Genomic DNA, 72,089 nt, shown 5'->3' with positions numbered 1-72,089 from the left:
TTTAATAACACACTGTGAAAGCAATAGTTGCTAATAACAGAACATAATCTTGTATCAAACCCCATATCACAATATAACTCAAATATCTGGCAGTTTAGGTAGACACCAGCATGTCCTTCACTCTTAATCATAAGGGTGCCAGAGTGATTCTTCAGAGCGATGCCATACGGGAACCATTTTTGGTTCCCACAAGACCCCTCAGTGTAAAGGTCCTATAAAAAACCTTTATTAATTTAGATAAGTAACAGGCTTCATAAATAATCATTAGTAGATGATAACAGGTTTGTGAAGCACAATTGACTTCTAATTTTAAAAGCACTCTTGCTGCATACATTAACACAGCCACAGGCTAAATCCAGGTTTTCTTAATCTGTTAGTGTTCTGCTAAGAAGCCTACAATACATGAAATCGTTCTGTTTTTTTATATATATAGTTTTCAAAGCACAAAAAAACAACATATGCAAAGAACTCTTCCCAGAATGAAATGGTGTTTTGTCAAGCAAGTGCTCAATGATTAACCAGTATAGAACCATAAAGTGCCATTTAAAGAACCATTACTTTTCAGAGTGTTGTATGTACTTTTGGAATGAAAACTGTATTACTTATCAATATAATTAATGTAATGATGGATATAATTAACACTTATTAACACTCTGCTCTTCAAATAGATTCAATTGGATATATTCACCTCTCCTGAACCAATAAAAGTACAGCTCTCTCTCTCACTCTCACTGACTCTCTCTCTCTCAATTTCTCTCTCACTCACTTGCTACCTTAATTGCCCGCTCACAGCTTCTTCCTCTTTCCATCAACTCATCAATCAGGTAGAAACCACATAACACTCTCGGTAATATTCTTAAAGGGAGCAGGCTCACTTATTATAGACTTCACAAATAAGTCCACATGTAATGAAATTACCTTTAAGACATTAATACATTTACATAAAATCACTTTTCCAGTTTCATTTTGCCAGCACATTTTGGATTTATGTTTAAATGTGTTTGAAAGTTTTCCACAAATTTTTAGCATACCGTTTAAACGATTTTCTCCAGATCCATGCCAGAAGAAGAATTTCTTCAAATATACTGGATCAACTAGTACGTCAATCACCACTACAATAACTACAAAATGTTTATGCTTTAACATTTCTTAAACTTAGCATTTTTTTACCTTGATTTTTCAATTCACTTTGAACTGAATGGATTAACCTACAAGTAAGAGGAAGCTCATCCAAACATGAAGCCAGAATTTCAGGATAAGGTTCAGGGGTTTTTTAGAATTTTTACATTCTCTCCTTGTCTGCATGGGTTTTTCCCAGGGTACTCTGGTTCTAGTTCACAAAGAGTATGCCATACAATGCACTGCCTCACTTTTCAGGGTTGAGTCCTGCCTTGCACCCAATGTTGCCAGAGCCATGCATTACATTACTCAGGTGAGATGAATAGAAGAAAGGCTGGTTTTTGGTATTTGTAAGTGAATGCTTTATATTTCTGAGTTTCCTTATTGACCTATGCAATTGTTATTTTAGAGGAGGAAAAGGAGATACTAATGCCTGCTCTTAAGAACTGGTACATCTCGTGTCTCCAGCTATTGAAAATTAGACCGTGAAACGGAGCAAACGTTTAGAGGAATCCCCTGGATGTGTGCACCATTTAGTGCTTCTAATAATTTTTGTGTTCTGTAATAGTTCTTTACTTCAACTATCATTCTTTAGACATAGCTTATCACTATTAAACTTGAGATCCACCAGCTGTAGGGTCCGGAAAATAGAAAGAAGATTGAAATGTTCGGAACTCAGACAGAACCAATGGGTTATTCCTGAGAGAACACTTCCGCTGTTCCTATCAGAAGACAAATCTTGACTGGAGAAAACGTAGCCGAAGTAACTATGTGGAATTTTGGTTGTAATTGAATAATGGTATTCATAAACTTGCACACTCACACTTTGTTAAAAAGTGTCAAACTCTCATCCTCTATGGCTAGTGCACTCCAGTAACCTTTTTATTGGCACTATTTTCTCCACCACCAATGCTAAGAAGTAAAAATCCAGCCAACTAAAGTAAGGAAAAACTCCACTAATCTGAACGACTATTCAGATTTTGGACTACAAGCAAATGATGTTATTCTCACACTTTGCAACAGGGTCACTTATTGGCATCCTGTTGCACATGCAGGGGTTATTACTGACAATATAGTTGGGTAGGTGGTTAGGTAAGTGTATCTGGCCCTTTGAGAACAGGCTTCAGAATCTCTCAAACAGTTGTTATAACAGGAGGTTGTCTATTCGCTTGACAGAAGGTTTTGAACTTGCATCCATCATAATCATCATCATCCATCATTGGAGTTTTTCTTTATAATATTAGATATGCAGTAGCTTCAACCAAAAGATGAGGAGATTTTCTGTTGAACCTTGTTAGGCAACCTTACTCATCAGGTAATCAGAAAAGGGTAATTCTACTCATCCTAAAGACCAAGATAGTGAGATTTGTAAGCGATCAAGCAGCATAGATCCTAGTCTCCTACTTTTTCAACGTTAAAAATGTATTTATTGATTATTTACTTTTTTGCCTGCCTATAAAAATCTGACATGACTGTAAAAACATAAGGATGCCATATTGGAGCACTGGTTAGTGTTGCTTCCTATTAGCTCCAGAGGACAGCATTTCAATTACAGCTCAATTACTGTCTCCTTGGAGTTTGCACATTCTCCATATGCCTGTGTGGGGTTTCCCGTTACATCTCCAAATTATGAATGTTATATTATTTGTTAGCTATGAATTGTCTGGTATAATAGAGTATTGGTGTGTGGTTGAGTATGTTCCACAGCCTACCTTTCACCCTGAGGTTCCTGAACGGGCTTCGGGTTTCCACTACAATCAATTTTTCTGAGCAAGTCCGGGATATGGCTGATTATAATCACTTAAGAATCTTACATATTGTTGATGATTCAAGGTGAAATAAATATTAAAATCACTTCAAGAGCTTCTTCAAAGGTCAAATTGGTTTGGATAATTTGCTGGCATATAGTATGTTCTTTGTCTTGAAAATATTTCCTACAAGACTTGTAGCTTTATTAAACAATAAAAACTAAAAAAAAAAAAAAAAAATAGCCACCATGTTCTACTATCTAAAACATAATTTTGGTATTGTGTGCAATGCATGTTTCCTTGGTAACTTGGCATACTTATACCATACCATACAATCCAGCTTTCTCTTTTCATGATGAATTTTGTATTCAGATAAAAAATCATGACAGGTAACAATAAAGTAAATAAAACAAATCAGGAGATTTTTTTTATGGAACTGCATCATGTCAAAACTTATTATTTATACCTATGTTTCCACACATAAAGTGTAAATACTAAGCATTTAAACTTCTGAACCACTTTTTCCGATGTATCATTCAAGGGCATATTTTATAATACACAAAGCAAACTTAAAATAACTGATTTTCTTTTTCTTAAGCCCTTCTATTTGGCTGTCCTCCGAGAAGGTGACAGAACCAAAGATGGAAGGGATCTTCCATCTGGTGTCTAGGCCATGTGGGAGCCATTTATGCTGTCCTGAGTCATGCTGTGAACAGGTCATAGTGTAGTGGTTCTCAAACTGTGGGGCGCAAAGTAACAAAAAGGGGGGTGCGAAGATGTGAAAAAAAGAAAGCAAGAATCAAAAATATGAAAAATACATCTATTGAAACCAAAACAAATTAACTTAAACTACATTCTGATACTAGAAAAATAAATATAGAGTTAGATAAATGTCGATAAAAGTTAAGTAGGTATAATAAAATATGCATCTATGATATATCATTAATTAAAAAAGAACAAATTGGTATTAGTGGACTCCTTTCAAAAAAACGTGGGGAGATTAAAACTGTTATGAAAACTCGGGTCGCAAATACTTAAAGGTTGAGAAACACTGGATAGTGAATTTTCCAAGCTTACTTGGAATCAGATAAACTTGCATAATCCCTTGGACACTACTGATTTCAAGTTATTATCACTGGCTTTGTTAATTGTATTATTTTTCATTCATTTCAATTGTTAGGCATATTAAGTTGCTCCATGGACCTTTCACCAACTCTCACCTCTTCATTTCGGACTTCAGTAGACTCGGCAAGCTAAATCCCTCCTATGTGCAAGTTAACATTTTTTGACTTTTCCAAGCCTTCCATGGTTCCTCATGAGGAGTATGCCAAAAATAAGACTGAATCTGTAATTATTACATGGAGGGCTTACTCTGTCTATGTACCTTTCCAGAATATGAAACAGCTGGCAAGTCTCTGGTAAGTGTTAAACAGAAAGGCACAGAGTGATACTGGAATTTTCCTCTAAAAATATAATGCACCCTTTACTGCATTAGGAGGTATTGCCCAGACACAGCCTATCACGCACCATAGTCTACACAGTGTGTGCAACTCCCATTGCTCCTGTCCATACCCTGTGGGAGTGATTTGCTTGCTCTACCTTCTGTTGATGCCAGCTCTGTCAAAGAATTTGTGGTATTTTCTGACAGACATCATTTTATCTCAGTGCTTAGTAAGGTGCTTTTCTACTTTGTTCTGTAGCTTGAGACTTTAGTGTTATATTTTTTGTTACCTTCTGTAGTGAGTTGGAACATTAGTGTGTGAATTACAAGCTGCAATTTTAATATCAATTAATAGACAAGAACAGAATTCTTATTATGTTGTAGAAATTAATGCACATCTTCACATCTGTACCTTTCCTCTTTATGTAACATGTGTTTGAATGTAGAGAATTTAACAATTACTAACTAACCAGGTATTCAAACCAACATAACACACAGTTTGTAATTTCCATCAAGTTAATGTAACTGAAGTATTGCAATTAGCACATGCTAAATGTCTTAAACCATACCATACAACCAACAAAACATTTGCTTTTTGTCACCCCCACACTTTTTTTGTTTAACGCTTTCAGGGTCGTCTTTATGGCTTTTATTGGTGCAAAGAGGTACCTCAGCTGGAGTATTAGTCAGCTCCTCAAAGTTCACAGCTACTGACTCTTTACTTCAGCCTCTTAACAGCTCTGTTTGGCAGCAGTGGTTGTCATATTTCGGCTCATCCTGTCACATTTCCATAACTTGGCTAGAGGTTTTTAATGACAAGTTTTCATAGCTCTCTCATTACCAATAGTGAATGTCAATAGTGATGGACAGTCATTAACAGTAGGATAAGGGAGGCCCCCATATCTCTGATAGAGAGTGCCAGTAGTGGGGGTGTGGGGGGTTTTGACACCAATCATTAAATTGCAACAGTGTGGTTGGTTAGATAAAGGGAGGAGTTGGATGCATGTAGCACCGAGATGAATGAAAGTGTTATTGTACAGAGGTAGCAGTAAGGGAAGAGATGGACTGGGAGAAGAGACAAACTCAGAAACAAATAACAGGGTTAGAATTATAAAATAAAAATATTCTTTTGTAAGAGCGATAGTGGGAACAAAAATCAAAGTCAAGAGATCCAAGCCTGAGTAAAAGAAACTTAGACAAAATAGGGAGGTAACTGGCAAAGGTTCTTTGGAAAAAGCAGTTACTTGCAATCCCTGATTGACACAGCAAATGGCTGACCTTTAAACCCTTCACAACATGACCTTTAACAGCATAACCCTAACAACCAGGCAGCAAATAATAAGACATGACAGTGATCATAACATACAAGATGTTGTAGATGAAAATGGCCCAAAATAATTTATAAAAGCTTACCCATACATCATTGAAAGATAATGTTAAATATTGAATTCCTTGATCCGCAAAATCCTTGGAAAGAAGCTCAAAATAAGTAAATCTATAATTTTAAATATGCAAAAATTCAACAAAAAATGCAAATATAACAGGAAATGTGTTGTGAAGAACTCAACCGAAGGTATAAAGAACACCCAAAGCTTGGTGTAGTGTTTATAATGTTTTGTTTATTAGCATTTTGCCAGGTGTTGACTTTGTGTATTTTCTTTCTTCTCCTATTTCCATCCATCCATCTATTATCCAACCCGCTATATCCTAACCACAGGGGTCTGCTGGAGCCAATCCCAGCCAAAACAGGGTGCAAGGCAGGAAACAAACCCCAGGCAGGGCGCCAGCCTACCGCAGGACACACACACACACACACCAAGCACAATTTAGGATCACCAATCCACCTAACCTGCATGTCTTTGGACTGTGGGAGGAAACCCGAGCACCTGGAGGAAACCCACGCAGACACGGGGAGAACATTCAAACTCCATGCAGGGAGGACCTGGGAAGCGAACCTGGGTCTACTAACCGCAAGGCAGCAGCGCTACCTCTTCTCCTATTTGTTTGCCTCAATTTTTTCGAAAAATAAGGAGCATGTTTTTTCAGGCAGGCACTTCAGTTTTTGAACATTCAGGTAAGCAAAGCGTACTAATATAGGGTTACCATATTTCCCAAGCCACAGAAGAGGGCACAAAAATTCCCTCTTGCAGTTGGAGAATGTGTGTGAGCTTTAAGTTCTTCCATAATGTGCTCAGCACATTGTTTTTTTGGAACCATTCATCTACATCATCCCTGTTGTGGGTTCATCTGATGTTTATTAAGAATAATATGGTAAGTAATACTTTAAAAAAAAAAGGAGTGAATAAAAAAAAAACTAAACTGGATTAGGTCTCATGGGAGTGGTGTAAAAAACCTAGACAAACTGACAGTTTTGTAAAATTTGCTCAGATGCCCAGATAGACACATAAAAAGAGGACATTTCCAAGGAAAACAAGATGTAAGATAACCCTACACAATTACAAGCTCTTTAAAAATGCCACTAACCACACTACAGTACTTTTTTCAGACCAGTGTCAGGATCTGATAGGGGTACACCATGTGCTAGCATCTTAAGATCCCCTTTTCGTTATCTTTTTACTAAGAATTCTCTGTGGCACATAAATTATTTCACTTATTTTTTGTTTGTTTGTTTTTATCTCAGTCAAGTCTTGTCATCCTCAGCCTCCATAACAAGATTTGTACATGATTAGTGTTGCCCAGCAACACAATCAGATAGATTAGAGCAGCACTGACCACTCTCCGCACACAATTCTTTCTCTTCATTTGGTATTTGAAGTGAAGCTGATATTGGATATAGCACATGATCAAAAAGCGTCTTTTTTTTTGGATTCAGAAACTTGCTTAAAAAAAAGTACAATTACAATATAAATGCTAGATGATAGTTTTTGTGAAGCACTGAATGAATCAGGATCCACTTGAGAATATAGAGCAGCATTTACATTCAGCTCTCTATGGTGAGAAGTTGATAAATCAGTGGAAAGTGTCAATTGTCTTGAAAACGAAAAATATCATCTACATTAACTATAGTTGAACCTTTCTATATATAATTTGCTTCCCACTTATGAAACTCAAGAAGAAGATGTTTTCAGGTGACAGCACCTTCTTATAATAACACTCTTTACAGTCTGAGGCACCATGCTTGTATCGACAGGCAGTGTAAATGTGTGCTCACTTGATGAATAATGTATGATTACTGCTACACAACTTTAAGATAAAAAACAACTGGGGTGAAATTTGCAGTGGCATTGAAAGGAGACTCTTGTTGAATGGTTAAATAATCAGTTTCGGAGACAAATAGCATTATGTACTGTATATATGATAAAGACTAACCTGCCAACTCCATTCTGCCACTACTGACATTTAATGCATGTCTCACATTTTGGAGAAAAAGGCTTGCCTTTACTAATGCTATATCTGTAAAACGGTTATTGTTATGGTTACAAAGTATTATGGTTTATTCCAATATGTGATGAAATAAGCAAGATAATTGTCCCCTGTTCAAAGAATTAAATATCATGGATGAAACAATCCCACATAATTTGAGAAAAATATTAGATGACGTAAATTGGAATGGTGAAACTCAACTCTTGGCAGTCATTCAAAGCCTAACAATTATAATTTCTTTTCCTTTTGGCTGATTAAACCGAAAACAACATCACAAACATAAATGTTTACTGTTTTACTTAAAACATCCCAATATGTTTTCAATCAGATGTACATTCTAATAAATGCAAATAGACAGATCTATAGCAATACATATGGACTTGTGTTCACATTAAATATAAAATTAAGTAAACAATAATTTATGTACAGGCCCCTGTTTTGATGATTCATTAATTCATTCCATCAGTATTTTGTATTCAGCCTTTTGTAATAATAATCATAGTAATAATCAGTGTCACAGCACAATTTCCAAAGTAGTTAAAATTACTATTTTGTTTCTGCTTTTCTTGGTATGGGTAATGGTGGCAATATGTTAAGCTGAAATTCTGAGACCAGAATATTCCTGGCAATAGTTTCCAGGACCAAATGAAAGGAATAATCCCTCCACTGCATCCTGAGTAAGCCCATAGTCACTTCTATTTGTGATTTCATTCTTTCAGTCACTGTCCACCGAATGAAAACATATGTGAGGATGAAGATGAAGAAAGGCCTTGCAAATTGAAAATTTCTTCATATAATTAACTCATATTTCACCATCACTCTGTGGTAAAATATCCAAAATCTACCTTCTAGATTCTGAATCATTCAATGACCTCACAATAAACTCCTACTTGCACCTCAACCACCTTTTCCAAAAGTGGACAATGACGTCGCATTTGGAGATGCAAAATCTTATCCTCACCACGTTACACTCATCTGCAAACCACTCCAGTGGATTCCTGATAAGACCAAGATGCCAACATTATCATTGAACAACACATAATAAAAAAATCTTGGGAAGAGAGACGAGACGTGACTTTCTCAGAGAAACACTTTCACGTCCCGCAAGACAAGACTTTGTGCCAAGAGATTTAACCATGCCCAGGGCCGGAAATAAAAGACAAAGAGTAGATGACAAAGTAGAATGTCGTAAAGAATTCAAAAACGTTGGCACGATACATATGCAGAGCAGGTTAGAGATAATGGATGTACAAAAATGTCGAAAGTCTCAAAAAATGATAGTAAAGATTGCATTAGCGCAAACAAACAGAAATTATTACTCAGCGAAATAACGGAACAGCAAAAAGAGATTGAATATATCGTTCGGAATTAAACTTTAAGTTGGAGATTTGTAGATCATCTAAATCATGTTGCCATCAGGGAAAAGCAGTGTTTCTTCCCAATGAAGAGGCCTATCTGTAAGAATTAAAAGTTTTGTTGTTTGCGAGCGGCAGAGAGGCGAAGTTGCTGATGTGTAGCGCAAGCGAAGCCCCCTAGTAAGTAACAAAATTCTAAGTCCCAAAGATCATCTATAGTTTAAATATTGATTAAAAAGTGACTAAGCACAAACATAACAAAATGAGTTTACTGCACAAACTCAACAATCTGAGATCATAAGAGTCAAAATGAGTCATTTAAGATGGTGAGGCTGTCTAGGGATGATACAACCAAAGCAACTTGTGCAGAACATGTACTAAGTAGGCAAATTAAGAAAAGGCCTGCAGTAGACCCCAGGGAGATGATTGTATCTCTTAGATGTTCTGGAAGCTCATGACAATTGTTTGGGAGTTAGAGAATGCTTCAAGGGATAAGTAAATCAGGCCTTACCTGATGAGTTTGTTGCCAGTGGAAACTTTACCAAATAAAGCAGTTCTAAATTGATTAAGTCATTGAATGATCAATTGAGTCAATGATTATTGCACCCGATTGCTAACATTACACTAATGCAGCCCATTTGGACATGTACAATTATTACAGGTTCCTCTAAGTAGGGGCCTGGAGGGGATTTCTAAGCTAAAGTAGATCTTGCTTTCCCACTGAAATGGCAAGCACAGCTGAAAAAGAAATTGTAGCCTGAGTCGAGGGAGGGTCCACAATGGGCAATTTCCAAGTGAATGTAGGCAGGCAGCATGCACACTCAAAATAGGGGCAGCAGGTGCAGTTATTCTTGACATTTTTAAAATGATAGTAATCATGTCCCTGCTTCAACAAGCATGCATTGAAATCAGCTTTCCAGTGGAAATGATAGTCCAAATCTCTAAAATGACTCCTCCATTTAAGTCCCACTGCTCCAATATAATTATCAGCAAAGTTATTACAATATGAATAAACATACTGTGGCTTACTGAATGTAAGTTATATTACAGCAGTGCCTCAGAAAATATTCTCATGTAGGAGTTGATGTAATAGGCAGCCAATTCTCAAGCTTCCCTTTCACTTAAATACAGAATTCAAAATAAAACTTGCAATAAAGTGTAAGTGGAGAGTGAGCTCCATTTACACACTATCTTAGAAATAATGGAACAAAAGACCAAATTTATCAAGCCTGATTTTATTAATTGACAATGCACATACAATGGAAGAATAAATAAAGATTAACAAAAAGTACTGTATATAATAAACTGTTTTTTTCTGCTTTCCCTGTTAACCTCCCAATTTGAAATCTTGCTTTGTCTTTCTGATTGGATAGCTTTTCTACTTTCACACCCCTAAGTACCCAAAATTACACTCTCTATTCTACCTCTTACCATTCTCTTTCTTCCTCTATTTATAGACTCAATCCCTCCTTCCAGTGTGCATTTACCTAGGTCACATCAAGGCTAAAAATTGATGTCTTTAACTATAAAGGAGCTGATCGTTGTTATAATAAGCTATTTTCTTGAATATTTTTGCCTTGCCTAGGTGATCTGAGCACATGTGGTGCATGGAATGTGGGATTTTGAATCTTAAAGAATATGATTTTTGCATCTATTGCTTGCCTTATGCAATATTCAAAAAGAAATAACCTTTATCATGACACCATTTTGGTTATGAATTGGGCGTCACCATTTATTTTTTTCAATTGCCACAGGGATCATTCCCAGAATCACTCAGAAGTATGTGACAAATGATGTCATCTGGAGCACCAGCATGAAAGTTGGCACATTCTGTTCTGGTGCATCAAATACAGTATTAGGATTTCTTTGTGGCGTGCCTTGCTTTATTCTGTTCTCTCTACTTCTGGTCATGAGTAAATATTTTCTGTTTTTAAAGACTGTGGTTTTTGGTTTACATTTAACACATGATGTTTGATTGTTCTGCATTTTTCGTTTACAGTCCTTGCCTGTTTTTTTGACCACATCTCATCTCCCATTACTGTTCATTTAAAATCTCTATTGTTTCATTCTTACTCAGTACAAGCAGGAATTTCACCCTTCATTTTCTTTTAAGCCTTAGAGAATCTACATTCTTGATTACTCAAACAGCCTTGGAACTGGGTAGATTCACAAATAACTATGAAAAGTTGACTGCTCTTCCTTGAGCAGAAGGATGATCAAGCACCATTAAATCAGACCTGCCATCTTACATGTGAAATGAATGCATGGCAAGTTGACTAGGCTTCGCTTCACACATTTTATCAGGTTGAAAATGTTAAATTTGAGTAGTCTTTAAAACACAGCATGCTTGTGGCTCACGTTTGTAAACTGCTGTGAAAATGTTAAAGTAAACTGATTATTAATTTTATTTTTGACTGTAATGTTTAGTTGAATTTTTCTAATATATACCTGATGAATGTGGGTCCATAATGTAAAGCACAATGTCATCTGCATTAAGAAATATGTTTGACTCAAGACCTGCCCTTACAATTCCCCAAATCTCAGATTTAAGTAGTAAGAAGTAAATGGCAGAAGGTTCAAGTATATTAACAAATGAAAACTGTTTGTGGACCCACGTGTCAGCTTCTCATTGATTCATCTCCCCCGGATCCATTCCTGAGCTATTTTTGCCTTTTTTTCTTTTTTCCTTCTCTCTTCCCTCTGCAGTTATTAAATATTTTTAATGTAATGTAGAGACAAAAGAGATGGGGCCCATAATTAAACAGGACATTAGGGTGCTGCAGCAATTAGAGCAGCAGTCATCTGAGGGGTTTATAAAAGGCCCCTGAGGGAGAGAATTGCTTTTGTCAAAGTGGGAGAAAAGCCCAGACATCAGCCAAGGGCAGTACTATGGCCCATTTATAACAGCACCAGACTGGCAGATGAAGGTACATCTGGGGAAGCAGCTCCGATTTCCAGATAACATCATAGAGACCACTTTGAGGCTAGACATTGTCTTGTTTTCGGAAACATCCAAGCAAGTGCTAATCCCCCAATAGAAGGAGAGGATGGAGGAAGCCCACGAGCGTAAGAAAGAAAAGTATACTGAGTTGGAGGAAGAATGCCGCAGACAGGGGTGGCATACATGAGATTTGCCCATAGAGGTGGGCTGCAGAGTTTTTGCAGCCCAGTCACTGTTTAAGGCTTACAGTCATCACAAGTACGCGCAAGATAAAAACCATCAGTTACAACCAAGGCAGCAGAAGAAAGCCTTTAGATGGTTGTGAATGAAGAGGAGTGAACCGGGGACACTTGCTAATTATGCAGAAGCCGGGAACTGAACACTTCTGGTTGGGTCACCTGGGCAAGAGTGTCTGATGTTGAAAGACCTGAAGAACCCAATGACTCGAGGTTACATCACTGATGAAGTGTTCAAGTGCATCAATAGATGTATGTTTTAACCAGCTCTGTACATGCCGAGCAGGTCCTTAATTATTTATGTCTGGTTTCCTGACTTGATTGATAGTTTTCTGTATTAGGGGCTCTTTTTTTGGAACTGATAAATAGTTTAGATGAATGCTTCTTGTTTTTCTCCTTTGTGTCAATTAGAGGTTTTGTTAAGTATAATAAGATTTCTGTGTTTTTTCACTCTTCTCAGTTCTTTTTGTTACTTTGTTCCCTAGCTCAATTTTACTTGGTTTTAGTAGAAGTTTCAATCTAAATTACTTTGTAGTGGCAAATGTTGTTTTTTCCCTTATATTTTTATTTAAATGTCCTCCTCCTGTTATTTTTGGTTCAGTTTGCTTTTTAATACTTCCCATCTTTGTTTTTGTTGTACTTAATTGTGCTTGTTAGTAAATTATTATCTGAATATACAGTAAATTTAATGATTATAGTAGTGCAAGTTTTGGGAAGGGATTTAACTATTTTGGCATTCTCTATAATTAATGAAGCTATTTTCTAAAACAAAGAAATCATCATTAACATGATTTACACAAACTGAAGCTACTGAGCTGTTGTAATAGTTTAATCCACGTAAGTATATTGGTTTTATGTTCTAAGATGGAAAAATCAGAATCCATATTATTTACACAAACTTAAGTTTCTCTGCTGGAATGTAAAAGGATAGATAGATAGATAGATAGATAGATAGATAGATAGATAGATAGATAGATAGATAGATAGATAGATAGATAGATAGATAGATAGATAGATAGTTTATTAATCCATCCATTTTCCAATCCGCTGAATCCGAACACAGGGTCACGGGGGTCTGCTGGAGCCAATCCCAGCCAACACAGGGCACAGAGCAGGAATCCAATCCCAGGCAGGGTGCCAACCCACCGCAGGACACACACAAACACACCCGGGCCAATTTTAGAATCGCCAATCCACCTAACCGGCATGTCTTTGGACTGTGGGAGGAAACCGGAGCGCCTGGAGGAAACCCACGCAGACACGGGGAGAACATGCAAACTCCACGCAGGGAGGATCCGGGAAGCAAACCCGGGTCTCCTAACTGCGAAGTAGCAGCGCTACCACTGCGCCACGTGCTGCCCCTACTTTATTAATCCCAAGGGAAAATTCACATAATCCAACAGCAGTATACTGATACAAAAAACAATATTAAATTAAAGAGTAATAAAAATGCATGTAAAAGCAGACAATAACTTTGAATAATGTTAGCATTTACTCGCCCAGGTGGAATTGAAGAGTCGCATAGTGTGGGGAAGGAACGATCTCTCCAGTCTGTCAGTGAAGCAAGACAGTGACAAAAGTCTGTCACTGAAGCTACTCTTCTGCCTGGAGATGACACTGTTCAGTGGATGCAATGAATTCTCCATGATTGTCAGGAGTTTGCTTAGCACCTGTCACTCTGCTACAGATGCTAAACTGTCCAGCTTTATTCCTACAATAGAGCCTGCCTTCCTAACAAGTTTGTCCAGGTGTGAGACGTCCTTCTTCTTTATGCTGCCTCCCCAGCACACCACCGCATAGAAGAGAGCACACGCCACAACCGTCTGGTAGAACATCTGCAGCATCTTATTGCAGATGTTGAAGGACGCCAACCTTTTAAGGAAGTATAGTCGACTCTGACCTTTCTTACACAGAGCATCAGTTTTGGCAGACCAGTCCAATTTGTCATCCAGCTGCACTCCCAGGTATTTATAGGTCTGTACCCTCTGCACACAGTCTCCTCTGATGATCACGGGGTCCATGAGGGGCCTGGGCCTCCTAAAATCCATCACCAATTCCTTGGTCTTGCTGGTGTTCAGGTATAAGTGGTTTGAGTCGCACCATTTAACAAAGTCTTTTATTAGCTTCCTGTACTCCTCCTCCTGCCCACTCCTGATGCAGCCCACAATAGAAGTGTCATCAGCGAACTTTTGCACGTGGCAGGACTCCGAATCGTATTGGAAGTCTGATGTATATAGGCTGAACAGGACCGGAGAAATTACAGTCCCCTGTGGCGCTCCTGTGTTGCTGACCACAATGTCAAGACCTGCAGTTCCCGAGATGCACATACTGAGGTCTTTCTGTAAGACAGTCCACGATCCATGCCACCAGGTGTGAATCTACTGCCATCTCTGTCAGCTTGTCCCTAAGGAGCTGAGGTTGGATGGTGTTGAAGGTGCTAGAGAAGTCCAAAAACATAATTCTTACAGCACCACTGCCTCTGTCCAAGTGGGGATCGGTGTAGCATATAGATGATGGCATCTTCCGCTCCCACCTTCTTCTGGTATGTGAACTGCAGAGGGTCGAGGGCGTGGTGGACCTGTGGCCTCAGGTGGTGAAGCAGCTGCCGCTCCATGGTCTTCAACACATGTGACGTCAGAGCAACAGGCCGGAAGTCATTCAGCTCACTAGGACGTGACACCGTTGGGACTGGGGTGATACAAGATGTTTTCCATCTTGGAAGCCTCGGGACTCTCCCCTGTTCCAGGCTCAGGTTGAAGATGCACTGTAGAGGACTCCCCAGTACCTGCGCACAGGCCTTCAGCAGTCGTGGTGATACTCCATCTGGACCCCCTGCTTTGCTGGCACGAAGTCTCCTCAGCTCTCTGCTCACCTGCGCTGCTGTAATTCTGGGTGGGGATGTCTCTACTATGCTGGTATCAGCAGAAGAATGGTTGGAGGATGCAGTACCCCGAGGTGAGAGTGGGTTAGGGTGGTCAAACCTGTTAAAGAAGTTGTTCATTTGGTTTGCTCTCTCCACGTCTCTCTCTTGATGGTGGCACCTCGCTTCGAGCTGCAGCCAGTGATGATCTTCATCCCATCCCACACTTCCTTCATGCTGTTATTCTGCAACTTCTGCTCCAGCTTTCTCCTGTACTGCTCCTTTGCCGCCCTGAGCTGGACTCAGAGTTCCTTCTGCACACGCTTGAGCTCATGCTTGTCATCGCTTTTAAAAGCCCTTTTCTTCTGGTTCAAAAGGCCCTTGATGTCACTCGTAATCCATGGCTTGTTGTTAGCATAGCAGCGTACTGTTCTTACTGGAACTACAATGTCCATACAGAAGTTGATGTAATCAGTTGTGCAGTCAACAGCCTCTTCAATGTTCTCACTATGTGACCCCTGCAGTATATCCCAGTCTGTAGTTCCCAAGCAGTCTGTCAGAGCCTGCTCTGCCTCAGGGGACCACTTCCTGAATGATCGTGTGGTTGTAGGTAGCGCCTTCACTCTTGGTTTGTAGTGAGGCTGAAGCAGAACCAGGTTATGATCTGTTTTCCCAAGCGCAGGCAGCAGGGTGCCGCTCTATGCGTTTTTAACATTTGCATACAGTAAGTCAATAGTCCTATTTCCCCAGGTGTTACAGTCCACATACTGGGAGAAGGAAGGTAATGTTTTGTCCAGCGTTACATGGTTAAAATCTCCAGCGATTAGCACAAGTGCCTCAGGGTGCTGAATTTGTAACTTAGCAACTGTGCAATGGATGACGTCACTTGCTATCTCCGCGTTTGCTCGAGGGGGGATGTAAACAATAACAACAATCACATGTGCAAACTCTCTGGGCAAGTAATAGGGGCGCAAACTTATGGCCAACAGTTCGATGTCCCTGCAGCAAGTGGAGATTTTAACGTTTACATGTGCTGAGTTGCACCACTTTGTATTGACATAGAGAGCGACAGCACTTCCTTTCTTCTTACCACAGGTATTTGCATCTCTGTCCGCTCTAACTGTGCTAAACCCGCACCAGCACAGCCAGTTCGTCGATCTTATTTGGTAGTGAGTTCACATTTCCCAGGATCACAGAAAGCATCAATGGTTTATAGCACCACTTTCTCGCAAGCCGCTTGGCTTTTATCTTATCTTTTATCTTAGCGCCGGCTCAACTGCCCCGATATTATCTTCTTACCTCATCAGGTAAATAGGGAACCACACCAGCATGGGCATTTCTTCTCAGTGCTTTAAGTTGACTACTTGAATAGGCGAGTCTAGGCGTGTAAAAATCCATGTCAAGTAGTAAAAGTAGTAAAAAGTGTCCAGGGAGAGATTCCACATAATAGAAAGTGGTAGAAGTGATCAATGAAATAGAGAAAAATAGAGAAAAAAGATAAAAAGATAAAGTCATACATGGAGCTGCTGGAATGGCTGCCACTTGCGGCGGCGCGGGATATAGACTATAGATTTAGTCCCTGCTTATATATTTAGACCAAACCTACATGTGGACATTGGGTAACCCCAATTGATTCCACCAAAGGATCTTTCTGCATCCAAAGATAAATGAAGCTGTCTAGACTGTAGAAGGGTAGTTTAATCCATGCTGGTACAGTATAATTATTTAACATCCTAAGAAAAACTATGAATTTATATAATTTACTCAAAGTAAAATTTCTATGCTGGAATGTTAAAGTTTAGTCCCTTATTATGTACAGCATTAGGTTTAAACCCACATATGGACATTGGACAACCCCAACCAACTCAATCAAAGGATCTTTTTTCATCATAAGATAGCATGGAACTGAACACTTTACTCTTCCACCCTATTGCATCATTTTTCCTTGGTGAGTATCTTTTCAGCCAGGCTACCTCCTACAATATATTTAGGTTCAGCACCTGTGATAAATCATTTTTGTTAATTTGATACTGCATCACTTCTGACTGTCTTGACCTCCCTTTACTGTACAATTATAGTATGATTCACATATAAATTAAGTGTTTTTAACTGTTATCTATACTTCATTAAGACAGCACATTCATTTTTGTATGAAAATTTATTGAAACCAAGAATTAAACATAATTCAAAGACATATAAAAGTGTCATGGACAAATATAGATAGACTTGCCATTGCAACAATTAAATAAACAGGTGATCACTTAAATGTGGGAAAAAAAAAGGTGAATCGTATTGTTAGGAGCTTCCAGGATTCTTGATGCCCAGCTCTTCATGTCAACTTAATAATGCATTGCATCTGTCAGCACTTTGTTCTATGATCACCAGTGTCAGGAATTCATTATTAATTTATTTGTAGTGACTTTGGTTTTGAAGCCTTATCATTTTTTGTTAACATGTATTTATATTTTTATTGAAATCTTGATCATTTTGTCTTTCATGGGTGCCATGTTGTGCAGCCATTTTGCTGCTTTGGACACTGTGCATTTCTAAGTAGGTGATGCTTGTATCTAATTTTGATAAAATTAGGCTAGCTTTGGCTTTACCTTCTTTTCTTTTTTTCCCTTGCTGCTTCACTCAGTTTTAATAGGCTTCTAAGTCTCTGTTGTGTCATTCAGCTTCTATTGTCTGTTGCAATCAGCTGTCCCATCTTAGACAGCAAATGTGTTTTCTTTATTCTTTGTTATTTAAATTCTATTATAAACTTCTTTCTTTAACTAATCAGTAGCCTCAAAATATTATGCTAGGAAATGATCGTCCAAACTATTATGAATTACCCAAGGAAACCCTAATCAACAGTTTACGTGATTTAAATATGTAGATTAATTTTTTTCTTATACCCTGTAAACTACTGTATATAGTACTTTATACTGTATATATATATACATATATATATATATATATATACTAATAAAAGGCAAAGCCCTCACTGACTGACTGACTGAGTCACTCACTGACTCACTCATCACTAATTCTCCAACTTCCCGTGTAGGTAGAAGGCTAAAATTTGGCAGGCTTATTCCTTACAGCTTACTTACAAAAGTTAAGCAGGTTTCATTTCGAAATTCTACATGTAACGGTCGCAACGGTCAACAACGTCCGCCATGTTGAACTTTCTTATTTATGGCCCCATCTTCACGAAATTTGGTCGGCGGCTTCCCTGCACTAACCGAAACTGATGTACGTGCTTATTTCGGTGGTATGACGCCACTGTCAGCCGCCATATTGAACTTTCCAACGTCACTAATTCTCCAACTTCCCGTGTAGGTAGAAGGCTGAAATTTGGCAGGCTCATTCCTTACAGCTTACTTACAAAAGTTAAGCAGGTTTCATTTTGAAATTCTACATGTAAAGGTCATAACGGTTGACAACGTCCGCCATGTTGAACTTTCTTATTTATGGCCCCATCTTCACGAAATTTGGTAGGCGGCTTCCCTGCGCTAACCGAAACCAATGTACGTACTTATTTCGGTGGTATGATGCCACTGTCGGCCACCATATTGAACTTTTCAACGGTCTTTGTTACCTATGGGCCCATCTTCAAGAAATTTGGTACGCTGGTTCCCAACGCTAACTGAATCCTACTTACATACATATATACGTCCATAGCCTGCAGCTTGGTCACTGTGTGAGGTGGCGTTGGGTCCCCCATCCCAACACCTCCCACGTTGTTGGCTGCCTGCCTTTATATAGTCGTCCGTCGCTTCGGTCTCTACATTCCCTTCCTTGCTTTGCCACGGGATTCACGTCTCCCTGCTGATAACTACAGCCTTTTTTTTTTAATCCACGGCTTCTCCGCTGTTTTATTGTTCGTTTATTACGATTATAGTTATTGTGTTAATGTGAATTTCCCCTTGGGATTAATAAAATATCTATCTGTCTATCTATCTATCTATTTTAGACTTACTTAACATTGTTCAGGTACCCATTTCCTTTATCATTCCAACCGTACCCCCATTAACATGTCTATTGAGGTGATCACCATTGATCAAAGGACTGTCACTTACCAAGTGGTTTCCATGCCTGGAGATGGCACCTACCTTTTCCATTCTCTTTGTTACATATTGCACGGCCATATCAGGCTCACTGTTGATATCTGGAGGAACATTGTGTCTTATGTATTGAATGACTGGGACAGGTTCAAGGTGTGGACTGATGACGGTACAGAAGATAATTATACTACACAGGAGCACTAGAAGACTGAAATGCTTAAGCCCTTCACCTATGGTTCTGCATGTGAGTTGATGGCTGCCGCTGAATTGTTCGGTTGTCGCTTTTAAGTGTACCGAAATGGCCAAATATTTTACACCTTTGGACAACCGCCAATGCTTCTTAAACATCTTAGATTCACAGGTGACGATTTCAGTAGTGGACACTTTGATGTTTATGAATGTTTAAACTCTCAAAAGTTGGATGTGAAGTTATCAATAAAACCGGTTGTATGCTTACAACGCTTGACAGATGCCGAATGTCACTTCAACACAAGTCCTGCAAATACTGTCGTAATTGAAACAAACCATGAAACTCAAACCGATTATGACAGCAGCAATCCAAGCTGTGAGATTTGAAACAAGATTACTGTTCACATGGCCAACTGTACGTTGCATGCTCAAGAGTAAGCTCAGCGCACAGCTTGGTCATATTACAACTGGAGGGCCGAACTCAAAATGTGGTATACAAAGAGATCCTTAATAAATAATTATTGGTATATTTTCCCTCAGTTTAAAAAGGTTTAATTTTCTTCTTAATAAAAATTTTAAGGCAGTACTTTGCCGCTGTGAAGCGCGGGTATTTTGCTAGTATATATATATAGTGGGATATGGCCGGCCTTTCATCTCGGCCAATACCCCCAGGCCGCCAGTTGGAGCCCTGCATGCAACATAAAGGTGCCCCGAGTTGCAGCAGGGCATCATGGACAGTGGATTTTTTCATCATAGCCCTGCTAGATTCCATAGGGACCTCCAGGGGACGCTGCAGGAAGGCACAGAGGCTTTGGTTTCACCTATAAACCGTAAATACGTCTTAGTCAAGGCGACAGAGGGAATGACGTACTTCGGGGATGAAGAAGAGGACTTTTGATCTGACCCGGAAGTGATAGGAAGTCACGTGGACTGAAGGAATGGAAACACTTCCAGGTCAGGGACTATAAAAGACTGGGAAAGATACCAGACGAGGAGCTGAGCTGGGTGGAAGGGTGGAAACGCATCTGGGAGTGGAGGATTGTTATTGAGAATTGTGTATTGTTTATTTATGAGTATTGTGGAGAGGAGGGTGCTTTGTGCACTGTTTAGTTCAAATACATTAATAATTTGGACTTTTACCTGGTGTCTGACATATTGTCTGAGGGTTCAAGAGGACGATAGCGCCCTCTATCTGTCACAGTGGCGTAGGAAGCGTAGGAGGGCTGGGAAATGGCTGGTCGATCTGCCGACAAACTAATACAGGCAGATCGCAGTCAGTCAAAGATGGCGACCCGGTCCTCAGCCAAAAAGAACTCCAATTCCCAGAAGCATCCGTGAGACCCATCAGAGCATGTGCCAGCAGCGGGTGTGCTCATTGGCTCCTGGCCCGAAGGTAAGGTGAATGAGGAAGTAAGCCTACCTCCGGCCGAATTACAGTGCATCCGGAAAATAGTCACAGCGCATCACTTTTTCCACATTTTGTTATGTTACAGCCTTATTCCAAAATGGATTAAATTCATTTTTTTACTCAGAATTCTACACACAACACCTCGTAATGACAACGTAAAAAAAGTTTACTTGAGGTATCTGTCACAATATATATATATATATACTGTATATACAGTATATATAGTGCTTTCTACCATCTCTGCCCTCTTAGTTTTTCTGGCATGTCCCAGCAGTTACATGTGATGTATTTATTATTTTCTTTTTCCATATTTCATGAAACAGTCAGTTTTGCATTTTCAATGGTGTCACAATAACAGTTCACAGATTTTAAAAAACGTTTTATGTCTTGGCTGCAAAATGGTTATTTTTGATGAGTTATTTACAGGTTGGAGTCCAAAACAGAAGTAATTTGAGTTAGATAAAATGGCGGCTTTAAAGGCTGTGGCTGGAAGTGACGTCATCTGGACCGGAATGTTGTCAAGAGCGGAAGTGATGTCAGCTGGTGCGCCAGTACTGGAAGTGGTTTCTTCTAGATTGGAAGTGATGTCACCCATGGGCCCACCAAAAAAAATACATGGTGCCGGAAGGGACATCATCCATGGCACTGGTACCGGAAGTAACATCATCAGTGGGACCGGTACCTAATGGGATTTCCCGAAGATATTCTGCAGAGGACAGACAGTGAAAGTTAGTGCAGCTCGCACTAGAAGTTGAGTTGGACTGGCATCCCATCTGGTGATGGATGTCATCCCCCTGCCCAGCTGGGTGGCCAATGTAATGGATGGACGTTGTGAAATTACCTCATGTGTTTGCCAGTATGGTGGGTGGTAGGATCCTTCTGATGGGGCTCCAATTTGGAAAACAGCAGAGTTGCATGCGAGTTGCAGTTCAAACAGGAAGGAGCACCTGGGAGAAGAATTCCTTGATATATGGACATTATGCTTGAACCAGATGTGCTCACCGGATGCAGTACTGTTATACTTGAAGTACTCCCAAGTCCAGTTTGAAAAGGCCAGGGATCTTAATCAGGGGAGTCAGAGTCTGAAACAGAGGAGAACAACACTCCTGGTATGGAGAAAAGACAAAACGATTAGTACGTACATAGCTTCTTTCAAAGGTGTTTTGACCTTTGAAAAAGCTACTTTAGCAAAATAAAATGTGTCTTCTGATCAAGAACTTGTGTCCTTCATCAATTGAGTTTGAGGTTACAAATGTGGGATTCCTTCTACAGTTCACAGCTTAGAACATGTTTTAAGCATTTTTTTCAAAGATGTTTGTTGGTGTACTTGTGTATAGTGGATCTAATTATTATAGGAGTATAGGAAGCTAATCAAGGACTTTGTTAAATGGTGCGACTCAAACCACCTACAACTGAACACCAGCAAAACCAAGGAACTAGTGGTGGATTTTAGGAGGACCAGGCCCCTCATGGACCCTGTGATCATCAGAGAAAACTGTGTGCAGAGAGTACAGACCTATAAATACTTGGGAGTGCAGCTGGATGATAAATTGGACTGGACTGCCAATACTGATGCTCTGTGTAAGAAAGGCCAGAGCCGACTATACTTCCTTAGAAGGCTGCCGTCCTTCAACATCTGCAATAAGATGCTGCAGATGTTCTAACAGACGGTTGTGGCGAGTGCCCTCTTCTATGTTGTGGTGTGCTGAAGAAGAAGAAGGACGCCTCACACCTGGACAAACTTGTGAGGAAGGCAGGCTGTATTGTAGGAATGAAGCTGGACAGTTTAACATCCGTGGCAGAGCGACGGGCGCTGAGCAGGCTCCTATAAAATCATGGAGAATCCACTGCATCCACTGAACATGATCATCTCCAGGCAGAGGAGCAACTTCAGCAACAGACTGCTGTCACTGTCCTGCTCATTCCTCCCCCTCACTATGCGACTATTCAATTCCACCCCTTGGGTAAACTTTAACATTATTCAAAGTTATTGTCTGTTTTTACTTGCATTTTTATTACTCTTTAATTTAATGTTGTTTTTTGTTTTTTTGTATCAGTATGCTGCTGTTGGATTATGTGAATTTCCCCTTGGGATTAATTAATTGGAATACTAAATTAAAAAATTGGAAGACATGCTTTTGTGTATTTTCAGTTCAATTCAAAGTTTGAGTTTTGAGCTTTTAAAGTTCAGAATTTTCAATTACATTAGCCACAACAGGTAAACTCTAATTACAACAAAGCACAAATTACATTTCATGTTTTATTAAAAAACCCAATTGTCTGTTGCAGGTCCTCCTTTGAGATTTAAACTCAGCATCTGAGCTTGGATACTATTCTCTAGAACACCCGAGCTGCAAGACAGACATGAAGGAGTAGAAACACAGAAACACACACCTTCTAATTCTTAATATCATTCATGAAACAGAGTAAAGAAATTAATGCAAAATTGAATTGATTAATTAAAATTAATACATTTATTGTAGACGTTTATGACAAACATGTAGGTCTATTTATAGTTTTAATTATGTAGAAAAAATATGTTTTTAAATACTGTTGCCTTTAAAACTGTTTAAAATATGAAACATAAATCTCAGCTGTATTGCGGTGTGTAAATATTTTGGTAAATTCACTATTTGTCTTTGTGCATCATCTGTAGTATCTCTCTTTTGCCTTCCATTAGAATTCCCCTGAACCAATCAGTTTAAGGAACTATACATTCTTGTTTCTAATTCAGGTATGACTATCAGTACTGCATATTAAAAAAAGCATTCAGTGATTCTATCCAAAACTGCAATTCTGGCTAAATCATTCATGGTCTGCTATTTATGATGTAGTGTGGATATTCATGATGTTGTTATACAGTATTGGTACCTCATTCAATTTCAACATTGAGTACCGGCACCTTTTCTTAGCATACCAGTAAGTACAGGGACTTCTTTGTTAATTTTCACAAGGAATTCTTCCAATCCCCAATCTTAGATTGTCTGTCATTGTGTCTCAGTGCTGACAATCAATATTTCATTGTACCAGCACCTTTTCTTAGTATACCAGGGAATATTGGCATCTTTTCAGCACACCACATTTCACCATAATGGCATCTTTACAGAGCATACCAGTGAGTACCAGCATCTGTTTGCGAAACTTCACTGGAGATCACTCAAAACCCAACTATTTCATTTGAATGTCACTGTATCACCATAAACAGATTACCGCCTGTAATTTGGTTCCATTTCCAGCAATGCTGCTGTGGGATTTTCAGCCTCTTCACGTTATTCTGCTTTCTGAATCTTTCTTTCTTTATTATCATTTTCTTTAATTTATAGTATAGCTTTGAGTGCAGATATTATTGTTGCTTCTATTGGTGTTACTCCGAGCCCTGGATTGGTGTAGGAGTATTGGTCAGTGATCATTATTTTGTAGTGGTTCCAAAATGTTCTATGCCCCACACCCTTAGAAAATGTTTGATTTATGTCCGCACCCCCTACAAAAGTAAACTCAAACCTGGAGATAAAAATCAGAATCAAATTTAAAATAAATTGTATCCCCCATGGAGCTTAGACACTCAATTGACAATCCTGGAGTTCCTTGTGCCATGGGGAAATGACACATGATCAATGATCAAGGGATTTGGGGATTTGGAGATGCCGGCACAAGACTAAGCAATGAAACACAGTTGACAAGCTTTGTCCACCCGATAAATTTGCACTGCAGAAGCACCACACAAATTTGAAATTGCTCCACTACTGCATGGAACGACAGAAGGTGCCTAGTGTAAACAGCAGGTGTTCATCCATTTCAGTTCCTCTTGTACCCCCTCTCCCCCAGCAAAACTGTCAATCAAACCTTAAAATCAGTTTCAGGATTACGGCTTACAAAAAAATCAATATTAGACCTTGCCCTTCTCTATGGATCATTGCAAGGTCCAAATTCCGTTCTATTATTCAAGGTTTTTGCATTTACAAATACAGTACTCTTCCTGCAGCAAGGAACCTGTGAGAACATGCATTCTGTGGCTCATTCATGACCTATAAGTGACAACATAGTGTAAGATACCGATAAAATCGAACGACTCACTTCACTCAATTTTAGCGAATCACAACACAGTTTTCTTCTTTCTCCCCGGAAATGTCATCTTGCACTCCGGAGACTCCAGGCTAGGAACACCTTCTGTATGGGCTATGTTATTTCTTAAGTAATAATGTTAGTAAATACTGTTAGGTGTTGTCTAATGTCAATAAGGCAGGTGGATAATGGTGTGCTTAAAAGATATGCAGTAGTCGTGAGATGATATGATCCCTGAGAAAATGTTATAGAAATAGAAAGATAGGTGTTCTCTAAGAACTGGTCTTGTATAATTTCAGAAACACCCCCTGAATAGGATTATTCACTTTTGAGAATATTATATTTAAAAATCTCTCTCTGATGTTTTAGCCAGAATAATGTATTGTTTCTATTTCAGAAATCTTTAGAAGAATAAGAGTATTCCTTTTTATTTTCAACCTATTGCAGTAATCAAGATTAGTTTTAAAACTAAATGGTTTAGATTGCATCTGAGTCACCATGGTTTAGTGTACCTTTGTAGGCGTTAAGAGCTTCAGTGATCATTTGCAGTACATTTGAAACATATCATCATTTTTCAAAGAGGGTTAAGTACAATCTGTCAACGGCAAAAACTTGACAGTTTACAAACCTCTATTCAAAAGTTCTGTGGATATTAAATGTCAGTTTTGAATTCATAAATCATCCAATAGAAAATACAGCTTAATTAAATAATTCAATGCATATTAAAATGAATGTTACAATATCCATTTCAAAACACTGACAACTAAATTACTTAACCTTTGTTTATATGAGTCCCAGTTTTCATCCACAGAACACAATGCGAGAAATCCTCTTAGACATTTAAATCTAAAAACATACATTTCTTTAACTATGTGGTACCAAGTTGAGTTTAATAAACTAAATTGAAAAGAGCAACTTGTCTGTATTAGAACAAGTGAAAAAATATATTTGTCCAGTAAAAGAACTGCAGGAATGAATGCACTTGAACTCTTGAAATTTCGGGATTGTCGCAGACAGCCAGGGATCTTACCTGGCCAGGAAACCTTAGTAATGGAAGGACCGGAGGAGAAAACAGGCACAGAGTATTACCCCGCCCAGAATGCTAGGTGGCAGCCCCCCTGGGGTGCAGCAATGCCTAGGATTCCCACGGGGATTCGTGGAAGATGGAGTTTGGCACAGCTCTGTTGGGTTCCGTGGGTGCTGTGAGGGGGCGCTGCAGTGACTGTGGAGTTCTACTTGGTCGGGCTTCCGGACCATGCTAAAGGGCCACCAGAACTATGTGTTGGCTCCAGGAGCCAGAGTCAGGAGAGAGGGGATGATGCTTGCCGGGAGGAGTGGAGGTGGAAGACAAAAGACAGAAAGAACAGAAGAAGAGAAGGCAAGTGCTGTTTATTTTATTATTTGATTATTATTTGGGACCTGTTGTGTTTACGTTTTGGTGTGTGGGAAACATTTGAAAATAGTTTCCTCCTGTAAATAAAAATATGTGTTGTGGTTAAGAACTTGTGTCTGCATCTGTTTGTGTTCGTTTTGGGGAGCTGGAGCACCCCCTACAGGCAGCAGGATGTATGTAAAAATTGCAAGGTGAATTACTTCATTCATACTATTCATACCTCCATAACCATTACACATAAATAGATGTATTTGTACAATTTGTATACATTTATTAAAACTTTCTATATGATTTTTGGTATCTGCAATTTGTTTTCATAAAATGGAAGTAACAAAAATCTACTTTAAAAGTAGAAGGGTGCCTTTTCATCATTTTTTGAAATCAGAAGGAATCAGTAATGAAAATTCTCATGTGTTCTTTAGAGCTGCTAAATGTCCAATTATTGGGGAAAGGTGGTTGAGGAGAAAGGGACACATGCTCTTGTTTATCCCCAGTGCAAAACTGCTGAAGTTGAAGGAGGTTCTATAGAAAGTTTTGAGTATATAAAAAAAATTCTAAATAAAAATTAACAGAGAGATACCAACTTTTTAAATTATTTTGCCCTCTCTTATATTGCAGGACATGTTTAAAGAATATTATATAAGAAATAAAATATCACATTGAGCAAGTTTGCAGAGATCCTTCGTATGGTAGTCAACCAAAATCAGATTTTGATTCAAACATATCTGCCTCTCATAAGGCTTGCAACTCAGTCCTGCAAGTCTCCTCCCATTGCCTCTTCCATAGTTTTTAGGACAGGTTCTGTGTAAGTCATAATGTATTTGGCTGACCTGCAGAGTCATCCTCTTGTAGCTTCTGGAATTGAACTGAGGACAGCTGGATTAGTCCCTCTTTCATGTTAGGCCAAGTTCTAATAAATAGAAATGATGTTATTGCTGGGATTAACTTTACTGGGCTGAGCCAGGTCCTCCTCACATTCTCTGACTACCTCCATATCCATGTACTCCTTTGGAAGCTTCTGATCCACTTCTGAAAAAAGAGAACAACATGCAATGAGCTCTTCCCATGCTAAGAAGTTGTGCCACATGGGAATAATGAGCTGCGTGAAACAACATATATATATATTATATATATATATAGTCACAGGTGGCTGGGTGTGGTCGACGAGCCGTCGCCCTGCAATCAAGGCTGGAGTCGGGTGAGGAGGAAGACGAGGTCGGTGCAGAGGAGGCGAGGAGTGGCCCAAGTGATTTGTGTGTGGAGAAAGGACTATTGAGAGCCTGGACTTTGGGGACCTGGGGGGGTTTGGTGGCAGTGCACATAGACTTTGTATATATTAGAAGTATATATTAGAACCACCTCTTTCAACCTTCACAAACATATGCAGTTTTTAATATCTGGAAAAAATTTGGAATTAACTTGCTTAGAGATCTTTATATAGACAACGTCTTTGCATCCTATGAACAATTACATTCCAAATTTAACATTCCAGCTACAAATTTCTTTCACTATCTTCAAATCAGGAACTTTGTTAAACAGAACCTTCCAGATTTTCCTCATCTTGCACCCTCATCCACGCTGGAAAGATTATTGCTCAATTTCAAGGAGTTAGACTCCATCTCTGCAATATATAAAATCCTTTTACAATCCCTCCCTTTCAAAGATCCAAGAGTACACTGGGAAAAAGATCTCTCAATTAATATATCAGAAAAGGAGTGGAAAGTAGCAATGCAGAGAATTCACTCGAGCTCCATATGTGCAAAGCATACAATTATACAACTTAAAATTATATATCGAGCACATCTGTCTCGACTAAAACTCTCCAAAATGTTTCCAGGACATGATCCAACCTGCGAACGTTGCAACCAAGTCCCAGCCTCAACAGGTCACATGTTCTTGGCCTGCTCCAAATTAACATTATTCTGGACAAAAATTTTTAATTACCTCTCAGACAGTCTTGGACTCACAATCCCTCCTAACCCATTAACAGCTGTGTTTGGGGTTCTTCCAGAGGGGCTTAAAGTGGAGAAAGACAAACAAATTGTGATTGCATTCACTACACTGTTGTCACGCAGACTTATTTTGATAAACTGGAAGAACCCAAACTCTCCTCTTTAAGTCAGTGGGAAACTGATGTGTTATATTATTTAAAATTGGAAAAAATCAAATACTCAGTTAGAGGATCTGTGCAGACTTTTTTCAAAACATGGCAGGATCTAATCAGTAATATTTGTTGATTTAGGTATTTTTAAAAGCCTTAAATTTTACACCGTTTGGCTTGCTCTCTCTCTCAAGGGTGGGGATCGATCTGTTCTTAGCATAATTCTTTTTTTTTATATATTAGAAGTGTAAATAAACGTGTGGTGATGGCTGAAACGGTGTCCGCCTGTGTGTACCCGGGCCAGTCTATTTCACAATATATATATATATATATATATATATATATATATATATATATATATATATATATATATATATATATATATACAGTCATATAAAGAACAAGAACCCCTCTTAATTCTTTGGAATTTTGTTTATCATTGGCTGAGCTTTCAAAGTAGCAACTTCCTTTTAATATATGACATGCCTTACGGAAACAGTAGTATTTCAGCAGTGACATTAAGTTTATTGGAGTAACAGAAAATATGCAATATGCATCATAACAAAATTAGACAGATGCATAAATTTGGGCACCCCAACAGACATATTACATCAGTACTTAGTTGAGCCTCCTTTTCCAAATATAACAGCCTCTAGATGCCTCCTATAGCCTTTGATGAGTGTCTGGATTCTGGATGGAGGTATTTTTGACCATTCTTCCATTCAAAATCTGTCCAGTTCAGTTAAATTTGATGGCTGCTGAGCATGGAGAGTCTGCTTCAAATAATTCCATAGATGTTCGATGATATTCAAGCTAGGGTACTGTGACGGCCATTCCAGAACATTTTACTTCTCCCTTTGCACGAATGCCTTTGTAGATTTCTAACTGTGTTTTGGGTCATTTTCTTTTTGGAATATCTAACTCCAGCGTAACTTCATCTTTGTGACTGATGCTTGAACATTATCCTGAAGAATTTGTTGGTATTGGGTTGAATTCATCCAACCCTCTACTTTAACAAGGGCCCCAGTCCCTAAACTAGCCACACCAATAACCAAATAACTCAATTTTTGTCTCATCAGTCCAAAGCACTTTGCTCCAAAATGAATCTGGCTTGTCTAAATGAGCATTTGCATACAATAAGCGACTCTGTTTGTGGTGTGAGTGCAGAAAGGGCTTCTTTCTCATCATCCTGCCATACAGATGTTCTTTGTGCAAATTGTGCTAAATTGTAGAACGTATGTAACCATTCTCACAATCCTGTGCATATGCCTCCCCTGTATTTTTCTTGGCCTGCCAGATCTGGCACACAGCCCCGCGAGGTAAAGGAACCCCACGGACCACCAGGGGTCCGCAGGAAGGCCATATTTCCCTGATGCGGGCGGGCGGTGTGCCTACTAGGATTGCAGCGGTCTCCAACGAGTACGCCGTTGCTGGAGGCACCCGGGACGGCATGGCATCAAGAGAGGCCATGCCGAGGATGGTTCCTCGGTTGGACGAGTCTGGGGAGGTGAGTTCCCTCCCTGCCTTGTGGCAGCCGGCCCGCAGGGCCCGGGCGTGTTTTCTTTCTTACATGCAGGGAATCCCCGGATCCACGTCAGTGGCGGGCGCATGCCAGTCTGCGGGGCTCCAGCAGCACGGCGGCAGCCACGAGGGCTGCGGAGGAGGAGACGCTGCAGCTCGAGAGGTGCTGGCAACAACAAGGCTACCAGCAAGCTCGTCGCCGCCATAGAAGGGGAGGCAAGATGGCCGCGGACCAGAAGTCCCTCCCTCTGATAGGCACGCGATTGGACGGTGTGTCTAGTGTGCCCGCCGATGACTGCAGAGAGGCGGGACCAAGGAATGTCCATCACGGGCAGGGGGGAGACCCGATTGGGCCGGAGGAAAAGGCCCACAGGAAGTGGCGGCGTTGGAGGCTGATAGACAGGTAGGCTCCGCGTCGGTTAACTTCCTGTCTTTGCCGGCTGCTCTGGCGGAGCTGGAGGAGTCCCTTCAGCCCGCGGAGCAGTGTTTATTACAGATGCTACGTGCCCTCCGGGCTGAGGTGCTGGAACTGGAGAGGAAGGCGCTCGAGGCGCTGAGGACGTTTCGATCGACAACGGGGCGGCGCGATGCTGGAATCTCCAGCCGGAGAGGTACGGCGGAGACGGTGAGTACAGCCGACTCCGTACAGCATGTAGGAGGGTCTGTTGAAAATGGCTGTGATGTTAGCGATCAGTTCCGAGTAAGCAGCCCTCCGACAGGGGGGAGTCCGAGAGGACGCTGAATGGTCACGGGCTGCTAAGTGCCCCGGGTCCTAGCGCCCTCCGCCCCGAGTCGGCTGCGGTCTCGCGCTGCACTATAGGGACGCAGACGGGAAAGAGGCGCCTTCTTTTCCATAAGGAGTCTCAAACCATCATGGCGTCCCAGAGTGAACGGAGGAATAAGAGGCTGGGTGCCGTTTCCTCCGATATGTTGGGACGCGGTACTGGGTGCACGTGTCCGGGTGCTGGCCGCCCTCTGCGGGGGCAGAGGGAATCCCTGAGGCCGGTGGAGAGAGCGCAGGCGGTGCCGGAGATTCCATCGTTGAGAGGGACACGGAAGCCACGGAGAGGGTGCAGAACAGGAAAGTGCCAGGGTGCCGATTGGAGGGGGGAACGCTGCCCGTGTGTGGCACGGGAAGGGTGCTTTGGTAGTGGTTCTGCCCCTGTCTTCTCTTTTGTAGGGACGGACCCCGGGTGAGCCGTAGGACCCCCTTCGTTGGGGACCTGCCCTCTGATGTCGGACCGTCTGCGGAAGGAATGCCGTCACGGCTGGAGGATGCTGCAAGGGAGCGAGTGGCTCCGACCAAAGGGGCGTGGAGGCCTCGGAGGGGGTGCCGAACGAGGAGGCCCCGGGGTGCCGGTAAGAGGGGGGAGCACAACCTGTGCGAGGCGCAGGGGAGCACCAAGTGGTGGTGCTCAGGCCATGTCTCCGCCCCTGTCCCTGCTTGGAGTGCGGGGCCGGACCCCGGCTATCCTGGAGTTGGACCCGCTTCGGGGCTGTGCTGCCCTCGCAGGACAGGCCGCTCTTTTCCCCGAGTGGTCTTCGCTGGCTGTGGGGCAGTGTCAGGGATGCCAGGGGCCATGACCCGGCCGGGACGTCATGAGGGACCGGATGTGGGTCTGTGCCCACCCTGGATCACGTGGGGGTTGCCTTCCGGGTTGCTCTGGGGTACAGGGCATGGAAGCTCCACCCTGTAGGGGCCCGTGGTCACTGCCAGGAGGCGCCCCAATGCTTTCGGGACCTGTTACCCCAGCACTTCCGCCACACCAGGAAGTGCTGGGGGGAAGGCTTTGGACGTTACCCGGAGAGCTGCCGGGAGGACAAACGGCACTTCCGCCATGCTGGGGCGTGGCCAAGGGAGGAATGCCGGGAACACCTGGTGCTCATCCGTTTACTGAATAAAAGGGGCCGTCTCCATTCATTCGAGGCTGGAGTCGGGAGGAGGAAGGACGAAGCTCAGGAAAGCTGTGGAGGCGGCCCGAAGAAAGGCATTGTGGCCAGGACTGTGACTTTGGGGTTTGTGCACTGACTTTATTGAACTGGGTCTGAGTGACCAATATTGTTGTAAATAGTTTTGTATAATAAACATGTGGTGGTATGAAAACTAAATGTCCGCCTGTCTGTGTCCGGGTCAACTTCCACAACAGTTACATGCATTCAAATCAGGAAAATTACAAGGGTACCCAAATTGTTGCACAGCCAGTTTTTCACATTTGATTTAATTTCATACAACTAAATACTGCTTCACTAAAAATCTTTGTTCGGAAAATATCCCAGTACTTAGATGTTTCTAGGAAATGAAACACATACCACTGTTATCTTTTTTGTTGAAAGTAGACTAAATTATTATGCAGGCTGAGAGGGGTTCCCAAACTTTTTCATATGGCTGTATATATATATATATATATATATATATATATAAAATTATCCTGAAGAATTTGTTGGTTGTTACTTTAACAAGGGCCCCAGTCCCTGAACTAGCCACACCAATAACCAAATAACTAAATTTTTGTCTCATCAGTCCAAAGCACTTTGCTCCAAAATGAATCTGGCTTGTTTAAATGTATATATATATATATATAGTGTGTGTGGTGGACAGCCTAGGCCTTTACTCAGCCTGGACACCCTAATAATTTAAGGACTGCTGGAGAGAGCATTTTTCAGGCCATTCTCTTCCCTGGACCGATAGAGTGCAGCCCCTTGGAGTATGGAAGCTCAACATGGCTGGGGCCTGTGGCCACCACCAGTGGATACCTGGATGTTTGCTGGACCCTGTTTGCCAGCACTTCCAACACACCAGGGAGCGCTACCGGAAGAAGGTCGTTGGACACCTGGAGTCCTTCCACAGAGCCCAGTCGCTGGTATTCAATGGCCAGAGGAAGAAGGACACAGCCTGTGTGGAGGACTGGAGGCGGAAGGACTGTGCTGTTATTGTTGACATTATTTGTATACTGTTAAGAAGTGGGGAGCAATTAGAATAAAGCTGTTGGGTGGTGAACCTGTGTCCTGCTGTCTGTGTCGGGTTGGGGCAGCAGTATGCGCCTAGGCCTCACAATAAAAAAAAAATATATATATATATATATATATATATATATATATATATATATATAATAGGATTTAAAATCCTTGAAAGCAGTATTGGGTGTAGGGAGGTTGTGATTAAAGAAATAATTTTAGTTGTACTTGATAAAATTTCATTGTTTAACTTAACGCTACTTAAAGTATATTTTAATTACTGAGATAGAGAAATAGAGATATTTGGTCGCATATCAGTCAACACTCCGCTGTAGTTTATTTGCTTTGATTAACATGCCTATTATTACACAAAATCATTTCATATGACTACAGTAAGCAGCATCCAAAACTATGCTCCATTTTACAGCATTGGTTTTACACTAATGGGAGGCCCTGACCAGGGGCCTCATGCATAACAGCATGCGTAGAATTCACACTATAACATGGCGTACGGACAAAAGTGGAAATGTGCTTATGCACAAAAAAATCCAGATGCATAAATCTGTGCAAATGCAAACTTCCACATTCTTCTGCTACATAAATCCTGGTCAGTGTGAAAAGTAACGCACGTGCACGCGCCTGCTGTCGCGCCCCGTCTCCTCACAGAATTATGCCTCCTTGAATATGCAAATCAATATAAATAGCCCTTAAGCTCAGTGTTCTGTGAAAAGGCAATGGCAAAAGCACGGGGGGAAATAGAAGAATTTCAGCAAATACCAAGTGGAGGCAAGGAAAAACTTATTATTTGTGTATTGATAATGAGTAATCACACAGGAACAGTACCATTGCTTTGTCGCTGGGTGCCGCCAGTCTGCAAAACCGAGCAGAGAACTTGCGTATGACAAGGTATGAGGTACCTTGGAAAAGTGCGTGGCTTTACGCCAAGTAAACGATTGAACGTGGAAAAGTTCTTACGCAACATTTCTGTGCATACGCACAGTTTATACATGAGGCCCCTGGTGTTTCTGCTATCTCTCGGATGGATTTGTTTTGTTTTCTATGCCTAATAATGGTCTGTTTTCACTTGCATGGGCAGCTCATTCTGAGAGTTCACAGTGACAGTTTCCAAATGCAGATTTCACACTTGGAATCAACTACAGACCTTCTATCTTGATAGTTAATGAAATAATGAGGGACCTGGTCACACCTGGCTATGGAACAGCTTGCCAGTCAAATGTCCAAATACATGTAAAAAAATGGCTGTCATTCTTAAATGGCACATACAATATTCTGTGAAACCCTTTGAATGAATACTGAAAGCCTACACTTCAGTTATATAATTATTTTTTTATTTCATATCCATTGTGGAGGCCTATACAGTCATATACAGTCAAAATTATGAAAATTGTGTCACTGTACCAATATTTATGGACCTAACTTGTGTGTGTGAATAAATGGTATGTACTAAAGAAGACAGCTCCTTCAGATGACCCTGAGCACTCCCTCTTTTGCTTTGAACACACAGCTATGTTGATACACTGAGACAGGCAAGATTGGGCTGCCATCTTGGCCCCCTTTTATGACTGAGGCCGCTCTGCAAGTTATGCAAAACCACCTTCTTGAGACTTGACAATTATGAATTCCGAAAGCAGCAAGTTCTTCTTCATACTGGTATGAGCTCCAGGACCAAGAAGCATAAGTTCCGGTTGTGGCAAATTGATCCTGATCCTTGGGGACAGGTGCAGGATTTAGTAGACCTTATTCAAAGCTGGTTCTATGGATACATATTCAAGTGCATTATAGAAAAGCTTGTTATTGACACCGTGTTCTTTGGGATAAATGGGAACTCTGTGATAAGATGTCAAAAATTCTGTTGGATCTGACCTGTAGATTGGAAGGGACCCAAGCCACTTGGAGGCAGATAGGCTACCCTAGCCTGGCTTCTACTGCTGTACAACCATCAAATACTCACACCACTGTGGAAGACTCTCCAACCAGCGCCCCATGCTTAAGACACCGTCAAGTTAATCCTACAGCCGGGACCGACCACAGGTGCTTTCGCTGTGACCTGTCTGGACATCTGGCTAGGGAGTGTTGCCTCCCACCTGCTCATTCACTGGAGATTGCCTTAGCCTAGGTTTCTTGCTCTCACACCAAGTTCTTGGGAAAGGATAACTTTAAGGTCTCAGTTGATTTAGCTCAGCAAGAGATCCCAGCCCTTTTGGACTCTGGTAGTGACCTTTGTGTCATCTGACATGACTTGTTCTAGCAGATACCCTGCACAGACGCATATCGTGTAAACATTCTCTGTGTTTATAGCAATGTTAAGGAGTATGAAACCGTATTACTCTCTCTGAAATATAAAGGAAGGAACTGAAAGGAAGAAAGTTTGGACTGATGTGTTGGACTCTTCACTCTGACCTTCCTTAGTAGGGAAGATAAATGCTCTATTCCCACGGGTCTTGGCCACCAGCAAAGCACCTCTTTGTTTATTAGAAAAGGAGGGGCTTGCCACTGACAGGGAGGCGGCTTGGAGATTGAACCTGATTTGTTGAGTGGGGAGGGGGGATGATCCCCCACTTGAGTTTCTGAGACAGTTGTAGGGCTCTTCACAACATGCACTTGCACCTTCAGCCTCCTCAGATGAGGCTGCTGCTTTGGGCTCTGGGAAACCATTGGCTAGGGAACAGGTGGCTGCTGCGTCACGCTCTAGGGAAGCATTGACTGACACATAGATGGAGTTTGTGCACTTGCAACGAGCTGACTGCAGCTTAGATTTTGCATTTTAGCAAGCACATGTTGCAGCACGTTCGGTGACTTCCAGTTGCACTGGGGAAGGGCCGATTGTACAGTTAGTGGTCCTGAGTGTAACGTATGTATTGTATTAAAGTAATGTATTAATCCATTAGCCTTTTTATTTGCTTATATGCAATGCCTAATTGTGGCCTTTGATGAGCCCAATAGGTCTCCCAAGTCGTCGTCGTACTTTTTACTTCGAAATCCCCATTGTATTACAGGGGATTGTATGATTATATTCAGTATTTTCTGTCTAATATGAGAAACTTTATATTGCTTACACTTTCTTACAGTTTTGTTGAGCCCTCTCTATAAACCTTTACCTGAGTACTACTTTATATGAGCATCATTTTATAAAAATTTTAAAAAGCAGCAGTAATAGTATGCTCTGCTTGTCTTTGGTGTTTGAACCAGAAACTAAAAAGCAGCCAAATTCTACTTCACAAAAAGATTCATTGTGTCAGAAGACTGTGCCTTGGTCCAATTTTATTTCAATTATTGAAGTGAGAGTGAAATTGAAAAGAAGCAAATTACAAATAATTACCGATTTACGATAAGCAATATAACTTTGCTATATATTTATGCCATTAACTTAAAATAATACTTAACAGGCTTTTCTTCAATGGGACTAACAAACACAGACTATTCATGAAGCTTGCTAACCACTGACTTCCTGTAACTCTATTTCCGCTTCCTTGCAGCTATTTACATGAATATTCATACGGCTGTGTTAACATTCCTCTGAATAACAAACAGCTATTCTGCAAAGCAGAACAAATAGAATTGATACTTTTGGGAGCCTACTTCTCAAAGCTTCTAATTATGAATATAGGAATTTTGATTAATGAGAAGAGACCATCAAGTTTATTTGGTTAATTAATAGCTAATTTCTCTCAATATATCTTTCAGATACTTTAATCAAATAGCCAGGGTGTCATCCCTCACTGAAGTGTTATTTTGAATGTTACTTAGTTCTTTATTGTTTACTAGATCTTGTTTTGTGAAATTTGTTATTGACTATGGCTGTGTTTTCCTTTTGTATATATTTACTTAATGAATATTATGCTTACACTATTGATTAATGTTAGTGTTATTTGTTCTTTGTTATAATCCGTGTTCTCTATATGGTGAGCCTAAGGGTGGTACCTCACACCTTAAGTGGGCTACTGTGACTTTAGTTAATACTTTTGCTCATTGATTGTCTTCTGGATTTTGGAATTTGTCTTTTGATTTTGTGTAGTTTTGAGCTTTTGGGATTGTGGACTTGCTTTGTTTGCTTTCAGGCATAACCCATTTTGCTCCTTTTTTACCTATTGATTGAAACATGCATTTGTGAACAGATACATGTTTTTTATAAAGAGGAATATTTTTTTTTGTTATCAAGGACCAGGGGTTTTCCTAACAGTTCTCCTATTTCCCTCTTTTAACTTTTCCCTGGACTGGTCTGGTCCATTTTTGTCTGTGCAGGCTGTAAAACTGTGCCTTTTGAGTTTGGAGCAAGGTTGATTTTATTACTAAGCCTGATCTGGGGTCTTGTGGCCTAGGTTTTGAAATAATCCAGCTTTTGAGTTTTTGTGAGCTGGTAGATAATAACTTAACGTTTTCCATAAACATAACCTTTTTCTGTATTTAAACCACTTTTGCACTTAGTTGTAAGCTGTACCTTGCTCATTAATTTCTCATGAGGTATATTGATGTTTGAAGTTGTGGTAAACAAATTCTTTATAGACTACACGCCATATATCAAGACTTAAAGACTACATAGTTTTGTTGAGCTTTTTGACAGATATGATATATAAAGTCCTGCACATTTTCTGATTTTTTTTTAATTTTTTATCGCAGTCTGTCTCAAGCACACCACCTTAAAGTAGATTCTTGATGGGTTTTGAAAGAGTTCTTGTGTGTATTTTTAACTGATAATAGTCAGTCTTTTGCATCATTTATTTGTACTTTTTAAAAGTGTGCCAACAAGTATTTTAATGCAAACAGAAGAATCTTTCTGGTTTTGACATGCATTTCAAAATATGTAAAATGTCCTGCAAAGACAAAGGCAGGTTGCAGTTGGAATAAGGATAAGTAGTTGCTAGATGGATATTAAACAGCAATAAAATGTAGGAACAGACAAAATACAGCATGAGAGAAAACCAAATGTCAAATATCTGTGATATTAAAATTGCAAGATTATTTACCTATATAGTTTGTGTAGCCAACAATTAATTTATTTCAGCCTACACTAGTTTGGTGACTGAATGATCCTTCTGCATGTCCCAGCAGCACTACATTATTGTTGGCACTGCTATTTGTGTTGGAGGAGATGTGATACACTCACAATGCCGTGCCTCTATCTGTACGGCTTTCCACACTAATATGTGAGTCATCCCCCTTAAGAAGCAACATAGTATTTAATATATCTGGATATGGCCATTCTTCCTCCTCCTTCTTGATCTTGCTATTTTTTTAATGTTCTATTTATATTATGCTCATCCCCCTCTTTTGTAGTCACACAGGTTTCTCTCATTGCCATAATGTTTATGTTCAAATGCTAAAACATCTAGCATGCCATGTGTGGACTATTATTATTTCTTTGCTTGTTTATCCATACAATTTAGTCCTAATATGGTTATTTTGGCAATAATGTTTAACATATACATTAATATTAATATCTAATGCTTACTGGATTATACAATCTTCTTTGTTCTGTACACTTACTAGTGTACATCACTCCATTGTCTCAGTACCACCTTGCCTCAAATGTAACCCATTTTTTGCAGCATATGTTTTGTAGATTTAAGATTGCTATACTGCACCATAAACCTTTTTTTCTCTGCTCTGCACTGCACATCACGTGATTAATTTTGAGAAGTTCTCTGCCAGACTTGGAGTATTGCACAGCATTGCAAGATACAGTATTTTGCTACTCCTGACATTCCACCTAAATCTTTAAAGGGGCTGTATGAACTGGCAGTCTACCTTACCTGTGTAGTTTTTTCTTTTTTTTAACAATAGAGAGAACTGGGTGACATCAACTCTGGTCAGAAACACATCTACCCTTCTAAGGACATCTGCAATCTGTCTTTCAACCACTCCATTTCAGCCTGTCTGATAAGTAAGCCTCCTATTATAGCAAACACCTTCTTTCTTTGACTAGGTCTTCTCTGTTTTGTCTGTCCTGCACATCTGTCTTGAGGATGGGCACCACTGGACAATATGTACACATTTCTCTGCTCTCACTATAATGCACCTTTAACTTCATGTTGTGTATAAGTCTTTTCTTGTAGTGATTTTGTATAATATCTTCACAAAAAATTGCAGGGAAATCCTTTCAGTTCTCTATTGCAATGTCAGTAAGTATATTTTTATTCAGTTTCCATGTCTCTCATCTTGAAGAGCTAGAGAAGCTGATTGCAATTTTTAGTCTGCCTGAAAGCTTCCATAAATTCACATTGACCTCTTTATTAATTATTTTGTAATTATAATTGTGTCTTTTACACTTAAACTTTAAACATGGCATTATTTCAGTGCAACACCACAGTGTTTTCACATGTCTCAACAATGCATGATGCACGAGTTATTAGCACTTTATGCTTTATAAATGTTCCAATAGGAAAGAAATTAAAAAAAATAATAATAATGTACTATAAAAAAATATTGTGTGTTGTATGTAGCCCCCAGAATTTTTAATCTATGAATATATTTGAATGTATACTTATTTTTAATATAAATATTCAAATCTTAATTTTTGACTAAGCTCTAGTTTAGTCAAAAGCAAAACAGACCAACAGTTGCCCAGAGAACAATATCTTTATCAATAAGTCAAAGTCAAAAGTCAAAGTGAACTTTATTGTCATCACAACCATTTATAAGTATACAGATAGACAAAACTGCGAAGCTCAGGGTCCACAGTGTAACAACATGACATGCAAATAATAAATTAAAAATAGAATTAAAATTTTAATTTAAAACACAAACAAGAAAAAGACATTGTGCAAAATCAAGACACAGAAGTAGTAGCAATATTGACATGTAGTTAGCAATATGAATATTGATGCAATGAATGGTGTTTACGATCTAGATACATAAATATAGTCAATAGATATGTAATATAATAAATAAATAATACTGTAGATATAGATATAGATAATACAGAAATTATCAGTGTATGATAATAGTTGTTTAAGACATGTGTAAACAATGGCAGGTTAGAATGTTTCACAGCAGAAGGATATCAAGAGTGTAAAAACACTTAAAGGTCAGTATGAGATTTTCAGTTCTTTTCTACATGCCCAACCATCCATATGTCCTATAGTGTAAGGAGAAGCACCCCAATAATGTTCTCTGCTGTCTTCATTATCCTTTGCAGGTGCTTGCAGTCGGATATGTTGCAGTTGCCATACCAGACAGTGATGCAGCTGGTCAGAACACTCTTAATGGTGCTTCTGTAGAACATGGTGACGATGGAAGGGGGAAGACTTGCTCGCTTCAACCGTCTCAGGAAGTGTAGTCTCTGCTGGGCTTTCTTGATTAGTGATGAGGTGTTATTTGTCCACGTAAGTTTTTCAGTTATGTGCACACTGAGGAACTTGGTACTCCTAACAGTCTCCACATGTCAACTGTTGATGTTGAGTGGGATGTGGGCAGGATGTGATTTTCTGAAGTCCACGATTATCTTTTTTGTCTTGTCAACATTGAGAGATAGTTGAGAGATTGTTGTCTTCACACCATGCAAACAGCCGTTCCACCTCATCTCTGTATGCTGTTTCATCATCCCTGCTTATCAGTCCCAGCACTGTTGTATCATCTGCAAACTTGATGATGTGGTTGGTGTTGTGCGTGACTGTGCAGCCGTGAGTCAGAAGGGTTAACAGCAGTGGACTAAGCATGCAGCCCTGTGGCGTTCCAATGCTCAGTGTGATTTTGCTGGAGGTGTTGCAGCCTATCTAAACTGACTGGGGCCTCTCTGTCAAGAAGTCCAGGATCCAAATGCAGAGGGTGGAGTTCAGACCCAACCTGCTCAGTTTTACAACCAGCTTTTGAGGGATGATTGTGTTGAAGGCAGAGCTAAAGTCTGTGAATAGCATCCTGACATATGTGTCTTTTTTATCCAGATGTGTCCGGGAGAGGTGAAGGGCAGAGCATATGGCATCCTCAGTTGACCTGTTTGAGCGGTATGCAAACTGAAGAAGGTCAAGGTAGGCAGGGTGATTAGTCTTTATGTGTGACATGACTAACCTTTCGAAGCAGTTCATTATGATTGGCGTGAGTGCAACTGGTCGGTAGTCATTCAAGCATGTCACTGTTGACTTCTTCAGCACTGGTATGACTTGAAGCATGCTGGGACTGACGACTGGCTCAGAGATGTGTCTGTGAAGACACCAGCCAGTTTACTGGCACATTCTTTGAACACACGACCAGATATGTTGTTAGGACCTGCAACCTTGTGTGGATTGACTCTGGATAGAGTCTTCTTCACATCAGTTATGGAGAGACAGAGTCCTTGGTCAATGGAGGGAGGTGTTGTTTTTCTTGCAGGCTCTTTGTTCTGCACCTCAAACTGTGTGAAGAAGTTGTTCTGCTCATCCTGAAAGGAGGCATCACCATCACTGCTTTGTGGGTTGGGCTTGTAGTTTGTAATTATCTGAATGTCCTGCCACATACGACATGTGTCTCTGGTGCTGCTGAATTGTTTGTTGATCCTCTGCCCGTATGCCCACTTGGCTCTCCTTATAGTGAGAGACAGGTTGGCTCTGGTCACCCTGAGAGCAGCCTTGTCTCCAGATTTGAAGGCTGTATTTCTGATCTTGATCAGCTTGCGCACTTCTCTCGTCATCCAGGGCTTTTGGTTGGCTCTTGTGGTAACATCCTTGGTAACAGTAACATCCTCTATGCATTTGGAGATATAGTCAGTCACAAAGTCAGTGTGCTCCTCCAGATTGATGCAGTCATCATCCATAGCAGCCTCCCTGAAAATGTCCCAGTCTGTCAATTTGAAGCAGTCTTGGAGAGCTGAAACAGCACCAACCTGCCATACTCTGATGTTCTTGCGGGCTGGTTTAGTGCGCTTCAGCAGGGACTTGTATGTAGGAACCATAAAAATGCTGATATGGTCTGAGTAGCCAAGGTGGGGGCGGGGTAGGGCCTTGTAGGTGTCAGGAGCGCTCATGTAAACATTGTTCAGACAGCTTCCCTCTCTAGTAGCAAAGTTCACATTCTGGAAGAATTTTGGGAGAATTTACTTCAAGTTGGCATGATTGAAGTCTCCAGCAATAATGAAAAATGCCTCGGGGTGCATCATTTGCAGTTTGCTGATGATCTTGCAGAGTTCTGCTAACTCCTGGTTAGCATTTGTTCTAGGCAGGAGGTAGATAGCAACCACCAGCACGCAACTGTATTCCGTTGGCAGGTAGAAAGGCCGACACCTTACCGATAAAACCTCTATCAGCGGGGAGCAGTGTTGTGCAACTGAGGCATTCATTTTTTTTTAAGTTTTATTAATTTTATTGCAATCCATACAAATCAATCAAGTTTTTACAAAAAGAAAAATTGAGTTAAGGACAAATCGATCCCCACCCCTGAGAGAGAGAGAGCAAGGCAAACGGTGTGAAATTTAAAGCTTGTAAACATACCTAAATTAATACATTTGATAAGCCAATAGAGATGAACGCAGAAGACAAAGAAAAACGGAAATAATTCCTTCCTCTGTGCTTTAAGAGCTTATTATAAAATATTACTGATTAGATCCTGCCATGTTTTGAAAAAAGTCTGTACGGATCCTCTCACTGAGTATTTGATTTTTTCCAATTTCAAATAATATAACACATCGTTTCCCACTGACTTAAAGAGGAGAGTTTGGGTTCTTCCAGTTTATCAGAATAAGTCTGCGTGCCAAAGTGTAGTGAATGCAATCACAATTTGTTTGTCTTCTCCACTTTAAACGCATCTGGAAGAACCCCAAACACAGCTGTTAATGGGTTAGGAGGGATTGTGAGTCCAAGGCTGTCTGAGAGGTAATTAAAAATTTTGGTCCAGAATAATGTTAATTTGGTGCAGGCCCAGAACATGTGACCCAGTGAGGCTGGGACTTGGTTGCAGCGTTCGCAGGTTGGATCATGCCCTGGAAACATTTTGGAGAGTTTTAGATGAGACAGATGTGCTCGATATATAATTTTGAGTTGTATAATTGTATGCTTTGCGCATATGGAGCTCGAGTGAATTCTCTGCATTGCTACTTCCCACTCCTTTTCTGATATATTAATTGAGAGATCTTTTCCCAGTGTCCTCTTGGATCTTTGAAAGGAGGGATTGTAAAATGATTTTATATATTGTAGAGATGGAGTCTAAGTCCTTGAGATTGAGCAATATTTTTCCAGCATGGATGAGGGTGCAAGATGAGGAAAATCAGGAAGTTTCTGTTTAACAAAGTTCCTGATTTGAAGATAGTGAAAGAAATGTGTAGCTGGAATGTTAAATTTGGAATGTAATTGTTCATAGGATGCAAAGACGTTGTCTATATAAAGATCTCTAAGCAAGTTAATTCCAAATTTTTCCAGATATTAAAACTGCATATGTTTGTGAAGGTTTAAAGAGGTGGTTCTCTTGCAGAGGTGCCACAGATAGAAGCTTCTCCGTCTTAAAATGCTTTCTACATTGGTTCCAGATTCTAAGTGAGTGGAGCACAATTGGGTTATTAGTATATTGCCGATAACGTGTGTTTATTGGAGCACAGAGCAGGAATACAAAGAAGTACTGCAGGATTTTACTTCTATTGCGAACCTGTGTATGTTCTTCTATTTGTGTCCAGGTTCTTATCGCTGTATATTTGCTGCCCAGTAATAAAACTGGAAGTTAGGTAGAGCCATGCCGCCTTCTGCCTTTTGTCTTTGTAGGGTCGCTTTTTGGATGCGTGGATGTTTTGAATTCCAAATAAATGAGGTTATTGTTGAATCTAATTGCTTAAAGAATGATTTATTAATGTATATTGGATGTTTTGAAATAAAAAGGAGCTTAGGAAGAATATTCATCTTAACAGTGTTAATTCTTCCAGCTAGTGTGAGATGAAGGGTTGACCATCTATGCAAGTCTTGTTTAAATTTTTTCCATGCAGACGCGAAATTTTGTTGATAAAGAGCTTTATGTTTACTTGTGATGTTTACCCTAGGTATTTAAACTGTTCTGCAATGATAAAAGGTAGGGTGTCTAATCTAATATTATATGCTTGAGAATTCACTGGAAAGAGTACACTTTTATTCAGATTAATTCTGAGACCAGAGATCTTTTGAAATTCTGTGAGTGCTGCTAAGACTGCAGGCACAGAATTTTCTGGGTCCGATATATACAGTACCATATCATCTGCATATAATGAGATTTTCTGTTCCAGTCCTTCTCTGCTAATCCCCTTTATCTGATCAGTATTTCGACAATGTATTGCCAGTGGTTCAATGGCAATTGCAAACAGTAGCGTGACAAGGGCATCCTTGTCTTGTGCCACGTTCTAGTTTAAAGTAGTCTGAGCAAATGTTATTGATGCAAACTGAAGCTTCTGGGTTAGTATACAGTAATTTAATCCATGCACAAATGTTGGGCCAAACCCAAACTTCTCCAATGTAGTAAAAGGTATTTCCATTCAATCATGTCAATGCTTTTTCTGCATCCAATGATAATAATATTTCTGGGGTGTTTGATTTAGTTGGTGAGTATATTACATTAAACAGGCTCGAAGATTTGAAGATAAGTGTCGGCCCCTAATAAATCCAGTTTGGTCTTGTGGTATTACCAAGGGGAGCCCTTTCTCCATCCTTCTAGCTATGATTTTAGAGAGTATTTTAACGTCATTATTCAGAAGTGAAATTGGTCTGTATGATGCACATTGTAATAAGTCCTTATTTTGTTTTGGAAAACAGTGATTAGTGCTTGGCGAAAGGTTTGAGGAAGAGATTGGTTATCTCTGGCTTCTGTAAATGTTGCTAATAGGAGGGGAGCTAGCTGAGCGGAGAATTTCTTGTAAAATTCTGCAGGGTAGCCATCAGGGCCTGCTGCTTTCCACCTTGGAGTGACTTTATAGCATCTAGTAATTCTGATAATGCCAGAGGTTTATCAAGTTCCTCCACACTAAAAGTGTCTATTTGTGGTATCTGTAATGTATCCAGAAATGCATTAGATTGTGTATTGTCTTCTTTAAACTCAGTAGTATATAGGGATTTATAGTAGTCTCTGAAAGTGTGCATTATATTTTTGTGTTCGATGATTTTATCTCCGTTAGGTTGGTATTACGAGATTGCGTTGCACTTCTTGCTTGTGAATTTGTTGAGCTAAAAGCTTATTAGCTTTCTCTCCATGTTCATAGTAATGATGTCTGGATTTGTAAATTAGTTGTTCAGTTTCTTTAGTTGTCAAGAGGTTTAATTCTGAATGTAGAGCCTGCCTTTTCCTATGTAGAGTCTCGCTTGGTAGTCTGGCATGTTCTTCATCTATTCTAGTAAGTTCGCATTTTATCTCTGCTACTTTCTTGGTTTCTAATTTATTTCTGTGGGAAAGATATGAGATAATCTGTCCTCTTAAGAAGGCCTTAAGAGTTTCCCAGAGTATTCCTGCAGAGATCTCTGAGGATGTATTTGTCTCTAGAAAGAATTTGATTTGTTTGGATATAAATTCTGTACAATTCTCGTCAGCTAATAGAAGCGGGTTGAGGCGCCATCTGCGTGGTGAGTGTGTGGGGCTTAGTAATTTAACTCCAAGATCATAGGTGCATGGTCAGAAATAACAATAGCATCATATTTGCAAGATTTAATCATAGGCAAGAAGTTATTATCTATAAAGAAGTAATCAATCCTTGAGTAGCAATGATGTACTGGTGAGTAGAAAGAATATGTTCTTGAGTTTGGGTTTATAAACTTTGTAATTATCTTTGCAGTGTTAGATGCCGTTCCCCCTGTAGAAGAAGTCCTATCTAAGAGGGGATTTAAAACACAATTAAAGTCCCCAGCCATTATAATTTTATGAGTGTTCAGATTGGGAATGGATGCAAATAAATTTTGTATAAATTCCTTATCATCAACATTAGGTGCATAAACATTTATCAAAATCATTTTACAGTTAGATAAGTCTCCCATGACCATTACATATCTCCCTTCAGGATCCAATACTACATCTGATGCTACAAATGGGACTGTTCTATGTATGAGAATTCCCACACCTCTAGTTTTCTTTGTAAAACTAGAATGGAACATTTGGCCAGTCCAGTCTTTTGCAGCCGGAATTGATCCTTGCTTAGTAAGTGGGTCTCCTGTAAAAATACTATTTTAGCATTTAGACCTGTTAGGTGAGAGAGTACTTTCTTTCTCTTTAATTCGTGATTCAGGCCTTTAACATTCCAGCTCACGAAGTTAACTGTCCCATCATGGAGACATTGATTCTGAGTTTTTGATGTCATTTTATAGTCTTAACTGGAAGTGAGACAGCTTCTGCCTTAATTTCCTAATTCCCCTAGAGTTATTGCCATGCAGCCTATTATTACGTTGGTAGTTATAATTAAAAGGATAGATTAGGTATAGATCAAGCCTGCTCTTTTCTCTCCCCCCCTTAATTTTGCCTCCCCACATGAGGCTAGAACCCACTTCACCCAGTCCCGGTCCTCTGACATACCCAGAGACAGAGCACGTCCAAAGCAAAACAAGCCCCATGCAGCGGCGTTTTAGGATTAAAAATAGAGATATCTATTACCAATATAGTCTAAAAAACTGTGCACTTAGAATATATATAATCTTCAGCAATCTTAGTGTATTAAGATAATACACCCGGATAATAAACCCAGAGAATGGTGTTAGAAAGTGGTCCAGAATAAGCATAATAAGTCTTAATGCAATAATAGCAATAACAATAAACCAAGGGTATGATGTTGAACAGTCTCGTTTAGGGTAGAGAGAAAATAATTAGAGAAAAAAAAAAAAGAAATAAATAAAAGAAAGAGTAATAAAGCACAATAAAACATAAACAGATAGCGCCTGAATAATAATGAGTGATAATGAGAATATATGATGATAAAAACCCGTATTTTAAACAAATAGATCAGACAGTAGATTATTAATCTTTGCCATATTATTAACGACCATGACTCACTATTATGTATCAGAATAGTCCCGGGATCAGCTGTCTTAATTCCTTTTCTGCTTCTTCCTTGCTAGCGAAGACATAGAATTGACCCTGCAATTACACTTTCAGTTTGGCAGGATACAAGAGGCTGTATTTGACGTTGGCTTGCCGTAACCGCTGTTTAATAATGTAGAAGGCTGCGTGTTTAGTAGCTGTTGCTGGAGAGAAGTCAAGGAAGATACCAATGTGGTTATTTTCATATATAATCTCTTGCTTGTGTCTTAGGAGTGCCATCACCTCTAGCTTAAATGATAATCTTTCAAAGCGAATAATAAAAGATCTAGGTCTAACGGTATTTGATCCTGTATACAGTGTATATGTATACAGTGGTGTGAAAAACTATTTGCCCCCTTCCTGATTTCTTATTCTTTTGCATATTTGTCACACAAAATGTTTCTGATCATCAAAACATTTAACCATTAGTCAAATATAACACAAGTAAACACAAAATGCAGTTTTTAAATGATGGTTTTATTATTTAGGGAGAAAAAAAATCCAAACCTACATGGCCCTGTGTGAAAAAGTAATTGCCCCCTTGTTAAAAAATAACCTAACTGTGGTGTATCACACCTGAGTTCAATTTCCGTAGCCACCCCCAGGCCTGATTACTGCCACACCTGTTTCAATCAAGAAATCACTTAAATAGGAGCTGCCTGACACAGAGAAGTAGACCAAAAGCACCTCAAAAGCTAGACATCATGCCAAGATCCAAAGAAATTCAGGAACAAATGAGAACAGAAGTAATTGAGATCTATCAGTCTGGTAAAGGTTATAAAGCCATTTCTAAAGCTTTGGGACTCCAGCGAACCACAGTGAGAGCCATTATCCACAAATAGCAAAACATGGAACAGTGGTGAACCTTCCCAGGAGTGGCCAGCCGACCAAAATTACCCCAAGAGCACAGAGACGACTCATCCGAGAGGTCACAAAAGACCCCAGGACAACGTCTAAAGAACTGCAGGCCTCACTTGCCTCAATTAAAGTCAGTGTTCACGACTCCACCATAAGAAAGAGACTGGGCAAAAACGGCCTGCATGGCAGATTTCAAGACGCAAACCACTGTTAAGCAAAAAGAACATTAGGGCTTATCTCAGTTTTGCTAAGAAACATCTCAATGATTGCCAAGACATTTGGGAAAATACCTTGTGGACTGATGAGACAAAAGTTGAACTTTTTGGAAGGCAAATGTCCCGTTACATCTGGCGTAAAAGGAACACAGCATTTCAGAAAAAGAACATCATACCAACAGTAAAATATGGTGGTGGTAGTGTGATGGTCTGGGGTTGTTTTGCTGCTTCAGGACCTGGAAGGCTTGCTGTGATAGATGGAACCATGAATTCTACTGTCTACCAAAAATCCTGAAGGAGAATGTCCGGCCATCTGTTTGTCAACTCAAGCTGAAGCGATCTTGGGTGCTGCAACAGGACAATGACCCAAAACACACCAGCAAATCCACCTCTGAATGGCTGAAGAAAAACAAAATGAAGACTTTGGAGTGGCCTAATCAAAGTCCTGACCTGAATCCAATTGAGATGCTATGGCATGACCTTAAAAAGGCGGTTCGTGCTAGAAAACTTTTTTCATTAATAGCCAACGAGCAAAAAAAAATTTTTAGCACTACAAATGATTATATTATATGGCATCTTAATGCAAATGTTGATAGATGATTGTTAATTGAAAGAAGTATGAATCTATGAAGTTTCCTTTTTTTTTGGTATCTTTCCAGAAGCAGTTAGTGGAAACCACACTAACAGGACATGTTTGCATGGCATTTGCTGCTCAAGGCCAGCAAACAATTGGATTATATAACTACCCAGTCAGAGCATCAAATAATATTAAAATTGTCATTTCTAGACTTTACGGGCTTGGGACATGATGCTACATGTGCTTAAAAGGGACTCTCTTGAACCATTAGACACCAGTGTGCATGCAACCAATGTGAATATTGACTGATGGGATACGTTTTAGTATGCACTCCATGTGAACTTGTTGATACAGCCTTAAAATGACAGTGAGCAGAGAGTAAGGCTAGAGATGTTTAGCTCCTGTCCCAACAAACGTCATGTGAAATGAGGAAGAAGAAGGAATGAAGACCAAAGGACCCAAGTTTTTAGTCACACACAGGAAGAGAGAGTCATGTGAACACTGTGTGTGTCCGCCAGCTATATCAGTGATAACTGCTAACCATCCAGGTAAATCCAGGTAACGATTAAATAAAAAAGTTTGTGTCTGCTCCCCTCCTCGCCTAGTTGTTCTGTCTTTTCTCATTGAGTTTTAAGAATTGGTGGTTCCTACTAAAATGTGTAAATAAAAATATGAGGTTTGAATACATGATGGGAGGTCTTAAAATTAAAAGTACACCTTATGAGGAGGATTTAGGGGTTGTGGTGGACTCATCACATATCAACTGCTAGACAGTGTTCAGAAGCCATTAAGAGGTCTAACAGAATATTAGGTTATATAGCATGATGTACAGAGTGCAAGTTCAAGGAGGTTTCACCAATGCCTTCTAATGCACTACTTTGACCTTATCCAGGGTACTGTGTGCAGTTTTGATCTGTACGCCATAAAAAAAGACATTGCAGGACTAGAAAAAGTCCAGAGAAGAGCTACTAGGTTGATTACAGGGCTACAGGGGACGAAAGATTAATAGAGCTGAGCCTTTACAGTTTAAGCAAAAGAAGATTAAGAGGAGAAATGATTGAAGTGTTAAAATTATGAAGGGAATTAGTACAGTGGATCAAAACTGTTAGTTTAAAATGAGTTAATCAAGGACATGGGGAAACAGTTGGAAAATTGGTAATAGTAAATTTTGCACAAACAGGTTTTTCTTCACACATAGACACATGGAATACCGTAATTTACCAAGCAGTGTGGTAGACAGTAGGACTTTAGGGACTTTCAAAACTCAACTTATTTTTAGAAGAATTAAGTGCATAGTACTAACACGCTTTTTTAGGATGAATGACCTGTTCCCATCTAGATTATTTTAATGTTTGATATATTCTAAATTTCTAAATGTGGAGGCAGAGTCACAATAGCAGTCAGCCATTGGTAAAATCAGATGTAGTCCCACAAGCAAGCACATTGTGGTTGCAGGCTGTGTCTCTTTCCCAGACAGGTGAGTGTAATAACACGAGAAAAAGAGTTAAGGTGGTGGATGTATGTGTGTGTATACATAGAAAAGAACATAAGAATAAATAAACATATATTTTATGACAGGGTCCCCCTAAGCCCTTCCAAAATAAAACAGGATATGAGATTGGCAGGGGCTAAAATGATGATTCTCCAGGGTTGTTCAAGACACCAGAGTTAGCTGGAACTGCTGTTGGTTCACTTTGCGTTGTATTATTGTTTGGCAGACAGTTAAGGCAAAAAAAGGAGAAACAGGACAGTGGGATGTTAAAAATAATGTCCAAAAAGTTGACTTTGCTACTTTATACCAATCCATCCAGTAGATGTGTGTATAGCAACAGTATGATCCCTAATAATCACTAGGACAGAACAGAAGATGTTGCAGCCTTTTTAGCTGAAACAACTTTGGAGTCATGCTGACACACAAATCAGCTTTTAAAATGGTAAATGCTTGTCTTGGAGATAAGAGTTAGAAAATCAGACTAAAACTACACAGGACGATTTGATTGTACAGGTGAACTAAACTATCTAATGAGGCTCTTAATGGCTGTGGTACCATGAGGTCTCTGTGACCTCACTCCTCTTTGACCCATGTTTTTTTTTTTAAACTATCACGATTAGTGACCTCACCTTTCACACATTTTTTCGTAAGGCCTTCCTAACAATGTAACACACTATCGCTAGTTTTCAGGTCTTTCTGTTTATTTTTTATTTATGTTTATTTGCGTTTGGGGCCAAATGGACCCCATAGTACCTTCCATGATTTTGTAATACATTTACTGTATCTGCTTATATATAGTCTACTTGAATGTTCTTAAGACATATACACCTCTGTTTATCAATATTTGAATACAAATATTTGTTGTATAACATTATTTGGAGAAAAACAAAATATTGTAATAAACAGTGTTTTTATTCTGGTAATATAGTAAGTTTTTTACTATGGGGTCAAATTGACCCCATGCTACTGTCAATGTAACTTTTTTCATGGTACCAGAGCTGGGTTAATGTGAAACTCATCTGTGCTTGCTATACTGATGTCCCTGAATTAGACAGGAAGAGTAATTATAGATGTGTGTTGTGAACGGAACCCGGGCACAGACAAGCAGACATGTTGTTTTAAACCACCACACGTTTATTTACAATATATACAAGTTATTAAAGTGCACACAGACCCCCAAAGTCCTGGCCACACAACGCCTTATTCTCTTCAGTCCGACTCCTTGCCTCCTCCAGCAAGCTCAGTCCTTCCTTCTCTCCCGACTCCAGCCCCGAATGAAGGGAGGCGGCCCCTTTTATCCACACCCGGATGTGCTCCAGGTGCTTCCTGGCAATCTTCCACCAACACGCCCCCGTGTGGCGGAAGTGCCGGCCGTACTCCCAGAAGCTCTCAGGGTGTCCCTGTTTCTCTTCCCCCCAGCACTTCCTGTTGTGGCAGAAGTGCTGAGGTCCAGGGTCTCCAAGGCCTCGGGGCGCCCCCTGGCGGTGACCATGGGCCCCTACAGGGTTGGGTTTCCATTGGGCCACCAAAACCACCAGGGTAGCTTCCCCCACGTGGTCCAAGGTGGGCACACACCCTCTTCCGGTCCTTCATGGCATCCCGGCCGGGTCATCACCCCTGGCATCCCTGACAGTGTGTGTAAGTGTGCCCTACAAACCATGGGTTTGTTCCTGGTTTACACTCAGTCTTGCTGACACATCTATAGTGTCTATACAATGTGACCACCAGCTTAAATAGCACTTATACATGACACTGACTGAGCACTCATTATAGGAAAAACAATTAGCCTCTTTCTGTATTTTTTCTTCCATGATGCATCATCAATTTGTAAACTCTCTTCCAGTCATCTTAAACAATGTCACAATTGTGAACGGCTATTTGTGTTAAAATTCTAAACAAAGTTTCAGCCCATTTCCCACTGATAAAATGAAGTGAATAAAATTGATCCAAACCTTTCAAAGAGATAAAGGGCCAATTTTTTCTACACCATGGCAGCACTTATGTTTGTAGTCAGCAGTGGATAAACTTTACTCACAAGATTGATGTTAAGATTGATGCTGTGTCATTTTAGCTGGAACAACTTTGGAGTCATACTGGCACACGAATCAGCTTTTAAAATGGCAAAAGCTTATCTTGGAGTTAATGTGTGAGAGTCTGCGCTTGCAGAAAACAAGATAGCAAGTCTCTTCTTAATGGAACACGACTATGTTATTGGACCTGCTCCTGCTCTGTATTTACAGTGGATTCAGAAAGTTTTCAGACCCTTACACCTTCTGCACACTTTATTGTGTTGTAAATTGAATTTTAAATGGAGAAATTTTCAGTTTCTGTCTATCATTCTACATTCAATAAGAATGGGATACACTGCACAAATCCAGGTATGCAAAGTTTGTAGAGACATACACAAGAAGACTCAAAGCTGCAATTGCTACCAGATGGGACTTCTTCAAAGTACTTAATTAATAGCCTGAAGGCTTATATGATAGAGATTTCAGTTTTTGATTTTTAATAATTTTAACTTTGTCATTACAGTTGATTTAGTGTAGATTAATTAACAAAAATTGTAAATGTATCGATTTATAATAAAATCTACAATGCAATAAAGTGTGTAGAAAGTGAAGGTGTCTGAATACTTTTTATATCCAGTATACAAAGTGAACTGCAATATGATCTTTTCTGTTTTTGACTAACAATATGAACCATGACGAACCCCAGTTCTGCGCTCTTTCCAGTTGATTCCAATACTATCCACTTGCAGAGCTACAGCACTATACGTCACCGCAGTTTTAGACCCGGAAGTGATGTCTCCGTCGTTTCAGGACTGACTTCATAAAATTACTTTTAGAAGGTCTCGGCAAAGCCTGGAAAGTAACGTCAGGTTAAAGACCCGTTTAGAAACCAGATAATACAAATCATTGTGAAGTTCAGAGGGTTTCTGCCATCACATCGTGTCATACCTCAAACTAAACAATACGGATCGTTTCTGTGAAATATACTATTAACATTTACGTTGTGTTCGGGTCTGTGGGAACCATAGAGATACAGAAGAGCAAAGGATGTAATATCATTAACAAAGGGAAGTCAGATGGAGGAACTGCTGTGAGAAATTAAGGCATGAGGGTTACCCTGGACATGACATAAGCTGCATGGCCACAACACCATATGCAATAACTTTTACACAAACTGGGACAGTAGCTCCTCAAGAGGAAGGTAACAAAGCTTAGCACAGTAAGGAAAAATAAGACAGAGATCTCATCTCAACTGCTGGCCACACAGAATTGGCCAGTGAAAACATTAATGTTTGTCTAAACAAATGACACATCCTTGGTTCACAATGTGATCTGCACAGGGATAGGAGATGTCATGGCCAGAAATGATAATGGACTATAATGCTACAAAAAGAGGAGTGGAGAATTTAGAAAAAACATTACACTGGATGTTGGCCACAGGCAATTTTTTCAACATATTGAACATCTCAGAAAAAAATACTTTTGTCATCTCGACAACCTTGAACCGAGACTGGAACAGGTAGAAGGAGACAAAGCCTTCTTTTGGAGCAGGGTAAACCATTGGTGACACCTCGCATGCTACTGGGAAGACAAGTGCCAAAGACCCCAGCATACACAGCCATTGTGTTGATTCAACAGTCCAATCCACAAAGGAACCAATGATGGCACCAGTAGTGTGTATGCATGGTGAGTGTGTTTGTGTGTCTCACTGTGTTATTTTAGCCTGCTGAACTGTACAGTTATTACAGTATTGTGTAGAAAATTAAAATATTCAGTTCTGCTTGATAAACAAATAGAATGTGATATAAGAGTAAAGAGTAAACAGGTTATTTTTTATTTTTTATACATTGCTTGTTAAAATTAATTGACCATCTGATTTAAAAAAAAGTCCCTCAATAGTACATACGTAGCAAAAATGTAATCATAAGCTGAGATTTAACACAATTATTTTTCATGTTTCTCAAAGAAAAATGAAAATACGATGCTTGTAAACTACTGCATTTGTGAAGGACTGAAGTGCGGTGCTATCCAAAACTATCTTTGAGTGTATTTCAGTAATTTGTGTAGTGACTTATAAAACCACAATATTACATTTAAATATACTGCTCAAAAAATTAAAGGAACACTTTTTAATTCGAGTATAGCATCAAGTCAATGAAACTTGTGGGCTATTGATCTGGTCAGTGAAGTAGCAGGGGGCTTGTTAATCAGTTTCAGCTGCTTTGGTGCACTAGAGGGGCAACAATGAGACGACACCCTAAACAGAAATAAATGGTTTAACAGGTGGGGGGAGCCCACTGACATTTTTCCCTTCTCATCTGTTTTGTCACTCGTTTTGCATTTGGCTACAGTCAGTGTCACTACTGAGGCAATACCTGGACCCTACAGAGGTTACACAGGTAGTCCAATTTCTCCAGGATAGAACATCAATATGTGCCATTGCCAGAAGGTTTGCTGTGTCTCCCAGCACAATCTCAAGGGCATTGAGGAGATTCCAAGAGACAAGCAGTTACTCTAGGAGAGCTGGACAGGGTCAGCGAAGGTCATTAACCCATTAGCAGGACTGAAGGAACAGGATGAGCACTGGCAGAACATACAAAATGACCTCTAGCAGGCAGGCCACTGGTGTGAATGTCTCTGACCTCTGACAAAAAGAAACAAACTTCATTAGGGTGGCCTGAGGGCCCGACGTTCTCTAATGGGCCCCGTGGAGCTTGATTGGCATTTGCCATAGAATACCACAATTGGCAGGTCCACCACTGGCGGGTGCCCTGTGCTTTTCACAGATGAGGGCAGGTTCACTCTGAGCACATATGACAGACGTGAAATGGTCTGGAGAAGCCGTTGAGAATGTTATGCTGTAACATCATTCAGCATGACCGGTTTGGTGGTGGGTCAGTGATGATCTGGGGAGGCATATCTATTGAGGGTCACACAGACCTCTACAGGATAGACAACGACACCTTGACTGCCATTAGGTATCTGAATGAAATCCTTGGATCCATTGTCAGACCCTATGTAGCTTACAGTATGTCATGTCCAGGGCAACCCTCATGCCTTAATTTATAATATAATAATTAAATTATCTTAATTTTATAATAATATAATCTTATATCACAGCTCCAGCTGATTCAAAACTCAACTGCAAGAGTCCTGACATGAACCAACAACAGCAAGCACATCACAGCCATCCTGCTGTACCTTCACGGCTCCCTGTGTCTTACAGGATTGAATATCAAATTCTGTTATTGACCTACCCACTAAGGTCCTCTGATTCTGTGCCCCCCACTAACCTGCACTCTGTGGGTGACAGCAGGGCCTTCAGCTGTATATAGCGCCCTAGCTGTGGAATGACCTCCCAAAATTAATGACATCAGCTGACTCCATTCATTTGTTTTAACTCATTTGTTTAGGAGGACATTAAACAGACCTGACATTCTACCCCTTCATTCAGTTTACCCCCTCTGTCTGTCCAGGTACTCAGGGTTTGAATTTTTGTCACAATTTGTGTTATTTGTTCAAGATTTTTAGTAGTATTATATGTTGTATTTTAGTCTTCATTATTGTCTTTTATTCTATTTGAATGATTTGCATATCCTGTGTTTATCTTTATTTAGTGAAGATATTATTTTATAGCCAATGTCATATAGGTCATGTTGTTCTGTTTGAATTTTAGGCAGGGTGCTATATAAATAAATTGTGTTCTTTTTAGTATTTTTATTTTTTTTCTTTTGATGGCCCATTGTTTATAATAATAAGTGAGAAAAACTAGAGCAGTTCTATATAAAGCAATTAATATATTGCATAATTCAGTGTAGAATATGTATTGCCGTTTTCTTCACATACATATTTAAAAATATTAGGTTGGCTTAAATGTTTATTCTAAATTGGTTTAGAACAATATTGCAAGCATGCATAGTACATTTTAAAAAACATGATCACTTTTATTATTAACGTTTTACTAAACTCTAACGTGGTGCAAACATTGTAATTATATTGTATATTTTGTTTCATGAATGTAAACGAAAAACTATTTTCAATTAACACAGATCTTGATGATTTTAATTTTGTCGACATGTTAAATGGTTCCCACAGACCTGAACACAACGTAAATGTTAATAGTGTATTTCACAGAAATGATCCGTATTGTTTAGTTTGATGTATGACACGACATGATGGCAGAAACCCTCTGAACTTCACAATGATTCGTATTATTTGGTTTCTAAACGGGTCTTTAACCTGACGTTACTTTCCGGGCTTTGCCGAGACCTGCCGAAACCTTCCAAAAGTAATTTTACGAAGTCAGTCTTGAAACGAAGGTGACACCACTTCCGGGTCTAAAACTGCGGGTCTACAACTGTGGGTCTAAAACTGCGGTGACGTATGGTGCTGTGGCTCTGCAAGTGGATGCTACTCATTGATTCTGGGGTTCATCAGGGGGGTGTTCTTGCTCCTACTCTGTTCAATGCTTGTATGGACTGGGTGTTGGGCAAGGTTGTGTGGTCCAGTGGCTGTGGGCATCTGTTGGTGAAGAAAGTTTCACGGCTCTTGACTTTGCTCACGATACTGTTATCTTCGCGGAGAAAATGGAGGCTCTGATCAGGGTGCTCGAGAGACAGAGCGAGGAGTCTGACTGTCTAGGCTTGCGAGTGTCCTGGATATAAACCAAGATCCAGGCCTTTAATGACCTCTTGGGCACAGCCATCAGCAGTGTGTCTGTTTGAGGAGAGATTGTTGACCTTGTTGAGAGGTTTACTTACCTTGGCAGTGACATTCATGCAGTCAGTAGACGGATTGGGAGAGCATGGTGTGTGGTGTGTAGCGCTCCCGATATCTATGCAAAAGGACGAAGGTTCAAGTCTTTAGAGTCCTGGTGCTTCCTCTCTTGCTATATGGTTGCAAGACATGGACAGTATCCAGTGATCTGAGACGAAGACTGGACTCCTTTGGTACTTTGTCTCTCCGGAAAATCCTTGGGTACTGTTGGTTTGACTTTGTGTTGAATAAGCGGTTGCTCATGGAGTCCCGAATGAGACACATTACCTGCATTGTGAGGGAGCATCAGTTACTGCACTATGGCCATTTGGCGCATTTCCCCGAGGATGATCCTCATTGTTAGAGACCCAAGTGGTTGGACCAGGCCAAGGGGTCGCCCATGTAACAGCTGGTTGCAGCAGATAGAGGGTCATTTCCGGAGGGTGGGACTGGACCGCATGTCTGCCTGGGGGGATGACAACCGGGATCCCGAGTTGTTTCGTTGTGTAGTGGGTGCGGCAATGCACTGTACCAGTGCATGCTCCCCAACTTGACTTGACTTGAATATGAACCATAAGGCTAAGTGCTGTATGCCCGCATGTTTCATGTCAGCAACAAAAACTAACAAAACTTTTGAAAAACAATGTGATGATAAATGGTTACTAGGTAAACATATGCTAAATGTTATTTTATTTTATAAAATGACAGTTAATTTACATTGTCTGTTTTATATTACATTATAATGAGTTCTGTTGAAATGGAGCAAACTAACATTAAATAATAAAAAACAGGTTAACTGAAACTGTTAGCATACTGGCATAAGAGAGTTAACAAACTTATTAATTATGAAGAAATTCCTCTATGAAAATGTTATTGCCTTTGTCTGGTTTTGATGCTTTTGCTGTGTGCAGCTTTTCAACAATACTTTTTATATTGCAACAACCGATTATTGGAAGTGAAAGTAGAGAAACAGGATAAACACGATCCATTGCTAGCTAACTAATAAGAAGAAGGATTACCTGTCAACAGGTTACTTCCGGATTTTGTGAAAATGGTTAATTGTACATAATAATGTGGATGATCTGTGTAAAATCAAGATAACTTTTTTTAAAATCCAAAAATTGTATTGATTTGCTCTTGTACTTAAATTTCTCATACTTCCACAAGTGGCAAATGTTGATGTCAAAATGTTATAAACGTGAGCATTCTCTTGTATTGCCTGAAAAGAAAGTTTTAAAGCTTTCACTTTAAAAACAAAAAAAAAACAGGAGCCAAGAGTGACATCAAGTTTTTCTCATATCCTCAAAGACTAGTCAACTTCAGAAGGTAAATACCCACCCAGGAAATATTCCATCTGTAACTTGTCATTGGCTTAGAAGGTACATTATTTGGTCAAGTGTAAGGACAAGTGGGTGAGAGTAAAAATGCATTAAAGGGGACGGTGAGAGAACCTCCTCCCTTGTACTGGAAGATTATAAATGTACCGTTGATGATGGAAACTTCAGTGCACAATCACAATGAATGTACAATTTTTCAGCTTATACTGCATAACCAGTTTGTACTGTTTAAATGTGTATAGTTTCACCCACTTGGACACTTTCTACTGCCACCTAATATTCTCCTGATTATGAAATGATTACTTGTTACAAATGGAAACAGAATTAAGAAAACATAATTTGTGACCAGCTTTTAAAAAAAAATTGTGTACAGTATAATCACATTAAGTACTGAATTTTCCACATGTATCTATTTATCATTAATCAGAATGATCATAGTGATTTTCATCTTCTCAAATTGTATTTTACTTTCCTCATATGTGTTTTTACTGTCTATACACATTTTTTATTGTTTTCATGTATCCATTTCCTCCTTTTAAGTCTTCTTAAACATTTACTTTACATTCACCCTGAGGCTGTACATCCTTTTTAAGCAGCCTCCAGCTGACTAAGGTAGGCAGTACAAACTGAATGTGTGTACGTGATGTGAGGAAACGCAGTGGAGCTTTATGCTTTAGATGAGCAAAGTAAGTGGGCAGTTAGCATCTCACAGGCAGACTTTACAGAATCTTTTATTAGATTGCCATATGGTAAAGATACTTGTTAACTATGGAATGCATTGAATTGAGGAAATACTGTAGCTACTGAAATACTGTTTTTATGCTTCTATTTATACTTTTTTTTTCCTCAATTCAAGAAAAAATCAATTTTGCAGTACACATGTAGATGATTAGTAGTTCAGTGGACTATAAAGAAATTACTTGTGTTTTACACTCCTTTTCTGTATAATCCTTACTTTGGGGGGAAAAAAGAAAGTGGATCCTTTTCAGCTAGGTGAGTGAAAAGAGTGTACTCAGAAATTGTGAAACATTGTTTAGCAAAGAGGAAACAAGATTGTGCTCTACAGATTTGGGCATGAAGCACACATCTTCTTCTAGAATATGCTACCATGGCTGTTTGTTTGTCTGTCCAGGATTCTAACACTAGAATTACCAGAGGCTACGAAAAAACTTGTAGATCCATCCCACCTTAAAACGCTTTTCACCTCTCCATCAGCAGCTTTTGTCTTCTAAATGTGTGGATAAGCAGCAAACAGCAAGCAGCCTATTATCACATCCCCCCACCTCGCACAATTTTCTCAGCTCATGTTCGTTTACCTGCGTATCAATTGCTTAGAGTTGTGTAGAGTGAGAAGTCAAACAACAGAAACGTTTTTCATGTTTTAGTAATAATTGAGAAAACATAGACATGAAGTGTATAATGTGTGAAGCCTGAATTCCAAATATCAAAGAAACATTTTCACAAAAGGTACAAATAAAACAGAACAAATGCACTTTTATTCAAAAATATAACTGCAGAAAAATAACCCGCGTTTACCTGCGACATTGACATGCATTTGCTATCACTGCTTCGGTGGCACAACAGTATCAGCTATTGACTGGTAATCAAAGCTTCATGGGTTCGAGTCCATTTTGAGAACTGAGCTGCTTGTATTCTTACTATTTTAGAATAAAAACTTACATTTGATTCCATTCTGTAACAGCCGGTGTAATTTATGATACTTGTAAAGGTTAGCTTTGTTATTTTCTCAGCCACGTTCACGATCCTAACTCCCCATACCCCCCCAAACGCATTTGACACTGCTGTTTTCACATTGACGCGCTATAACAGAGGTAAGCTCAAATCATGATGAAGATTCTACATCGGATCAAGAATGCACTTTTGCCATCGCTGTAATTTGTATATGTACATGGGAAGCTCTGCACTCGTTACACTGTAGATCTGGCTCTTACATACAAAGGGCAGTGCATGTGCCCAAAACATTAACATTTATATGTTACTTACATAAAAGCCAGATCTAATGTTATTTACCTATTTACCTTGAGTTATTTACCTACATGATGAGGGTTCTACATTGGATCAAGAATGTACTTTTGCCATTGCTGTACTTTGTATATTTACATGGGAAGCTCTGCACTGGTGACTTTACACGGTAAATAATATTATTGAATAAAGGTGCATTTGTTCTGTTATATTTGTACCTTTTGTGAAAGTGTTTCTTTGATATTTAGAATTCAGGATTCACACATGGGCGGCACGGTGGCGCAGTGGTAGCACTGCTGCCTCGCAGTTAGGAGACCCGGGTTCGCTTCCCTGGTCCTCCCTGCATGGAGTTTGCATGTTCTCCCCGTGTCTGCGTGGGTTTCCTCCGGGCGCTCTGGTTTCCTCCCACACTCCAAAGACATGCAGGTTAGGTGGTGTAATAAGTGGAGACCAGAGACGTGGAAAGGTTTGGGGCAGCCACCCGTTTATTACGGTTTCCCGGCTGCAAAAGTCTTTGAGGCATTGTAACAGTTGTTTACACAACAGAGTCCAAAACAGAACTGCCTGCCTAAGCAATGGCAGTGAGCTTTATAGCACAGAGGGCGGAAATGATGTCGTCCTCTGGGCGGAACTGGAAGTGACATCATCCTTGGGGCGGAACGGAAGTGACCTCATTCTTGGGGCGGAACCGGAAGTGATGTGTCCTTCCTGGAAATGGCGTCTCCTGGTGGGATTTCCCGGGTAAGACCTGCAGAGAACTCAGAAAGAGCGTCAGTGCACCCCGCCCCCCCCTGGGCAGATGTATAAACAGTATTTCCTAAGCCCTTCAGCTGCTTCCCATGCACACGTGTGTGACAAGACTCCCCCCTCAGCCCAGACCCGTCGGGTCGGGCGACCTACACCGAGAGGTCGTGGGCCGGGAGAGGGCATCGGCGTTGGCATGAAGAGACCCCTGTCGATGAGCGGCGTATACTTGTACTGCTGCAGGTCAAGAAACCACCTGCGTGACCCGTGGATTCGACTCCTGTGAAGGGCCATCCACTTCAGAGGTGCATGATCCGTCACCAGAGTGAACACGCGACCCAAGAGGTAGTACCGCAGCTGAGTTACCGCCCATTTGATCGCCAGAGCCTCTTTCTCCACCGCCGCGTACCTGGTCTCCCTGTCCAACAGTTTCGGCTCAGGTACATAACGGGTGTTCAACACCGTCGGCGCTTTGGCTCAACACGGCACCCAAGCCTGTGTCCGGCGTCCGTCTGGAGGATAAAAGGGAGAGAGAAGTTAGGGGAGATCAAGATAGGTGCTGAAGTCAGAGCCCTTTTTAAGTCACTGAATGCAGCCCCGCTTTATCAGACCATACCACCGTATTAGGAGCTCTTTTCTTTGTCAAATCGGTCAAGGCGCGCTCTCTCGGAGAAGCGAGGCACAAACCGGCGGTAGTACCCGGCCAAACCGAGAAAGGATTGGACTTGCCGCTTGGTTTGCGGACGGGCCAGGCCATTATGGCTTGCAACTTGGAACACTGTGGCCTCACAGTACCCGCCCACTAGGTAGCCCAAATATTTGGCTTCCCTCAATCCAAAGAAACATTTCTTGGGGTTGATTGAGCCGCCTCTCCCAGTGTCCGTAATACTGCTGTGACCTGCTGTATGTGTTCCTTCCAGGTGCTGGAATAGATGACGCGTCATCCAGATAGGCAGCACAGAGCGAGTTATGGGGCGGAGCACTTTGTCCACCAGGCGCTGAAAAGTCGCAGGCCCGTGTAACCCGAATGGAAGGACACGATACTGCCAGTGTCCGCTAGGAGTGCTAAGCGGTTTTTCCTTCGCGGACTCCGTTAAAGGAACCTGCCAGTACCCTTTGTCATGTCAAGTGTAGTCAAGAATTTGGCTGGTCCCAGTCTCGAGGAGGTCATCCACGCGAGGCATGGGATAAGCATCAATCTGGAAACTTGGTTAAGCCGGCGGAAGTCATTGCAAAACCTCCAACTGCCGTCAGGCTTAGCAATCAAGGCGATGGGACTGGACCAGGGACTACTACTTTCCTCGATTACTCCTAGTGCCAGCATTCGCGATTTCCAGTTCCACTTCTACTTTCTTTGCCTCCGGAGTCTGTAGGGTCGCTCACGGACGATCACCCCGGTCAGTCAATATGTCGCGCAATCAGAGAGGTCCGACCGGGTTTTCACTTACCACCTCTGGGACAGAGCGGATAGCTGCTTGAGCTCTTGTTTCTGCCTGGGGATAGCTGCTCGCCGAAATTAAGGGAACTTACTTCAGCGAAGAGAGCAGGGCTGTCGGAGGAGGGATCGGGACCCTCTCCTTCCACGGTTTCAGCAGGTTTACATGATATATTCGCTCAGCTGGTCGGCGATTGGGCTGTTTCACCAAATAGTCAACCAATCCCTTCCTTTCCTTAATTTCGTAGGGGCCTAGCCAATGGCGAGCAGTTTAGAGTGAGAAGTTGGTACCAATACCATGGCGCGATCCCCGGTTGGAACTCCGGAGAGTCGTGCCACGGTCATAAAGGCGGGCCTGTGCTGATTGCGCCTCCTCTATATGACTTTTAGAATCGGTCTTATTGCATCAAATCTACGCGCAATTGGGCGATATATTCCAAAATATTAGTGGAGGGCTGTGCCTCCCCTTCCCAGCCCTCTTTTAAAATATCCAATAAACCCGGGGTTGTCTTCCGTACAGTAATTCAAATGGAGAGAACCCGTAGAGGCTGAGGAACTTCCGATATGCAAAGAGGACAAGGGGAGGAGTTGGTCCCAATCCCTCCCATCCTTGCTGACTACCTTACGTAGCATTTGCTTGAGAGTTTGATTAAATCTCTCCACTAGGCCATCGGTTTGAGGATGATACACGAGGTCTTTAAATGCTTTATTTTCAGTAACTTGGCAGTCTCCTTGAGCGTTTCCGAGGTAAAAGGCGTTCCTTGGTCCGTCAGGACTTCTCTAGGAATGCCTACTGCGAAAAGACTCCTACTAGTTCCGTGCAATATTTTTGTGGTAGCCGGCAACGGAACGGCTTCAGGGAATCGGGTAGCATAATCCACGAGGGCGAGTATATATTTATATCCTCGGGCTGAGGGTTCTAGGGGTCCTACTATGTCAACCCCAATCCTATCAAAGGGAACGTCAATAAGGGGAAGGGGAACCAGAGGAGCACGGTCCCTCCTAGGAATTTGCGCAGTTGACATTCCGGACAGGAAAGCAAAAGCGGCGAACCTCCTCATTAATCCCGGCCAGAAAAAGCGGAGCTTAATTCGCTCTAATGTTTTATCGGGCGAGATGGCCTCCAAGAAGGTGGGAGTGTGCTAACTTCGCAAACCTGCGCCCGGTAGGTCCGCGGGATTAGCAACAACTTCGGACCTTCCCCTCATGTTCAGCGACCCGATACAACAAATCATTATCAACGACAAAGTGAGGTCCCTGTGGCATGGGCAAATCGTCGTTGGCGTTAACGAGAACCACTGCATTCTTTATGTGTTTCAGAGAGTCGTCATTCCACTGTTCTCTCTTGAAAGAAGCGGCGTCGCTCTAAACTGAAAGTGCAACTCAGAGAGCGGGTCGGTCTGACCTCAAGGGGCGGAGATTCCTCCCTCGCTGCGGGCGCTAGTGGATGGCGTAGTAGCCAGCGACGGTCGGGAGTGTCTTCGTCACTCTCTTGGCCTACCGCCCCACTCCCTGTCGGCTGATTACGGTGTGGAAGCAACTTGAGATGAATCGTTGTCATCTATACGAGAGGCCATAAGTTTTCGGGAATGCTTACTAAACTACGCCGTTACTATCAGACCAGTCTCGCCCGAGGATTACGGAAGCGGAGGATCGGATGCACCGCCACGGTAAGCTGTCGAAGGGTTCCTCCGAGACATACGTAACACCGGCGGTATTGTATGCGGATATCTCCGTGTATACATTTTAGACTGGTCTTCTTTTTAATCCACTGTTGCGGCAGAATAAAGCGGCGAGCAACGACAGACCGTTACTGCGGAATCGAACAGCGCTGTTATCTTATGTCCATTAATAAGAAGCTCCCCGTATGTTTATCCGCCAGGGATTGCTAAGGGCACACAAACAACCCGCCATTGTCCCCTACGGTCCGCCTTGTTCCCGACAGGTCGCAAGCCAGGCGGCCCGGCGACTTGAACAAGCTCTGGAATGCGTGGAAGGGACTGCTTTAGTGGGACATAGCTCCCGGTAGTCCACAGAGCGGCTGTTCTGCCCTCCCAGGTTTCACAGCCGGCCTCTGGGTTTGCAAGAGCTGCAGCAGCTCGTCCATAGAATGGAATTCGCCCCAGGCGGCTGGGCAAATTCCTGGGGTAGTCTTTTAGCAGCAGAAAACAGGCCACTTGCTGCACTATTTGTAAGGGGTTAACTCGAATGGCGTAGCCACTCACCCACCTGTTGCCAGAGAGCCATAGCCTGCTCTGACAGCCCTTTGCTTGGGTTAAACTCCCAGTTTATGATTTCCTTCACCTGCCGGCCTGGGGACAACCCATCGTTAACTGGGACCTTGGTCCCGATGGGCAGCTCGGCTTTCCTGCCAAGGAGAGCATACTGAGCCACTCGTGTGTGTTCCCCAGAAGCCAGCCCACGCCTGTGGGTCCCCTCTACGTTCTCCACGAGATGGGTGGTCCCCACGAGTTATGCTCATGGAGCAGAGCCTGCACCGCGTCCTTCCTGACCCTCTGGCGCACTCGCCCGAAACTTCGGCCCGGTACTCACCCACCTGGTTCCGTGATAGTTCGTGTCCCGGGTTCATCGGGGACACCATCCTGCCGACTACGCCACTGTAATAAGTGGAGACCAGAGACGTGGAAAGGTTTGGGGCAGCCACCCGTTTATTACGGTTTCCCGGCTGCAAAAGTCTTTGAGGCATTGTAACAGTTGTTTACACAACAGAGTCCAAAACAGAACTGCCTGCCTAAGCAATGGCAGTGAGCTTTATAGCACAGAGGGCGGAAATGATGTCGTCCTCTGGGCGGAACTGGAAGTGACATCATCCTTGGGGCGGAACGGAAGTGACCTCATTCTTGGGGCCGGAACCGGAAGTGATGTGTCCTTCCTGGAAATGGCGGCTCCTGGTGGGGTTTCCCGGGTAAGACCTGCAGAGAACTCAGAAAGAGCGTCAGTGCACCCCGCCCCCCCCTGGGCAGATGTATAAACAGTATTTCCTAAGCCCTTCAGCTGCTTCCCATGCACACGTGTGTGACAGTGGATTGGCGATTCTAAATTGGCCTTGGTGTGTGGGTGTGTTTGTGTGTGTCCTTCGGTGGGTTGGCACCCTGCCCAGGATTGGTTCCTGCCTTGTGCCCTGTGTTGGCTGGGTTTGGCTCTAGCAGACCCCCGTGACCCTGTATTCGGATTCAGCGGGTTAGAAAATGGATGGATGGATGGATTCACACATTATATACTTCATGTCTACAATTTGTCAATTATTACCAAAACATGAAAAACGTTTCTGTTTTAACGATGTGTTTACTGTACATACATTGCTGTGGACACGGAACACACATGAAATGCAAGTGTTCAAAATAACGATATAGTATTTATAAAAGGTGTCATTTTGCTTGACTTCTCACTCTATACAACTCTAAGCAACTAACACGCAGGTAAACAGACTTAAGCTGAGACAATTGTGTGGGGTGGGGGATGTGATAATAGGCTGCTTCCTGTTTGCTGCTTATCCACACATTTAGAAGACAAAAGAAGCTAACGGAGAGGTGCAAAGCCGTTTAAGGTGGGACGGATCTACGAGTTTTTTCGTAGGCTCTGGTAATTGTACTGTTAAATCATCTGTAGCTCGCAAACCGTTTGACCTATTGACCTGAAATTTGGTACACATATACTACGTGACGTCTACTACTATCCGCTTTCGGGGTGATGATTGACCTCCAAGGTTATTCCTCTCTTTATTTTATTGTACAATCGAATTTCAGCTGGGTGGCCGTGTGGCGCATGTGTACAGACGCTGTTCTCACCCCTACCAATTTCGCCGTTACTTCTTCATATTTTAAATCATTCTTCAGGCAGATTGAAGACTTCAGTGCCAGCTTAAGTGAAAAATTAAGGAAAATGTACTAAGTAATTGCAACGCAAACACTGACTTAATCAGTTTTAACGTGAAAAGATGCCAACGAAAGAAGAAAAGAAGCGGGCCACTAGGGTGGAGAAAAGAAGACCTGCTCAGGAAGCAGCAAGCGCATCAACCTCTGAGCAAACGAATGCTAGGCATAGAGAAAAAGAGGATGGAAACTATAAGTCAAGGGTATTTGTGCAGTGCGCCGTTACTGGTAAACTTATATTTGATTACTTCATAATCTATATATATATATATCTATAAGCCAAATACCATTGACTCACTCATCACGAAATCTCCCGAACCACGAGGACTTGGGACTTTAAATTTGGAATTTAGGTTACCCTTGGCCCATAGGTGCTCACTAATAAATGGTTTTAAAAACTTTGTGGTCCAAACGCAAAATTTCTTATTGTTTTTTGGACCCGTTTGTATGTCTGTCCGCTTTTCACAAGAGAACTACTTAACGGATTTAGATCGGGTTTTTTTCTATAATTTACTTGAACATTCCATTGATTTTGCTACTTTCTCATCGTGCTAAGTATCATAGTTTGCTTTCGGTAATGATTTATTAGCGTGATTCTGAGTCCGACTCATTGGGCTGCGGGGAAGGGGGAGGGACCCACCTCACCAACGCTTCTGCCTCGAGGTGTAACCTTAACTCCGCTTAGTTAGCAAACGAGAGAACTACTTATTGGATTTAGATCTTTTTTTTTCTATAATTTGCTTGAACATTCTGATTGATTTAGCGACTTCTCTCATTGCGCTAAAAATCATAGTTCACTTGCAGGAGTGATATATTTGCGCTAATCCGAGACAGAGGCTGCGGGCCGAAGGGAGGGGGAAGATTGATGTCAGGAGTAGAGAGCTGGACAGGGCCTCCTCACTGTCATGTTTCACTAATATGCGGGTAAAGCCGCTGGGGATGGCTAGTCTAAATATATATGAAGATACAGTGCATCCGGAAAGTATTCACAGCACATCACTTTTTCCACATTTTGTTATGTTACAGCCTTATTCCAAAAGGGATTAAATTCATTTTTTTCCTCAGAATTCTACACACAACACCCCATAATGACAAGGTGAAAAAAGTTTACTTGAGGCTTTTGCAAATTTATTAAAAATAAAAAAACGGAGAAATCACATGTACATAAGTATTCACAGCCTTTGCTCAATACTTTGTCGATGCACCTTTGGCAGCAATTACAGCCTCAAGTCTGTTTGAATATAATGCCACAAGCTTGGCACACCTATACTTGGCCAGTTTCGCCCATTCCTCTTTGCAGCACCTCTCAAGCTCCATCAGGTTGGATCGGAAGCGTCGGTGCACAGCCATTTTCAGATCTCTCTAGAGATGTTCAAGTCTGGGCTCTGGCTGGGCCACTCAAGGACATTCACAGAGTTATCCTGAAGCCACTCCTTTGATATCTTGGCTGTGTGCTTAGGGTCGTTGTCTTGCTGAAAGATGAACCGTCATCCCAGTCTGAGGTCAAGAGTGCTCTGGAGCAGGTTTTCATCCAGGATGTCTCTGTACATTGCTGCAGTCATCTTTCCCTTTATCCTGACTAGTCTCCCAGTTCCTGCAGCTGAAAAACATCCCCACAACATGCTGCCATCACCATGCTTCACTGTAGGAATGGTATTGGCCTGGTGATGAGCGGTGCCTGGTTTCCTCCAAACGTGACGCCTGGCATTCACACCAAAGAGTTCAATCTTTGTCTCATCAGACCACAGAATTTTGTTTCTCATGATCTGAGAGTCCTTCAGGTGCCTTTTGGCAAAGTCCAGACGGGCTGCCATGTGCCTTTTACTGCAGAAACATCTCAAGGATGATCAGGGGAAACAGCATGCACCTGAGCTCAATTTTAAGCTTCATGGCAAAGGCTTTGAATACTTATGTACATGTGCTTTCTCAATTTTTTTATTTTTAATAAATTTGCAAAAACCTCAATTAAACTTTTTTCACATTGTCATTTTGGGGTGTTGTGTGTAGAATCCTAAGGAAAATAATGAATTTAATCCATATTGGAATAAGGCTGTAACATAACAAAATGTGGAAAAAGTGATGCGCTGTGAATACTTTCCGGATGCACTGTACTGCAATTTTTATTTGTAAATGATTTTATTACATTTTACATAGTTGTTTGAAAGAATTTTGGAATCTGCCACCACCTTGGTGTTCAGTTTTACAAATATATACAAGTAAAATGACCATTTTATGGCAGACCTACTGCAATTTATATTCTTACTTTTTAAAGGATCATGAATGTTTTTAGCATTCTTCATCCCATCTGGCATTCCAGTGGACACTCCAGATTTTCCTATAGTGGAATCATAAATTGTTGGGGTGAAAAAATTGTAAATCAAGTAAAGATGTCCTCAAGATGGAGAAGAGGCACTCCGAGTGTACGTAGTACATAGAACAATGATCGAGGTGAATCAGTCACAAAGTACAGTTAGTTATTTTGAAATATACTTATTTATGCTGCAGTGGGCTGGCACACTGCCCAGGATTTATTCCTGCCTTGAGCCCTTTGTTGGCTAGGATTGGCTCCAGCAGACCCCCGTGACCCTGTGTTAGAATATACCGGGTTGGACAATGACTGACTGACTGACTTATTTATGCTGCATATATATCACCAGCTTTAATAAATTAGTTACCATTTAAAAAGTAGATTTTGTTATCATAAAAAAACAAGTGCTTTAGGCTCTGTCTTTCAGATCTTATCAGTCTTTGGGATTTCTGGACAGGATAACTGACATTGAGGAATGTAACACAATGTGTAATTAAGGCTGTTAGTACTGTTTAAGGAAAAATACACTGCAGAAATTAATTTAGTAGCTGCTGAGAGTAGTTGTATTCCTGCAATTAAAATTCAATTAAACGGATTAGATTTTTTTGCATTTTACTTTAACACTAACTCTCTCTCCTGTGGTTTGATCCTCTCTAGAGATTGGTAAGGAAGATGTGGTATTACTGATTGTTCAGATAATTAAAGTCCAGTAATCAGTAGCACTCAGAAGTAAGATGCAATATTTTGTTTTCCAATTTTAAACTGTCATGCTTTAGTTCATACAGGCACTGGCATAAAATTGTAGTCTAGTTATGCTTCTGTTGTTTTAAATTCATTGTATATGCAGTATATTGCTTTGACAAGTATTCAGCCAACAAAAAATGTTTTACACATTTGCTTTTTTTTGTAATCAGAATATATGTTTAATATGTCACTGTGCTCTGTGCAAATATTTAAAATCTGATTTTCTTTTCTTCTCACATGTACATCTAACACAAAGCCAGATTTAGTACAGGAGCCCAGCATTTAGAAGTAAGACAAGACAAGTTAAGCACAACTGTGAAATGGGCAACTTGCACTATTTTTGTGTGTTAGAGTCCGCATGATATTGGATCTTCTTTTTCTTGTTTGGAATGACATGATTTACCTAAGTGGGGGCCTGCACATGGAGAAAGAGTATAAAGCCTTGGAACATTGGCCAGCACACCTTTGATGCCGACGGACGGATGGGAGAAAACGTCATCCGATCCTGAAAATCGTTCCAACACAGAGATGAAAAATGTCAGCCTCTACACAAGGTCTTGTCATGGCTTCCCGTCTGTTATGCCGCATAAACCGTCATTAAAGAAAGCTAAGTTATTTTCTCTTATGTGATTTCTTATCGGCGTATCACAAAGGGAGGGATATCGCCTCTTTATTATATATCTGATTAGATTCAGGTTACTTAAGATACCACAATTGCAAAACAAACGTATTTTCCAGGGAGCTAGCACCTCCTAATAGAAAACAGTTTCACATTTTTAATTTAAAATATATTAAATCAGGATATTTTCATCAGTGTTGTACTGAATTTTGTGCGGTACAAATGGAAAATGATCTAAATGATCAAGTGTACATTAATTCAAAAATACAAAGTTTGAATTAAAATAAAAAAAAACACTCCCAGAACAATTGTTAATGAGCCTCCACCTCTGCAGTCCTCACGTTTCAATCAGAAGTTATCAAATGCAATAAAAGAACAGAAAGAGCACTATCCAAAGAGATATTTTAATTTTTACAGCCATGTGAGACAAATATTAATAATTGAGAGGACTGTCCATTGCCATGGACATGGCAGAGTTTAAATGATGATAAAGGACAACAAAAATAACAAAAATAGAAAGTAATTATTGTAAGCACAGTGGTAGTAATGACCATAAAGCAAAGACAGGCAAAAGGAATTTTTAATCATATACTTCAATCTATGTGACACAGCAGTGTAATAAAGAGACTTCACCATGGTGCAAACACTTAAACATTTATATTTTTTATCATCTATGCAAAATACTATCCTCCTTCTAGTTCTTCCTGAAGGCTGACTTCGCAGCTTTGATTAAAGACACGAAGGAGAGGACCCCATCGGCAAAGATCTTCGTTTCGGGTCCACTACCTCTCGTCAGACGATCCAACGAGTACTACAGTCGTCTGCTAGGATTGAACAACTGGCTACAGGGTTTCTGCAAGAAGAAGGATGTCGGTTTCATCAACAATTGGAGTCTCTTTTTGGAAAGGCCGCGTTTCTTCAAGCGTGATGGCCTGCATCCAAACAGTTTCGGCCCCCGTGTCCTCTCCAAAAACATATCGAAGGTAATTCGTTTATCTTGACTATCTATCTCTGCTCTTAACCCCTTCCAAAATGATACTGTTGTGCTAGGACATGATAAGTGTTTAATAGAATCTTCCGTTAAAGTGCACAACATTAATACTGTAATAAGCAATCTCAATGCACGTAGAAAATCTAGGAAATACGGCATAAACTCCAATAATCTAATTAAAATTACTATTTTAGAGGAACAATGTATTAAAACTATAAAACAGATCACAGATTAAACAAAAATACACACAGGCGCTAAAAAAATAATTTAGTTCCTATTCCAAATATCAATAACGCACATAGTATTCATCTCTGCACCTCCAAAACATTAAATATGGTACAAAACGTTTTTTATCAATGATCTTATTAGTGATAAAAAAATAGATTTTATTGCACTAAGTGAAACGTGGCTTAACTCAGATGCAGCGCGCTGTTTTAATCGAATCTGCCTCCGGATTACAGTTTTACTTGCAGACCGCCAGGGAAAAAGGGGCGGTTTGGCTAACATTTACTCGAGCGATTAAAATGTAAAGATGTCAGTTTTGGTAAGTTCAAGTCCTTTGAGTATCTCGCCGTTGTTATCATGGAGATTCTCAAGTTCTAGTATTATCCGTGTATAGACCTCCAAAATATAACGTCTTTTTGAGGAATTCTCTGACTTAATGTCAATTTTAATTACTAACTATGACACACTCCTAATAGTTGGCGACTTTAATTTTCATATAGATAATCAGTGTGATCTAAAAGTAAAAGAATTTATGAACCTCCTGGATTCTTTTGATTTGAGACAACTCATAAATCAGCCTACACATAAAGCAGGTCATACGTTAGACTTAGTGATTACTAAAGGACTGAAAGTTGATATAAAACAGATCATTGATATTGGTCTATCAGACCATTTTCTTCTACTTTTAATATAGAAATAATGATAAAAACACTCATGAGAAGCAAATTGTTAAAAAACGCTTCTTTGACTCAGCAGCAGCTTTAAAACTTACAAACATTCTAAGCAATCAGTCCGTTTATAGTGCCAGCTATAATAGTGAGGATAATGTAAATAGTAAGGTGGAAAGATTTAATACTAAAGTGAGAGCTGCTGTTGACATAGTTGCACCTGAAAAGACAGTGAAAAAATCTTCTAGCATTGTTATACCATGGAAGACCCAAAGAGTGTCTGATTTAAAGAGAACATGCCGCAGAGCTGAGCGTAAATGGAGGAAGACTAAACTTACTATCCACCATGAAATATTAAAAGTCAAAATAACAGAATACAATAACACTGTCCGTCTTGAGAGCTGCTATTTCTCAAGATTATAAATAACAATGCTAGTAATCCCAGAGTCTTATTTTCTAATTGATCGCCTACTAAACCCAGGTAACTCAAAGGAATGCCTCCTAAGTGCTTCCAGTAAAACCTGTGAGGCTATCTGTAT

The sequence above is a fragment of the Polypterus senegalus genome, chromosome 3 (assembly GCF_016835505.1).
Source record: "Polypterus senegalus isolate Bchr_013 chromosome 3, ASM1683550v1, whole genome shotgun sequence".
Lineage (NCBI taxonomy): Eukaryota > Metazoa > Chordata > Cladistia > Polypteriformes > Polypteridae > Polypterus > Polypterus senegalus.
The sequence above is the reverse complement of the archived record's forward strand: the minus strand, read 5'-3'. Positions refer to the sequence as shown.